The 63,615-nt window shown below is 45.0% G+C and overlaps 3 protein-coding genes across 4 annotated transcripts; 2 read left to right on the top strand and 1 right to left on the bottom strand.

The window, feature by feature from the left end:
- Positions 1-1,450: 1,450 nt before the first annotated feature.
- On the bottom strand, positions 1,451-1,866 carry LOC121452619 (28S ribosomal protein S36, mitochondrial-like). Its single transcript, XM_041658845.1, has one exon. It carries the CDS (start codon positions 1,864-1,866, stop codon positions 1,558-1,560), a length of 309 nt encoding a protein of 102 aa, XP_041514779.1. The 3' UTR covers positions 1,451-1,557.
- A 14,552-nt stretch (positions 1,867-16,418) lies between these two features.
- On the top strand, positions 16,419-16,902 carry LOC121452186 (60S ribosomal protein L27a-like). Its single transcript, XM_041658066.1, has one exon. It carries the CDS (start codon positions 16,419-16,421, stop codon positions 16,863-16,865), a length of 447 nt encoding a protein of 148 aa, XP_041514000.1. The 3' UTR covers positions 16,866-16,902.
- Positions 16,903-25,522: 8,620 nt separating this feature from the next.
- Izumo2 (IZUMO family member 2) lies at positions 25,523-37,999 on the top strand. Of its 2 annotated transcripts, XM_041657295.1 has the most exons (7): positions 25,523-25,754; positions 25,836-25,910; positions 26,981-27,067; positions 27,242-27,262; positions 29,513-29,593; positions 32,852-32,975; positions 37,957-37,999. In XM_041657295.1, exons 1-7 carry the CDS (start codon positions 25,523-25,525, stop codon positions 37,997-37,999), a joined length of 663 nt encoding a protein of 220 aa, XP_041513229.1. The 2 variants fall into 2 exon arrangements, with proteins under 2 accessions (XP_041513229.1, XP_041513942.1); XM_041658008.1 differs by lacking the exon at positions 29,513-29,593.
- The last annotated feature ends 25,616 nt before the right edge of the window (positions 38,000-63,615 follow it).

Genomic DNA, 63,615 nt, shown 5'->3' with positions numbered 1-63,615 from the left:
AACCAGAAGCAAACTTTTGTCCAGGAAAAAAATTTAAAAAAATGAATCTCCATGGGGCACAAAAAAACTTATCAGCTAACTGAGACCACAGCCAGAGTTCGGGCTTGTAAGGCTGTGGCAAAGGTCAGCTTCCCAACTCTCCCTTTTTATATTAAAGCAACAAGCATTAGGCAATAACAAAGGAATTTTTACAATCTTGAGGTGAAACTTGGACACAAATTGCCCTTCTTTGCAATTTTCAGTAACAGGGTTTTTCAGTTAAACTAGTGTTTGTATTTAGCCCGTTGTTTTCCCCTGGTGTTCCTTGATGGTGTTCACCAAGGCTCTGCACCTCCCTGCCACTGCCAGTTTCGCATGGCAGGGAAGGGTATGGGACAATGTAAAACCAAACAGTCAAAAGTCACGTCCATCCCACCATTTGAAAGTTACCTCAGCTCACATCAGTTGCTGGCCATGAGTGGCCAGGGGGTATCTAAAAGCTGGTCCTCAGTTTGCAGAGGGACCCTGAGTTTGCAGAGGGCTGCTTCAGCCTCACAAACTATGGGTTGTAAAGCGGAGTAACCCACTGTTATAGTTAATCCTTAAGCTGCTGAGAAAGCCGCCGACAGTCTCCTTCTCCTGGGCTTACAGCTTTATATTTCTTTATTTCTACATTCTTATTTCTGGAATCCACATTGCTATATTTGTATTCTTGGACTCTTCAAGTTCCAGGACAGCTAGGCTGTTACACAGAGAAACCCTGTCTTTAAAAACAAAACAAACAAACTTTGTTGCTACTTCAAAACTGTAATCTTGCTAGTTATGAAGTGTGATGTGAGAACATACATGACCCGCAGTGTTGCTAGTTATGAAGTGTGATGTGAGAACAAACATGATCCGCAGGGTTGCTAGTTATGAAGTGTGATGTTAGAACATACATGACCCACAGTGTTGCTAGTTATGAAGTGTGATGTTAGAACATACATGACCCGCAGTGTTGCTAGTTATGAAGTGTGATGTTAGAACATACATGACCCGCAGTGTTGCTAGTTATGAAGTGTGATGTAAGAACATACATGACCCGCAGGGTTCTGCTGTGTGGCCTTGTGGAAGAGTCACTAGACCCTTTTATCTCCTACAAGCCTTCTCCTCACCATGCCCAGGAGCCACACCCTCCTTTTTTTTTGTTCAGATGCCACCATGCCACCTTGAACAGGGCTGCTTTCTGAGCCCTGGCCACACTAGATAACAGTTTTCTATACTATGATATTTAATCTACTCAGAAACCTTTGAGCATACAGCCAGCCCAGCCCAGGAGAGGTGCCTGTCACTGTGATGTGACCCCAGAGTGTCTGGGCAGAGTCTGGAGTGGCTGTCACATGACAGAGATGAGTGGCAGAACCTGCGTGTGGCCTCCAGTTCTTACTAAACTAGGGGTGAATGTCTGAGGTCAAGGCCTAGTTCTTTTTGCAGAATATTTATTAAGGTTGCTTAATATACAATTTTCATTTGACATTTTGGAAGTCCTTTATTGTAAAGATAATCCTTTTGTCTGGCGACAAACAGCAGCCACAGCGGTCATTCTGGACCTCCACGCTGGATGAAGTCCATTTCTTCTTGAGATATAGGTTTCCTTCTGTACTTGTGAGGTAATGTTTTTAGTATTTCTGCAGTGTCTGGTGGCCCCGGATGCATCAGCAGGTCTGGGGATGTGCTTCCTTTAGAATACTGTGAAATTACAGAGGAGTGAGAGGGTAGCCCAGCAGATCTCAAAACATCTGAGGCACTGAGTTTAGGATTGTCTCTTCTGTCAGGGAACCTTATTAATGGAGTATGTGGCTTCACTACCTGCACGACCCTGCTGGCGGAAGCCATCTTGCTGCCCATTTTCAAAACTTTTGTGCTGTGAAGTAGACACACACCCAGAAATGAACACCATGCCCACAGCTGCAGAGAACCAATATGGATGCGTGGACAGGATACATTGCTCCAAACACACAGAAGAGAAGCCTTCTGCTTTCAGTAATAATGGCCAAGCAGGGTACCCGACAAGGACGGCCGAGGCAGGAGGATTGCCACAAGTTCCATGCCAGCCTGGGTTATGCAGTAAGTCCCAAGTCGGTTTGAGCTGTAGTATAAGACTCTGTCTCAAACAAACACCAATAAATAAATAAATAAATAAATAAATAAATAGAGACTCGTGAGCCCCCCCCCCCCCCCCCCCCCCCGCTGAGGCCTTCTAGACAGTTAATGGTTGCTGGCAGAGGGAGAGACATTTTCCTCAGTGGTGTAGCCATTGGCAAGGTGCCCATGAGCCTTCAACCCCTCACCCATGCTCCTAAAAGTCACCCCAATTAAACTCTTTAGGTCGCTAAGAAATAAAAAGGACATGAAAGTAGAGGGTGGCCTAGGTGGGAACTGGAGAAGGACCAGTTGGAGTGGAGAGGACAGGAGAGGGAAACAAGGACCAATGGAGGGGGGACAGGAGAGGGAAATGAGGACCAGTGGGGGGGACAGGAGAGGGAGATGAGGACCAGTGAGGGGGACAGGAGAGGGAAATGAGGACCAGTGGGGGGGACAGGAGAGGGAGATGAGGACCAGTGGGGAGGACAGGAGAGGGAAATGAGGACCAGTGGGGGGGACAGGAGAGGGAGATGAGGACCAGTGAGGGGGACAGGAGAGGGAAATGAGGACCAGTGGGGGGGACAGGAGAGGGAGATGAGGACCAGTGAGGGGGACAGGAGAGGGAAATGAGGACCAGTGGGGGGGACAGGAGAGGGAGATGAGGACCAGTGGGGAGGACAGGAGAGGGAGATGAGGACCAGTGGGGGGGACAGGAGAGGGAAATGAGGACCAGTGGGGGGGACAGGAGAGGGAGATGAGGACCAGTGGGGGGGACAGGAGAGGGAACTGAAGGTTGAGTAAAGAACAGGGCACACACATGGGAATGTCATGAGACCCAGTATTATGTATGCCAGTATGGGTAATAAACATTTTTGTCGAATAAAAATGTTGGGCAGGATATGGTGGCACACGCCTTTAATTCCAGCACTTGGGTGACAGAGGCAGGCGAATTTCTGTGAGCTCAAGCCATTCTGGTCTACAGAATGAGTTCCAGTCTGGCCATGGCTACATAGTGAGGCCCTATCGAGAGAGAGAGAGAGAGGGGGGGGGGGGATGGTTGCTGCCCAAATGTGATAAATTCAGTTCAGATCCCTAAATCCCACATATAAACCAGATGCAGCAGGGGGCGCTCGCATCTGTAAACTCAGTGCGGCTTCGCTGTGAGAAGGCGGTGGAGAGCTGCTGCTTAGGAGCCAGTCAGCTCGACCCAAGCGGAGCCTAAACAAGAGACTCTTGTTGCAAACCAGGAAAGCCATGGCCAACAACCAAGGTCCCTTCTGATCTTCCCTCACACGCTGTGGCACGGCGTGGCTCAGCTGTAGCTGCCTCTGCTGGGCCTAGAATCGCCCAGTAAGGGGCTAGGGTTTGGCTCAGCAGTTCTGGGTTCCCTCCTCAGCTCCTCAGCAACTAAACAAACAACAAATCCCATTTCTTGTATCTCTGCAGCTCTTGCGTTTGGAAGGTGTTACGTTTCTGTTCCCAGAGTATGTGCTGACCTTCACAAAACCTGCAATTTCCCGCCCCAGAATACCGAATCTCAGACCGCCTTGTGGGTTGTCAAAAGGAAAGCCAGAGTTCCGCACTCCATCCAAACAGCGCTCTTTCCTTTCATCCTTTTTGAGGCTGAATGGATCAAGTCACTCTCGCTGGGACCCAGCTAGAGACAGAGGCAGGTGCAGGGTCAGGGCAACTTGACACTGAAGGCACTTGGTGTTGTGAGGCAGGCGGGAAGGAATGTGGCCGGTTAGAGGAGCCTGGCCTGCACCCAGCAAGGAGAGCAGCTTACAGCGGATGGCTCAGTGCCAGGGAACTGTGTCCCATCTCATGTAGGTGCCAAACACTGGCCTTTAGGGAGCACAGAAAGCCCTGAATAAATGTGTGCTATCCCCATGGGCACCGCCATGTCAAGGACCCCAGAGTCTCATACCGATGAAGGAATGGCAAAGCCTTGATGGGGGGGAGGGGGGTTGAACACGAGTGTTGACAGTGCGTGCAGAAACTGTCCAGCATCGCTTTCTCTCCCTGGATATTTACAGAGCCAAACCTGACCCCTTGAGCCAGCTGTATGAAATAACCCCGCCTCCTTGCTCAACTCTACCTAATAAACACAGTGAGCTTCTGGGACGCTCAAGGTCGTCTTTGACAGTAGAGAGTTGTAGGTTAGCCTGGGCTACAAGCCCCGGTCTGATAAAACAACAACAGCAAAGAACAAGAGAGAGGACAGGTGAGGTGGAGAATCTTTTTGAAGGTTAAGGAGAAAGGATCATCACGAGTTTCAGGACAACCTGGGCTACAGGAAAAAAAAAAAAAAGAAGAACAGGGAAGAAGGGAAGGAACTGTTGGGGGAGGGGCGACTCAGCAAAGGAACGGTGAGGCGAAGTGTGTGAAGATAGCACAATAAAACCCATTGTTTCTGGTAACTAAAAATTAAAACAAAAGCCAGGCAGTGGTGGCGCACACCTTTAATCCCAGCACTCAGGAGGCGGAGGCAGGTGGATCTCTGTGAGTTCGAGGTCAGCCTGGTCTACAGAGCGAGTTCCAGGACAGCCAGGACACAAAGGAAACCCTTGTCTCGATAAATAAAAAAATAATAAAACAGGTGCATGTCCCTCCTCAAGTACCCATGAGACATGGTTCTCCCTCAGGGACACAGGGACGGTTAGTCACATGGAAATCTCCTGTCCCACCCAGAGGAAACAGCCTGTAATTCCGTTCTTGGCAGGTATGCTCAGCCCAGGTGTGGGAGGAATGGAGGTCCTTGTGCAGCAGGGGAACCAGGAATGTTAACCACACTGCTGACCCTTCAAAGGGAGGGATGCACAACCTCTTTTCCACCCAGAGGCTGGGAACAGCTCTAATATCCTGGTGACCTTTGCACTTTCTGTGAGAATCTGCCACCCCAATTCCTTTAACCTTTGGTGTCTAGCCTCCCGCCTTTTTATTATAAAAAAGAGATGAGAATATAATGAGCTGTCCTGTCCCTTTAACCCTTTAAGAGATTAGCCACACGCACTCCCCACCCCCACCCCTGTCCACCATGGCAAGCTGGTCTTCAGCTTCTAGCCTGAGTCCCTTCTTTTCTGTCTCTTCTCGAAGAGGCAGCTTCTCTCTCTCACTTCTCCCCATCTCCCTTCTCTCTCTCCCTCCCTCCCTCCTTCCCTCTCTTCCTCTCTTCCTGTTCTTCTCCCTTCTCCCCTTTCCTCCCATAACCCACTAAATAAATATCCAACCTCACTCTGCATGGCATGCCTATCCACGTCTCTGTTTCTCACCCACCTCTGGCTCCCTGCCAGGGACCAGCCGCCTTCGGAGACCTGCGGCGTGGTCTCATGGAATGCCCATCCATCTGTCTTTCCTCATGGGACTTGCTATTCCTCGTGGCCCACTATAGCCACTTGGGGGACTGTGCCATCCCTGCCTGGGACTGGCTGCTCTCGGGACCCGCTGCCCTCTGCCTGCCCCAACTCGGGAACCTGCTACATGGTCTCATGGCCTGCTGCCCACTGCCTGCTGCAGACACTCGGGGATCCGCAGCATTTTAGTTAATCCATTGCAGAGACCACACCAGATCTCCCCCAGACACTTATTGTGAGCTTGTTAATCTATAGAACACCTTTATGGACGATGTCACAGGTACTTTACAAAAAAGACTTTCACTTTAGTCCTAAGTTTCAGTGTGTGTGGGTTAGAGTTATTTATCACCAGCAAAATCTTCACCAAATTTGCTGTGCTTAAAATAAATGACTCCAGGTGAGACCCCTGAAGTTTGAACCAACGCCAGCTACTGAGTTTCGTTGAAAGTTGCCTTCCTGCCATATGTGGACTGTTGTCTGCTGGCTGTGGGGATTGCAGAGACCCCTGCAACCAAGAAATCTCCAACATGGGGATGCTCTCACCATATGACATCTAGCAGCTGTTGCAGGTAGTGCGGTGTGGGTGTGTGGGTTTATGTGGAACTGTGAAACGAAGACTCAGAGACATTGTGAATGGACTCAGCCTCCGTGGCTGCAGGGGCAAAGACTCAGAGACACCGAGAATAGAAAGGACTCAGTCTCTGTGGCTGCAGGGGTGCCCACCCTCAGTGGACTGAAGCACTTTTTCTTAGCCCTTTGGCATTTTTATTTTTTCTCTATTTACACTTTAGCTAATATATTTTTATATGTTTAAAACAACTTGAATGAGGGGCTGGAGAGATGGCTCAGAGGTTAAGAGCACTGACTGCTCTTCCAGAGTTCCTGAGTTCAATTCCCAGCAACCACATGGTGGTTCACAACCATCTATAATGAGATCTGGTGCCCTCTTCTGGCCTGCAGGCATACATGCAGGCAGAACACTGTATACATAATAAAGAAAACTTAAAATTAAAAAACCCAACAACCTGAATGAAGCTTCCAAAAATATATTGCCAAGTGCAAATACCTGATTTATGAGGTTTTTCCTAACCAAGTTTTGCATAGGCTTTGTATCCATGGGAAACTCTCAGACAAGATTCACACAGGGCAACAGAAGGCATCTGTAACACAAAGGATGGATTGGAGCTGGGTCAGCTCTGGCCCAGCAGGAGTTTGTGGCTGGCAGAGGTTACCTGTCATTCCTCTGGCACCAGGCCGGCAGAACATTTTGCCACAGATCCCCCTTTTCTTTATACAAAATCTAATTATTGTGAAGGTTATGCAGCCTCACAGATATACAGCTTTTTAAAATTTATCTGTCTTGAGATAAGTAGGCCAAAACACATTTTCAAACAGGTAAGGTTATTATTGATAAGACAAGAGCAACAACTGCTACAATAAGAATTCAATTCAGTGATTTATAGGGTTGAATGGTGTTATAGTATCCGTAAGACTTTTTATAATATTCATTTCTGTTGTTTTAGGTAACTTTTTGGCAAAAGTTTAAAAACATTTTTTTTTTGTAAATTGTAAACCATTTGAGAAGAATTAGGGTGACCCATCAAATGCATCTTAGCCTTATTTCAATCATACTTGCTTTTATTATATCTTAAGGGTGTAACACAACAAGAAAAACATCTTAATCCCTTTGTAATTTTATCTGCTCCTTTAAAATCTTTAACTGCTTTTCTAACAATATAACAGTCTGCCTAATTCATCTAATTTATTTACTATCTCTTTATCAATTTTATTTTGCTTAGTTCAAAGTTCTGTTGCAGCTTGGATTTCTTTTTTTTTTTTAGATTTATTTATTTATTATGTATACAACATTCCTTCCATGTATGCTTGCATGCCAGAAGAGGGCGCCAGATCTCATTATGGATGGCTGTGAGCCACCATATGGTTGCTGGGAATTGAACTCAGGACCTCTGGAAGAGCAGTCAGTGCTCTTAACCGCTGAGCCATCTCTCCAGCCCCCCTCCCCCCCCAGCTTGGATTTCTTTAGGAAGCGCTCCTTCAGTTATTGCTGCTGTGGTCCCCAACAACCAGTCCAACCATTTGACATATTTTTTAAAGATTCTCTCAGTGGAGCATTTGTACCAGGATCATCACAGAAGAGTCTTACCATGGCCTCAGCAGCCTCACTGGGATCCAGATTGCCAGCCTTGCTCTAAGAGTATATAAACTCTCAAAAGTCAAATTTAAAAACATACCAGAGTTAACATATAGTTTCCAGTCCATCGGGACCCCAAAAGGCCACCAGGGAGACCGATTCACCGAAATGCAAAAAGCAAGGTTTATTGTGTGCCCAGTACAAGCCGGCAGGGACCTCGTCAAGGCAACTGGCACAGCAGCAGCAGAGGAGGTGCCCCGCCCTTTTAGAGGGCATTGTTTAAAGGCAAAACCCAGAACAGTTACAGTAGCAGAGTGTAGGGTCACAGGTTCAGTCCTGATTGGCTCATGTCTAGGGACTTTTCAGAAATTTTATTTCAACCCTCACCCGTTGCTTGTCAAGTTTTCTTATCTGCTGAGCTTCAGGTTATCTGTACTTTCCACGTGGCTACCCTGTGACTTTTGCCCCTAGCTGTTTCTGAGGACTGGAATGTTTTATGTGAAATAATTTACACAAGACACAAGATGGAGGTGGAAGGCGAAATGGAGGAGCTTTGGTTCTTCACTGATATCAGAAAGAGCCTTTTTCCCCCTTCCCTTCTATCTATTGTATTATAAGTGATTGCACAGCTGACAGACCAATGGAGAGATCATCCACGGGAAGTGTGGACACACACGTCCACATGGAGAAACGTGTTTTGCAGAGCTATGAGAACACTTGTCTTTTGGAAAAGTCATTGTCATACCTGTGGAAACCTTGTGAAGCCATGATTTTTTCCCTTTAAAATGGGATTCATTCCCAAAACACCTCAGCAGTGTAACTTCTTCTGCGTGGGCAACAGAATGACCTTCCCGTTCCCCACACCAGGAGGCCTTAGAGCAATAATATTAATTCTTTGTTCTAACAATCAATCCCCCCAAATTACATGCTAACAGACCATGAAGGAATTTCAAAAGGATAGGAAGACACTGCCCTTCCCTGACAGACAGATCTGGCTGAGGGTGAAGTCCAGGTTCAGGGGTTGATTATTTTATCTAAGGGTTTGGAATGTCAGGTATTTCCTCGTGGGTGGTGTCACCTGTTCAGGGGGGCCTCTTTGTCAGGCTGTACCTGCCCTTTTTGTGATTCTAAAATGCATGTGATATCATTGTTTTGCCCGTGAAATTTTTTACTGTGTCTGTAAAACTGGAAAGCTGGTGGAGATCACCCTTTTCCCTTCCTCACCCAAGGGAATAAAGGACATGGGGAGGAAACGTAGGTGAGTTGATTTATTCCATTTTACCCTCCGTTAGCCAGGTTTCCACCTGCTAGGACGATCTTAGCTGGACCCTGTGGGTTTATTTCCCTTTATTTTTCTTTTGTGGGGCCTCTTAATATTCAGGCCTTAAATCAATATTTTTCTTCCTTTTACTGGGAAAATCCTTTTTTTTTGTTTTTGGTTAAACATTTTTCTCTTTTCTATTGGGAAATTTCCTTTTATTTCCTTCCCTCTTCTCTACTGAGATGGGCCTTTCTCCTTGATTTATTTTCCGTCTCAGGAGCCATGTTATTTCTATCTCTAAAAACTGTGCAGTTCCCGCCTTTTCTTTTGACGGGCATTTCCACAACTGTACATTTTGTTGCTCCTGAGATGGGGAGCTTAAATTCCCCCTGACCCTGCCGACCTTGGAGTCCTCTTACCCTGAGAGCGCTCCTTCCAGTTCTCAAAGTGGCCAGCTTTTCTGTTCTTCTTCAGAGGATCCTTTGCTCTTCTTCAAGCTCCACACTGAGTGCTAAAATGTCACAGGAAGCACAGCACGAGTGTGGGTTCGCGCAGGTTCATGAAATGAAGACTCAGAGATGCTTTGAGAGAGAACTTAGGCTTTGTGACTCCAGGGTCCCCAACCGCAGTGACTGAAGCCGTTTCCCTTAGTGCTTCAGTGTTTTTACCTTTTCCTGTGTTTACACTTTACCTAGTGGATTTCCATGTCTCAAAACAAACTGAATGAAGCTCCCAAAACTATAATGCCAAGTGCAAATACCTGATGTAATGGTTGTCCCTGTCCTTTAAGAGACAAGCCCTGCCCACTCCTTCCCCACACTGCTGAGGCAAGCAGACTTCCTTCTGCTTCCAGTCTGGTAGCTGCTGCCATGGCTCCTCTCTTCTTCCCCTCTCTTATCTCTCTCTCTCTCTCTCTCTCTCTCTCTCTCTCTCTCCCTCCCTCTCTCTTTTTCTACCTTCTCCCCTTTCCCCTCTATAACCCTCTAAATAAATACCCAACCTCACTCTGCATGGCATGCCTATCCATGTTTCTCACCTGCAGGGGCTGAAGCTCCTCGTGGGATTGGCTGCCCTACTGAGGTCTCTCACCCTCCATGCTGCTCCCTGCCATGGCCTGCGAGACACTCAGGGGCTCCCTGCCTGGGACTTGCTGCTCCTCGTGGCCCTAGGCAGCCACTTGGGAACCTGCAGCATTTTACTTTTACCATTATTACAGTGGTGTAACATGAACAGGGGGCAGGCCTGCTTGTTTGTTGTTTTCTGTCCCTCCCAGTGCCCCTCAACTGTTTAGTCCCAAAGAAAATCACACATAGGTCTCCATATATTATGAGCTGATTGGCCCATTAGCTCTAGCCCCTCACTGGCTAACTCTCACATCTTGATTAGCCCATTTTCCTGATTTATGTTAGCCATGTGGCTCAGTACCTTTTTCAGTGGGGCAGCTCACATCCTGCTGCTTCTGTGGTCTGGGCAGGAGTGGGAGGAATCAACTTCCTCCTTCCCAGAATTCTCCTGTTTGCATTACATCATTTCTACTTCCTGTCTGGTTTTCCCACCTATATTTCCTACCTGGCCAACCAGCACTTATTTATAACATGACTGACAGAATACAGACAATTCTCCCGCACCACAGTGGTTTTACTTTTACCATTACACCTGATTCATGAGATACCACAGTTTTCAGGATTTCCCCTAACCAAGTTTTGCATAGGCTTTGTATCCTTGGAAAACTCTCAGAAAAGATCACAAAGGGCAACAGAAGGTATCTGCAACACAAAGGGTGGATGACTCCAGAGCCAGACCAGGTATTGGTATGTGAGATCTATGTGTTGTTTTTATTGGTTAATGAACTGCTTTGAGCATATGACAGGGAAGAACAGAACTAGGTGGAAAGCTAGGCTGAATGCTGGGAGAAAGAAGGGCGGGGTCAGGGAGAAGCCATGGAGCCACTGCCAGAGACAGACATGCAGAATCTTTGCTGGTAAGCCACTGCCACATGGTGATACACAGGTTATATGTAAGAGCTAGTTAGCCAATATGAAGCTAGAGCTAATGGGCCAAGTGATTTAATTAATACAGTTTCTGTGTGGTTATTTTGGGTCTAAGCTAGCCAGGTGGCCGGGAACAAACAAGAGGCCTCCTTTCTCCTACAGACTGGCACCCAACATGGTGGACTAAATCCATGTAAAACTTGAGAGGGCTTTAAAAAAATTCTAGACACTAAAAAAATAAAGTTTAGCTGCATGATTTTTCCAAATGGACTTTGCTTGAGGCAGCATGCTGTGGCTTCTTTAAGAGAGGTCTTACTGATTCAGTGGTAGCAGCCATGGTTTCAAAAATGGCAGCTTCCCGGCTGTGGGCCATGCTGCTAGCATGAACTCCAGCTCTTTCAGGAAACCAACCATTTAGATGGGGTTTGTGAGCAGCATGCTGAGACTTTGTGGTACATGGACTAGCATGGCGGTGTGCCTGGAAGTGGGGTAATGTGTGCGGCTCAGAGGCACAAGTGGCTCCATCATGCTGGACTGGGTGGGGAAATCAGGAAGTACCATATATACCCTAGTAATGGCACAGCTTAAGTTTTAAGAAGCGCTTAGCATTTTAAAAAGCACTCCTGGACAGTAAATAATTACAGATATGCAATAAAGACAAATCCAGATGGAAAAGACCTCTAAATGGGTCACAGTGTTGGAGAAACGTACACAGGCTTGGGAGAGAGAGAAAAGAAGAGTATAAAGAATTATAAAAAGAAGTAAATGGTTTTTTATTTTTATTTTTTTTGTAAATGGTTTTTTAAAAAGTACAACAAAGTCTTTAAAGAGACAGAGTACATAGCCGGGCAGTGGTGGCGCACGCCTTTAATCCCAGCACTCAGGAGGCAGAGGCAGGTGGATCTCTGTGAATTCGAAGCTAGCCTGGTCTACAAGAGCTAGTTCCAGGACAGGAACCAAAAGCTATGGATAAATCCTGTCTTGAAAATAAAGAGAGAGAGAGAGAGAGAGAGAGAACAGACAGTCATAGATTAAAGAAGTAAAGATAATAAAATAAATATTAAACTTGTAGAAAAAGCAATAGAGTAAAAACAAGCCAAGTAAAGATGGAAAATTCACAGAGAATCTGGATTATGTATATTATTGTGTTATCTTTGAATTATTTGACTGCAGAGAGACACTTGATTCTGGGGACTGCTAAGCTAAGCCAACATATATATTTCAAAGTAATCTTGAATTCAAAATTTGGGTCTCAGGATATGTTGCTTTGGAAAAGAGGTTCTTCTTTTGTTTCCACAGAGGATGAGAACCTGTGGAATCCTTCCAGACTAGATGGTTTTATTGACCAAGACCATCTGAAAGGTTGCCTTCAACACCCTCAAAAAATTACTCCACCCAATAAACAGCAGGAAGCAGTTTGGAAAAAAAACGATGCCCATATTCCTAGATATTTTCTATAAATGTTTGTTTACATTTAAAGGGGGATATCCTATAGAAATGGATATTTTGCATTGGTATGAATTCTGATTTATTGATACGAATTTAAGGTTAAATTTGTTATACTGTGTATATATATATATATATTTCTGCTCTTGATTAAAGTATTGTGTTTGGGGAGTTCATTTAAAAATGTAATGGAATAGATAGTTATCTATAATAGTCAAGTTTGTAGTCATGTTAGTTAGGTTTTCTAGATGTATAGAGATGTATTTCAGATGGATAGGCATTCTTCAAACCTTTCAAAGACTACAGAATATGGCATTTAAAATGTTTAAGAACTTAAGGTTTTCATAACAATGAGACACATCTGCTTCTGGAAGTACCAATCTACTTCAAGAGGAAGTTGGCACTGAAGAGGCTCCTTATGGAGTTGGTTGGACCTTTTGGGCAAGAAACTGCTCTTGCCTGGACTGCTTGATGAACTGGATATGCAGGACCTGCAGAGAAATGACTGCTGAACTTGCCTAAAAGTGAGATGTTCCTTCAGGGTTCCGCTTTATGAAAGAGTCTGCCAGAATATCCTGCAGGATACAGAAGAAAGTGACTGATAAACTGTCAATTTAGGCAGACCTATATTTGAAATTTCCTGCTTCATGGGAAAGTCTGCTGGATACCATGGGCCTGTAGGCTGAAGATGGATGCCCCAATCGTGCAGAAGAACTTTGGGTGACTATCCAGGCAACTAGATGTCTCTGTTGCTTACAATGCACTTCCTGTTAACTTAGGTAGTACTATATCCTTCTGGAGTCTTTTGCGGAGTTGAAAATTGTAGAAGTAAATATAAATATTGTAACTATAATTCTCTCTTGATACCCGTTTTGTTATATGTAATTTTACTGTGTTAAAGTTAAAACTTTCCTTTTTGTTTAAACAGAAAAGGGGAAATGGTGTGGGAGGTTCTTCTGTCTATATGTTGCTTTTATTGGTTAATGAATAAAGAACTGCTTTGAGCCTATGGCAGGGAAAAACAGAACTAGGTAGGGAAAGCTAGGCTGTATGCTGGGAGAAAGAAGGACGGAGTCAGAGAGACACCATGGAGCCACTGCCAGAGACAGACATGCTGAAACTTTGCCGGTAAGCCACTGCCATGTGGCGATACACAGATTAATAGAAATGGGTTAAATTAATATGTAAGAGTTAGCCAATAAGAAGCTAGAGCTAATGGGCTAAGAAGTGATTTAATTAATACAGTTTCTGTGTGATTATTTTGGGTCTAAGCTAGCCAGGCTGCAAGGACCAACAAGTGGCCTCCCTTCTCCTACAAGGTATGACCCAGGGCGTTATAGCTAGCAGAGGTTGCTTGCTATCCCTCTGGCACCACAGAGTGAGCATGAGGTGCTGAGCGTGGCTCCCACCCGTCAGTCTCAGAGGCAGTGAACAGACCTCTGCCATGTTGGACTGGGCAGAGCAACAGGCAGGACGGTGGAGTTGGGTCTAGCCATGCCCACTTAGCGATAAAAAAGGCACTTCTGGTCCAAAAATAATTACAGATACACAATAAAGACTAATTCAGATTTTAAAAAGACCTCTAAATGGGTTATGGTGTTAGATAAATTTACATAGGCTTGGGAAAGAGAAGAAAAAGAGTATAGAGAGATAAAAAGAAGTAAATTATTTTTTAAAAAACTAAAGCAAAGTCTTTAAAAAGATGAGTGCAGAGTCATAGATTAAAGAGATGAGTACAGAGTCATAGATTAAAGGAGAAAGGAAAAACAAGCCACATAAAGATGGAATGTACACAGTCTAGATTATGTATATTATTGTGTTTTCTTTGAATTCTTTGACTGTGAATGAGCTAAGTACAGAGAGACATTTCATTATATGGACTGCTGAGAGAAACCACCATTATATACTTTAACGATATCGTGACTTCAAAATTTGGGTCTGAGGATTTGTTGCTTTGGAAAAGAGGCTCTTCTTTTGTTTCCACAGAGGATGCGAGCCTGTGAATTTCTTCCAGACTAATGAGATTAGATGGATCAAGACCCCCAAAAGGTTGCCTTGAGCACCTCCCAAAATTACTTCACCCTATAAAAATCAGGAAGCAGTTTGGAGAGAACTAGGCCCAAATTCTCAAATATTGTTTATAGATGTTTGTTTACATTTAGAGGGGGATATGCTATAGAGATTTGCATTAGTATAGATCTTGGTTTATTAATACAAATTTAAGATCAATTATATACATATATATATTTCTGTTCTTGATGAAGGTATTGTTTGTGTAGTTCATTTTAAAATGTAATGTATAATTAAGAAATATAGGTTAATATATAATCATCTACATTAATCAAGCTTGTAGTCATAATTATTTAGGTTTTCTAGATATATAGAAATATATTTCAGTTAGTTAGATATTCTTCAAATCTTTCAGAGACCTTCAGAATATGGCATTTAAAATGTTTTAAGAACTTAAGAATTTTCATGACAGTGAGACACATCTGCTCCTAGCAGCACCAATTACTTCAAGAGGATGATGGGCATCAAAGAGGCTCCTTATGGAATTTGTTAGCCATTTGGGCAAGAAACTGCTTTTGCCTGGACTGTTTGACATTATATTGTATGAACTGGACATGAAGGACCCACAAAAAAATGACTGCTGAACTTGCCTAAAGGTGAGACAGTACTTTGGAATTCCTGCTTCATGAAAGAGTCTGCCAGAAATTCTGCAGGACACAGAAGAAAGTGACTGACAAACTGCCAATATAGAAGGAACTGGCTTTGAAATTTCCTGCTTCATGGAAAAGTCTGCCAGATACTATGTGTTGAAGATGGGTGCCCCAATGTTACAAAAGAACTTTGGGTGACTTTGGGTGACTGTCCAGGCAGCAAGATGTCTCTATCAATTCTAGAGTTTTGGAAGTTGCTTACAATGCACTTTCTGTTAATTTAGGCAATATAGCCTTCTGGGATCTTTGATGGAGTTGAAGAATAGATAGTTATAGTTTTCTTTAGTTATGATAAAAGATAAAGTAGATATAAATATTGTAACTATAATTCTTGCTTGATACCTGTTTTGTTATATGTAACTTTATTTTATGTGCATATGATATGAAGGTGTCAGATTCCCTGGAACTGGAGTTACAGACTGTTGTGAGCTGCTATTGTAGGTGCTGGGAATTGAACCCGATCCTCAGCGGTTAACGCTGAGCCATCTCTCCAGCCCCTACCAAATTACTCTTTAATGTAGCCGCATCTGAGAAACCAAACCAGTTCTGTGTTCTCTTTGTTCCTACCTCACACCTCGACTCAGAGATTCTGGGTTTAGAAGCAGAAGAATGTGTAGCCTTTGTCAGGATCACTGTCCCAAAGGGGAACTTTGATTGTGGAAGAGGAAAAGCATGTACAAGTCAACAGGTTGGCTCTTATCTCAAATTGTGATCTCAAATGTGCTAGTCTGAAGGATAATCCTGGTACTAACAAGTAGGGTCAGGGAGAGCATTTGTCTGGTGTGGGCGACCTCTGGTGGCTACGTGGAGCAATGGCATCCTAGATGTCCTCCATTATTCCTCAACTAACTTAATCACACTGAATTCAACTCACTGCACCCACGCTAAACCAGCCATGTCTGTTCGCCAATATGATGGTAGCTTCAACCTTTTCATTACCTACATTAGAAAACCCAAACAATCCTAATTTAGAGAATGTCTGTCAACTCAGCACTTGGGAGGCAGAGGCATGAGGATTGCTGTGAGTTTCACACCAACACGAGCTACCCAGTGAGTTCCAGGAAAGTCAGGGCTACGGAAGTGAAAGGGATGGGGCCGGCAAGAGGGCGCAGTGGGTAAAGGCCCTTGTCACCAAAACTCATGACCTGAGCTTGGCCCTGGACCCAGATGGTGAAAGAAGGAAACTGAGTCCCAGATTTGTCCTCTGACCCCTACCTGCACGCATCCCAAAACACTATCTCAGAAGAGAGATAGAGGGGGAGGGAAAAAGGGAGGACTAGAGAAAGGAAGAAGAGAAAATAGGAATGAGGTGGGGTGGACCTGGGAGGATTTGGAGAAAATAGGGAATAAATAGAATAAGAATACATTTTAGCTTTCCTTTCTGCCACCGCCATGCCATCCAGACTGAGGAAGACCCGGAAACTCCGGGGCCACGTGAGCCACGGCCATGGCCGCATTGGTAAACACCGCAAGCACCCTGGAGGATGCGGGAACGCTGGAGGCATGCATCATCACAGGATCAACTTCGACAAATATCATCCAGGTTACTTCGGGAAAGTTGGGATGAGGCATTACCACTTAAAGAGGAACCAGAGCTTCTGCTCGACTGTCAACCTGGATAAACTGTGGACGCTGGTCAGTGAGCAGACCCGGGTCAACGCTGCCAAGAACAAGACTGGAGTTGCTCCCATCATTGATGTCGTGCGATCGGGCTACTACAAAGTTCTGGGGAAGGGAAAGCTCCCTAAGCAGCCTGTCATCGTGAAAGCCAAATTTTTCAGAAGAAGAGCTGAAGAGAAGATAAAGGGTGTTGGAGGTGCCTGTGTTCTGGTGGCTTGAAGCCACTCAGGGAGGCCAATTAAATGCTAACACTTTCAAAAAAAATACATTTTATATACACATAAAATTCTCAAAAATTATACATACATACATACATACATACATACATACAAGATGTACTAGGTTTTCTTTTGGGCCGCCAACCAGCTCCTAAATCATTACATGGAGACTTATCATTAGTTATGCTCGGCCCTAGGTTCTGGCCAGAGGTGTGTCCCTCTCTTTCTCCCTCATTCTCTCCTCCACTTCTTTCTATTCTCTCTGCCCACCAGCCCCACCTATCCCTCTTTTGCCTAGTTATTGAACATTCAGCTTTTTATTAGAACAATCAGGGGCACAAATTAAAACAAATGTAACACGTCTTTACATCATTAACAGAGGCAACAGAAACAAATGTAACAACCTTTATACATTTAAATTAATATTCTATAGCATAAACAAATGTAACACATCTTTACGTAGTTAAATATTCCACAACAAAGTCTCATAATAAGTGTAATTTTTAAAAGGTCTCAAAATAAATGTAATTAAAAAAAAACAAAGTGTAAGACCCTCACCCCTCATTCTCAAAGGGGCGAGAAGAAATTTCCTAGCAGAATGTTTTCCCAGAAAGATAGTTTCCTTCCCCTCTCCCACCTGGGAGATTCCAAGTACTAGGACACTCAGTCCAGCCAGCCACCTGGTACAGGCTGATAAAGGTGGACTAACTCAAGAACAGCGGCCTTGCTCTAAGAACAAATAAATAAATAAATATAAAAATAATAATAATTTCAAAACTAGCTGCCACAGCAGGATGAGATAGAGCAAAAGACCTCGCACCCGTGCCAAAGCAGCTTCAAAAAGCCTCTTTGTACTCACACCTTTAAAAGACTAACCCCACAGAGGAAACACAACTCCTCTCTACCTCACTGCGACGGGGATGGAGATGAGTTCCAAACATGTTTGTATTATGCTATTACAGTCTGAGCCTCTCCTGTGGTCTCTCTCTGGGGGTCGTAATCTGGGCACAGCACAAAGTGTTTGTCTGTGGAGATGACTCACAGCAAAAGAGCCAGATTTAATTCCCAGCATCCATGCGGAGGCTCAAAGCCAACCATAACTCCAGAGGATCTAACACTCACTTTTGATCTCCATGGACCCTGCATGCACATGACGCCCAGACATACATGCAAGTAAACACTCATACACATAAGACAAAAATAAATAAGGTTTTATAGCTGGGCATTGTGGCACACGCCTTAGATCCCAGCACTTAAGAGGCAGAAACACTTGGATCTCTGTGAATTCAAAGCCAGTCTGGTCTACTTCCTGGACAGCCCAGGGCTACATATTGAGACCATGTCTCAAAATAAATAATAAATAAATTTATGAAAAGTACTTACACGTTCTTTTAAAATCAAAATTAAAAGCTCTCAGGGGCTAGAGAATAACATTAGCTGGTGGAGCTCTTTCCATCCTGTTAAGATAGCTAGCCAAGTATAGAGACCCAGCCCTGTCTGTCCCTCATTCAGGAGTCAGAAAGAGGTGGTCTGGTTCTCTCTCTCTCTCTCTCTCTCTCTCTCTCTCTCTCTCACTCATAAAAAAAGGGTGTGCATTGTGGAATAGAATATTTGTCTAACTATGTAAACATGTGTTGCATTTGTTTCAATTTGTGCACTTGCCTGCTTAAAGTACATGGTTGGTCTAATAAATTTAGTTACAAGGGCTAGTGGGCCAAGCATAAGGCTGAGCATTCATAATAATAAGTCTCTGTGTCATGATTTGGGGGCTGGCATTCTGAAAAAGCCTACTACACATATGAAGGACAGAAGCAAGTGCTGATTTTGTAGAGAGGCTCTTGGGTCCCAACAGTAATACTGGGCAGCTCACAACACCTGTAACTTCAGCTACACGAGATATGATGCCCTCTTCTGGCCTTTTTGGATATTGCATCCAGGTGGTGTACATAAACCCACAAAAGTACACACACACAAACATTTAAAATTATTTTTAGCTGGGCAATGGTGGTGCATGCCTTTAATATCAGCACTCGGGAAACAGAGGCAGGTAGTTCTGAGTTTGAGGTCAGCCTAGTCTATAGAGTGAGTTTCAGAATAGCCATGAACTACACTGAGAAACTATGTCTTGGAAAACTTAATAATAGTAATAATAAATGAAAATGAAATTTGAGAGGTTTTTGCTTTTTAAAAATTCTATATGCCTTGGTATCTTGCCTGTCTGTATGTTTGTGCAAGGGTGTCAGATCCCTGAGAAATGGAGGTAGAGACAGTTGTGAGCTGCCATGTGGGAGCTGGGAATTGAACCTGGGTCCTCTGGAAGAGCAGCCAGTGCTCTTAATTGCTGAGCCACCTCTCCAGAACCCTTTTTGTTTTTGTTTATTTTCGTTTTTGTTTTTTAGAGACAGGGTTTCTCTGTGTAGCCTTCACTATCCTGGAACTCACTCTGTAGACCAGGCTGGCCTTGAACTCACAGAGATCTGCCTGTCTCCTTCCGAGCCCTGGGATTAATGGCATTTACTACCATCACCCAGATGAAAATAAATATTTCTAAAAACTCAAAAAGGTAACACTAAGAATAATTTAAATGTATCATGTTCAGGGCATTGCTACTGTAATTGTTAGATTTGCACACTAGCTGGCAGAGAGACTGAGGACATTGCTAGTGTGATCATTAGATTTGCACACTAGCCGGCAGAGAGACTGAGGACATTGCTAGTGTGATCATTAGATTTGCACACTAGCCGGCAGAGAGACTGAGGACATTGCTAGTGTGATCATTAGATTTGCACACTAACCAGCAGAGAGACTGAGGACATTGCTAGTGTGATCATTAGATTTGCACACTAACCAGCAGAGAGATTGAGGACATTGCTAGTGTGATCATTAGATTTGCACACTAACCAGCAAAGAGACTACCCCAGTGCTTTTCCTTGCATTAACTCTTTGTATTCTGAGGACCACAGTGTCAATGTGATTGTCACAAAAACTTGTAATCCATATCTGTATCTCCTAACATTTCCACTTGACATAGATTCACATACTCTAATTGTCCCAAACATACCAAGTTTCATGACACAGAACCCAAGTCCACTTTAAAAAACTTTGTAGAAGGAGCTGCGGGCAGGCCTGCTTTTTGTCCCGCCTGGCTCCCGCATGGTTAGCTTTACACCTGAAACAACAATACACAACTGTATTCATTTAAACACTGCCTGGTCCATTATATCTAGCCTCTTCTTGGCTAACTCTCATATCTTGCTTAACCCATATTTAAAATCTGTGTAGCACCACGAGATGGTGTTTTACCGGGAAAGATTCAGCATGTCTGACCTGGAGGCTGGCTCCATCGCATCTGACTAGAGAGAAGAGGCATGGCGATTGCCTCACTTCCTCCCAGCATTCTGTTCTGTTTACTCTGCCTGCCTAATTTTCTGTCCTATCAAAGGTCCAAGGCAGTTTCTTTATTAACCAATGAAATCACCTCAAAACAGAAGACCCTCCCACATCAAAACTTATTTTTTTCCCTTTGAGACAGGGTTTCTCTGTAGCTTTGGAGCCTGTTCTGGAACTTGCTCTGTAGACCAGGCTGGCCTTGAACTCAGAGAGCCACTAGTTAACCACAGGGGTCTAGAGTTCTGTACAGAGAAGAAAAAGGAAGCAATAAGGTGGGGTGGAGAGAGACTCTACTTCTCTTTTGGATGGAGGAATGAAAGAGGTGAGAAATTACTGGTGGCTGCTCCACTGCTTCTCTGATCCTTCAGGTTCTTACCCTGATATCTGACTCCTGGTTTTTATCAATAAGATTAACTAGATTTATGTTTTGTCTGGCACCCAACATGGGGTACCATTTGTAGTAGAATGTTTCTTTCCCATTCGCCTGTTCCAAATACCCAGCAGCCACTTCTGAAATAATCGACTTGGAGGCTTCATATAAATTATAAATTCTCAGCCAATAGCTCTGACCTATTACTAACTAGCTCTTACAACTTAGTCCTGTAACAGAGAGTCCTGCCAAGTCAGTGCCAGAAGGTTAGCAAGTAACCCTCTCTAGTCTTGAACCCCCGCTGGGCCATACCTGGTCTAGCTCTGGAGTCAGGACCCAGCCCTAATCTATCCTTTGTGTTACAGATACCTTTTGTTGCCCTATGTGAATCTTGTCTGAGAGTTTCCTATGGTTACAAAGCCAATGCAAAACTTGGTTAAAAGGGAACCCAGAAAACTGTGGTACCTCATGAATCAGATATTTGCACTTGGCATTGTGTTTTTGGAAGCTTCATTCAGTTTGCTTAGAAATATGGAAATCTACTAGGTAAAGCGTAAAGAGAAAAAATTAAAATGCCAAGAGACAACGGGAAAGAGCTTCAGTCCACAAAGGCTGAGTCTCCCGCAGGTGAAAGGCTGAGTTCATTCTCAGGGTGTCTCTGAGTCTTCATTTCACGCACCCACATGAACCCACACAACCACACTACGCTGCCTGGAACAAACCCATTTCTATTCACCTATGTGCTGCTCAGAAGCTCCTAGGTTTTACTGATGAGATTAACTCGATGGCATTCAACATGGAGCAAGAAGTTCCACACAAAACCTGAGAAAGCTCAAAAAAAGATTCTAAACACACAAAAGCAGAGTTAAACGTGGCTTCTTGGTAACCACTTTTTCTACAGTGGGTTCTGTTTGCTGGCAGTGAGCAGAAGCATGGCTCCTTTAAGAGATCGCTTCCCCACTCAACCTTAGCAGCAAAAGCTGTAAGGCTTTTTAGAGTCCCCACTACCAAATACTTAAGTGGGGTTCCTAAGCAGCGGATGATGCACTACTTGGTGGCAGTGTGGACCCAGAAACTTCCCAGAGTTGTGGCAATAACCTTGGCTCACCGGCACCTCCACCATGAAGCTAGGCTCTTAGAACTAAGGAATGGGGCAGAGCCCTAAGTTTCCACGTTGGTCCTAGACATTCCGCTTAGCAGTTTAAAGACTCATGTGGTCAGCAAAAGACAGAGTTCAGACAAGAAAAAAATAAACCTCTAAATACAGTGTGTGTGTGTGTGTGTGTGTGTGTGTGTGTGTGTGTGTGTGTAGGCTTGGGATGGTGGGGAACCTTATTACCCAATCATCTTTAAGGGGCGGGCCTTAGTTAAGGCGTGGGTCTCACTGGGACCCAGGGTAAAACATGTGCACCTCCAGGTGTACTCTCTCTGCGCCTTTTGCCTTGGGACATTGCTGTGCTTGGATTTCTCGTTTCCTGTTTCGTGAGTTTTCCCCTTATAATAAATAAAATATAATTGCTTTATCCTTAGCTAGCCTGGTCATTTCAACACTTGGCACCCAACGATCGGATATAGAATTCCAGGCCTTAGGCTTCTGCTGGGTGGGGTGCACACGTTCGGCCCACGCTGCCTCTCTCAGCCCACCTTAGCCATGGCTTGTGTGCATAGCTAGTCGTTCATTTGGGCACAGAATTCTTGCGCAGCAGCCCTGCAGAATGGCGGTTCTTTATATTTCCTCATTAAACACCTCAGAGCTGTACAGTTGCGGGGGGACCAGGGTGCCTGAGGACTCGGAGCCACTCTGCGTCCAGTTTTTCCACGCTGCAGAAATTCAGGAGAGACGTGGGCTACCCTGGTCTGAGCCAGCTGTTCTGCGGCTTCTAATAATTTGTCTGCATTTGCTATTCTACTGCTCGCAACTGCTGACCAATCAGGGACTACCTCGGAGCACACAGTCTGTGATTTATACTAAATAACTGTTTTTAATCTGAGCATATCTTTTAGCATTGAACTCTAAAATCAGATTCAGTCCAGCCACGCGGCTCCAACTGCACCATGACACCTACTGGCAGGTAATGGTTATTGCACCTACTCCAGCTAACTAAACCAAAGGTAAGACTTAATACCGAAAATATTAATTATAAATTTATAATTTAAAAGGGCAATATGGTGGACATATCCAGGGTTTACTTATACCATGCATGAAGTCATATAAGACTCACCAAGATAGGATAGATAATGGAGTATTTTCTCTTACTTTGTAAAATGATAATGAACTAGACATTGTTAATGAAATTATTGCCTGTATATATTTGTATATAGTTATTGTACTAATTGTATCTAGTTTTACTATGTTAGTTAAAACCTTCACTTTTTATTTGGACAAAAAGGGGGAAATGCTGTGTGATACTTTGTTTCTGTTCTGACAAATAGAGCTTGCTGGGAGTCAGAGCAAACTACTAGCTACCATAGAGGCCTGGAGGTCTGTCCAGAGAGGAGACAGGAAGTGCTAGGGCGGGGCAGAGAGAGACTCTAGGCCTTTTGGAGAGAGGAACAGAAGAAGTGGGAAGTCACTGGTGGCTGCTCCATTGCTTCTCCAATCCATTAGGTTTTTACCCTGATATCTGACTCCTGGCTTTTATTAATAAGATTAACTAAATTTACACTTCCCTGAATCATTATCTCTTCAACCCTAAAGTTCAGTGTTAAACATTTTTAATTACATGTGTATTGGGGGAGGGGCACATGTCACGGTGAATGTTAAGTCAGAGGGCAACTTTTAGAGAGTCAGTTCTGGCCTTCCACCATGTGACCTGGAGATTAAACCCAGGTCCTCAGGTTTGAGGACCCACTGAGCCACCTCACTGGCCCCTTCAACTTTTAAAAGTTCAGTTACAATTAGGTAAGGTAGCCAGGAGAGTGATGCATGCCTGTAATTCATGATTTCAGGAGGCTGGGGCAGGAGGACTGGGAAGTCAAAGTCATTCTCAGAAAAATATAGAGTTCAAAACCAGCCTGTGCTACATGACACACTTGTAGTATATTATTTTAAGGTGTGTGACTTTTGTTTATGCTGCAATTGTTGAACTCTGTGAAGTTATGATTCTTTGCCTGTCTAAAAGACCTGCTGGTCTAATAAAGAACTGAATGGCCAATAGCAAGGCAGGAGCAGGAATAGGCGTGGCTGGCAGGCAGAAACTGTAACTAGAAGGAGAAATGAGCACAGGAGGATCAAGAGAGCAAGGAGAGGGGGGTATCAGGGGCAGCCCTCCAGCCACGCAGCCTGTAGCAGTTGTAACACGGGACCCCCTTGTTCCATCCCACCTGGCTAGCTTAACCCCCAAAATAACCACATGGAAATTGTATTAATTAGATTACTGTCTGGCCCATTAGCTCTAGCCTCTTACTGGCTAACTCTCACATCTTGATTAACCCATTTCTATTAATGTGTATGGCCACTTGACTGTGGCTTACCCGTATGACTTTGTAGAAGGAGCTGCGGGCAGGCCTGCTTTTTGTCCCACCCGGCTCCTACATGGTTAGCTTTACACCCAAAATAACAACACACAAACTGTATTCATTTAAACACTGCTTGGCCCATTAGTTCCAGCCTCTTAATGGCTAATTCTTACATCTTGCCTAACCCATATTTAGTAATCTGTGTAGCACCAGTCTTACCGGGAAAGATTCAGCATGTCTGAACTGGCAGCTTGCTTCATTGTGTCTGCCTCAGAGAGGAGAGCTATGGCATCTGAGCTCACTTCCTTTCTTCCCAGCATTCTATTCTGTCTACTCCACCCACCTAAGGGTTGGCCTATCAAATGGGCCAAGACAGTTTCTTTATTAACCAATGACCTTCTTCCATCATGAGTCTAACCAGCGTCCATCTTGAACAGGAGAATCATGGCGTCTGCCACACTTCCCTTTTTCCCAGCATTCTGTTCTGTCTACTCCGCCCGCCTAAGGGCTGCCCTATCAAAAGGCCAAGGCAGCTTCTTTATTCAACCAATGAAATCAACACAAATACAGAAGGACCTCCTACACCAGCAGCCAGCCACAGAGCGAAACTCAGATACACAGAAGTAAAAAAAGGAAAAAGCCCAGAGGCAAAGGTCAGATGGGATAATTTAAGAAGAACTGGCCAAAAACAAGCCAAGGCTGGGCATCATAGCTAATAAGCCTCCGTGTATGGTTTTTTTGGGAGCTGTATGGCTGCCCCCCCAAAAGCCAAAAAAAGTCAGAGGAGTAAAACATCACACAACACAATCTTAGAAGAGAAATAGAGAGGGAGAGAGATGGGGAAGACTGGAGAAAGGAAGAAAAGGAGAAACAGGGTGAGGGTGGGCCTGAGAGGACTGGGCGTCGGGGATGAATATGATCAAAATACATTGCATGCTTATGTGAAATTCTCAAATATATATACATACACACACATGCACACACACACACACACACACACACACATATATATATATATATATATATATATATATATATATATATATGACAATGTCTCACTATGTAGCCATGGCTATCCTAGAACTCACTATGTAGACGAGGCTCACCTAGAACTCACAGAGATCCGCCTGCCTCTGCCTTCATAGTGGTGGGATTAAAGGTGTGCACCACAACACCTGGCCTCAAAATTTTAAATATTTTTAAGAGAGAAGGAGGATAAAGAAAGAAAAGTGAAGAAAAAAGAAGAAAAGAAAATCTGTTAAATTAGTGAATTTAAATGACAGGAGGACTGGATGCTTCCGTCTTTCTCAGGCTCTTGGGGACTTGCAGCAGCATCCAGCAGATGCTCAAAAAGTGTGTTAAGTGACTGAATTCCAGAGTTCTGGATACATCTTGAGAGCATTCTGGGACCTCCCCTGTGATGTCACAAAGCCCCCACCATGCCTCTGACCTTGGCCCTGGCGCTTCTGTGCAGCCTGAGCGGTCCAGGGGGCTGGGGCTGCCTGCAATGCGACCAGTTGGTGCAAGGTGCCCTCAGCCAGCTGCACGCGGCCATCATTCCCAAGCGCTTCCACCTGGAAGAGCTGCAGGCACGCGCGCAGGCTCTGCTGCTGGGCATGGAGGGGTCTTTCTTCAGGGACTACGCCACGAAAGCATTCGTGGGGAAAGTGGGTGTGTGCTTGGGTACGTGGGGGAGAGGCCGGGGCAGGGGTGGACCTCTTGATGTGACGAAGCCTCCCTTCTGGTCTGCAGGTGTGGATAACCTGGAGAACGTGGCGACCTCCTTCACGAACCAGACCCAGTACATAAAGGCCAACTCTCTGACAGGTAGGAGACCCTTCAGCCACCTCCTGGGCTCCCTTTCGGCACTCCTACAGCTAACAAAAGCCTGTGACCTTTACTGTGAGGCAGAGGTTTGAGATTCCCGTTTCGGAGAGGGAGAAAAGCTGAGGCTCAGAGAGGTCAGGTGACCAGAGTCACACCGAGTGGAAGATGTATGCAGGACACTCCTATCTCCACGATGCCCATCACAAGGCGTGATCGGCCACACACTTCTGTTTTCTTGTGCTTCTCAGACACTACGGTTTTTATAAATGGAGAGTTTGTCGAGAGTTTCCTGTCGAAAGACTACAATTTCCAGCTTCTTTTGCAGACTACGGAAATCATTTCTGCAGCATAAAAGTCCCATCTTCCTTGTAGGCATTCGGGCCGTCTGCGGTCTCGCAGTCAATAAACATAGCTCCACCTAAGGTCAGACCAAGCCTCTCTATCCTTCTGCCGTTCTTCTCTCTACAGCTGCTTTCCAAGTAATCTAACATCTGCAGTAACCTTCCCAGCAGTCTACCCCGAGCCTGTCATCCTAGCGACTCAGGAAGCTCAGGCAGGAGGACCACGGCTTAGAATTCCGCCCCAGTTAGAGTGAGTTCAAGGCCAGCCGTGCAGCTCTCTCCACGCCCAGGAGTCGCCAGGACCAGCCGGTTTTCCAAGTACACATATTCTCATCCCCAAACAATTAGGAGCCTGGCAGAGTTCAGATTCTTTGTGACATTAAACCCGTTATTTTTGCAAAGAACCAAAATGAAAATCTCTAAAATCTGGGGCGGTTTTTCTTTCTTTCTTTCTTTTTTAAAATTTAACGTGTGTGGATGTTTTTGCCTGCATTTATTTTGTGCCATGTGTGCAGTACCTGTGGGGGTCAGAAGAGGGCACCAGATCCCCCTGAGACTGCAGTTAGAGGTGGTTGTAAATCACCATGTGGGTACTGGGAACTGAGCGTAGGTCCTTTGGAAGAGCAGCCAGTGCTCTTAATCCCTGAGCCGTCTCTGCAGCCCGGTTTAGTCATTCTGCAAGTGGTTCAAGTGGAGCTCGGCACTGATGAGCCCCTGTTCCCTCCTCAGATGGTCCTCTGCTGGAAGAGCTGGTGAGCCTCAGGGAACATGCCATCAAGAAACTAAAGAAAGCGTTAAAAGCCTATGAAGTAAAAGGTGTCTCCCCAGCCTCCCTTACACAGTCCCTACCCTCCCCTGTGACTCCCAGCATCCCCGTCACGCCAGTATTCCTTCCCCTTCTTCTCCAGATCTGCCCCTTCCCTCTCTTCCTCCCTTCTGAAGCCACCCCCATGTCTCCATGCCACTCACACCAGTTCTTTTCTCTTTCAGCCTGCGACCACAAAGTTTGTCGTGAGTCCTGCTTTTCCTGTTCCCCTCCCACACCTATTCCCCATTCCTCTCAAATCAAACCCTGACGCTACATGTCATGTGTGCAAGCATGTGCACATGCATGCATGCCTTTGGAAGCCAGAGGTATCCTGACACCTTGAGTGTCATACCCCAGTACCATCTACCGTGTTATTTTAGTTATTTTTTTAATTTGCATGTGTGTTTTCATGAAGGGATGTTCAGCCCATGTAGTGCCCATGGAGCCCAAATGGGGGTGTCAGGTCCCCTGGAACTACAGCTGCAGATGCCTGGGAGTCACCCTGTAGGTGCTAGAACCTGAGCTTGGGTCTTGTGCAAGATTAGGAAATGTTTTAACTTCTGAGCCCTCTTCGGCCCCCACCTTGGTTTGTGAGACAGGTCTCTTAGCAGCGTCACAAAACTCGCTGAGTAGGTTGGTTATCCAGTGCTTTCAGGATTCCCTGCCTCTCTCTCCTCAGAGTTGAAATCAGAAGCAGTACCCACCACGTTTGACTTTCTGTTCTGAGCATCTTATCCACTGGGCTTTTTCTGTCTCCCCTCCCCCATTATTCCTTCTTCTCCTTCTTCTCCTTCTCCTCCTCCTCTTCCTCCTCCTATTCCTCCCTCCTCCAGTTCTCACTCTATAACCCATGCTGACCTAGAACTCATGACAGTCCTCCTGCCTCCGCCTCAGCAGTGCTGGTATTTCAAGAGTCACCACGTTAACCTCAAGACGTGCTTTTTTGTTTGTTTTTACATTTTGTTAGGATGTGTGTATGCATAGCACACATGTGGAGGTCGGAAGAAAGCTTCCCTAGGGGTCTCTAGGATTGAACTCAGGTCACCAGTCTTGGCGGCCAGCACCATTTCCAGCTGTCCCATCTCACTGGCACCTGCAGCTGTGGTGCCATAGGGCGTGTGGCATTGACAAATTCCACATCTCAATGGCTCAACATGATAAATGCTCTCCCAGGTACATCCGGCGGGGAGTCCTGTAGCTCTTCAAACTTTCACTGCCCCCATGTTGATGGCCTACACTGGCCTCGGGAATGAGGGAAGCACACAGGAAGTTTTGTGCCTACCATGACCCACCATAGTTCATTTTACTTTGATTCAGTATAGCACATGTGGGTGCAACTCCCCACAAAGGATCCTGGGAAATGTCTTCCTGCTTGCACAGGAAGAGGAGGAGCCAGGTGAACCGGCACCATGCCCACCTTTGCCAGATGAGGCTCCAAGACTGGAAAGTAGAAGGTGCAAAAATCAGTAACTGTTGAGGCTGACAAAATGGCTCAGGAGGTAAAGGTGCTTGCTATCACGCTCGAGTTCAGTCCTCAGACCCCACACAATGGAAGAACAGATTCACAAGAGCTGTTTTCTGAGCTCCATGCATGCACACAACTAAAATGGGAAATGACAGCAACAACAAGAACGCTTGGTTAAGTGCCTACAAATGAGAAGAAACAGGCGGCTGGCCCAGATCTGCTAGGCTGAGGCAAGAGAATTTTAAGTTCAAGTCTAATGTGAGTAACTTAGCAAAATGCTGTCTCAGGAGTAAAAAAAAAAATAGAGGACTTTGTGGTATAGACCAGTGATGGAGCCTCTACCTAGAATCCCCCAGTGAAGGGCTGGGATGTGGCTCAGTGGTGGAGCCTCTACCTAGAATCCCCCAGTGAGGGGCTGGGGGTGTGGCTCAATGGTAGAGCCTCTACCTAGAATCCCCCAGTGAGGGACTGAAGTGTGGCTCAGTGGTAGAGCCCCTGCCTAGAATCCCCCAGTGAGGGACTGAAGTGTGGCTCAGTGGTAGAGCCCCTGCCTAATACTCAACACCTTGAATTCAGTGCTTAGCACCACCCCCAATATCTATGATCAGAACCAGAGCATTGAGCCACATGGCCTATGGAAATTCCATTTAACTCTTTGATGATAGAAAAATCATTTCTGGAGCTGGGAGTGGTGGCGCACACCTCTAATCCTTACTCAAGAGGTAGAGGCAGGCGAATCTCTAAGTTCAAGACCTCCCTGGTCTACAGAGTGAGTTCCAGGACAACCAGGGCCACACAGAGAAAAACTGCCTCAAAAAAAAAAATCAAAAAAAAAGGAAGAAAAAAATCATTTGTCACATAAACCATCTGCTGTGCTGGGCAGTGACTTCCAACCTTCAGTGGCTCGGGGACCCCATCTCCTTTCTGCCTTGTTCCCTCCCTGCTCTTGGGGTCTGCTTTTCTCCACATCTCCTTTTCCCCTGCTCAGACTTGCTCAAGGAGGAGGTCATGGACTGTTTCTACTGCAAGAAAATCGCCCCCAGATGCATCAAGGAGAAGTACTGCTATGGTAAGCTGCGGGTCTGGAAAAGGCAGGGGTGCTGTGTGAGAGGCAGTCAGGGCCTCAAGTCCTTGGCCTTGTGGAGGTGGATTTCAAGGCTCCCCATCAGCACTTGGAAGGTTGAGGCAGGAGGATCTGGAGTTCAAGGCCAGCCTGAGCTACAGTAGCTCCAGTCTGCAAACCCAGCCTGGGGTAGGGTTGAAGAGATGAGTAAATTCCTGAAACTCACTGACCTGCCTGGGTGAATTTGCAAGTACTAGGTTCAGTGAGAGACCCTACATCAAAATCAGAGCAGAGAGGAATTGAAGAAGATACTTGACATTGATCTCTGGCACACCACAAATCACTAAACAAATCATTTGCATCGTTAATCAAATCATTTGCATCATTAAACAAATGTTGCACAGCATAAACAAATGTAACACATCTTTAACTACCAGTCTATAACAGATATTCTCAGACATGGAAAGCATAGAAAGACTGACTGGATCCATTGTTCCCACAGACACATGCAACCTCACAGCCGAGAGCACAGTGTCCACCCTCCTGGACATTGTACAGCTCTTCCTACTCTTACTGTTCCCCTCCCTCCATCTAGGTCTCAAAGCCATGGCTTCAGGGAGGCTCCTCAGTGATACCTCCAAAAATATCACTTTCCATCCAACTGCATCTACACCCCTCTACCTCTGTTTTATCCATTGTTTTATGCTATTATTATTATGTTGATTTTATTCTAGTTTAAAGATGTATTTTTAAGAGCTACAGACAATTGTGAACCACTATGTGGGTGCTGGGAATCAAGCCTTCCCCCGGAAGAGCAGCCGGTGCTCCTACCCACTGAGCCATCTCCCTATATATACCCTGTTCTGTTGCTGTGAAGAGACACCATGACCACAGCAGCCCCTATAACAGAAAGCATTGAATTGGGACTTGTTTATAGCTTCAGAAGTTGAGTCCATTGTCATCATTTAGGCCATTGTCATTCAAGCCACCACACTGCACTCCCTGGCCCCCCATTGACCTGTAGTCCCCTCTGTCACAATGCAAAATGCATGCTCCAATCCAAAAGTCCCCGTAGTCTGTAATAGTGTCAGCACTGTTTAAAAGGTCAAAGTCTCTTCTGGGAGGCAGGCAATCTCTTAACTGTAACTCCCTGGAAAATAAGAACAAAAGAGCAGATCACATACTTCAACATCACTGTTCCAGAAGAGAGGAAAGGGAGCAGAGTGAGGAGAGACTGGACTAAAGTAAGACCAAAACCAAACTCCAAACTCTGCGGCTCCATGTCTGACATCAAAACACTCTTCAGATCCCGCCTTTCAGCTTTGTTGACCGTAACCCACTTCTTTAACTTGGGCTGGTTCCACTCCCTGTCAGCAGCTCTCCCCCGACTCTGGGGGTCTTCAAGGCAACCCAGGCTTGACCTTCACAGCTTCATGTAACGGCCTCTCTGGGCCTCTGTCTTAGGGTTTCTGTTGCTGTGAAGAGACACCATAACCATGGCAACACTTATAAAGGAAAACATTTCACTGAGATGGCAGCTCACAGTTCAGAGGTTTGGACCAATATCATCATGGTAGGAGCATGGTGGTGTGCAGGAGGACACGGTGATGGCTACATCTGAACAGAAAGCAACAGACACTGAATGAACCTTAAACAAATGAGACCTCAAAGCCTGCCCCCACAGTGACAACTTCCTTCAATAAGACCACACCCCCAATAGCGCCACTCCCTGTGAGCTTATGGATCCAGTTACATTCAAACTTCCACAGCCTCCACTCACGGACAGCCCTGACACATGCCTGCCCTCAGCAACTTTCCTTAGCCATGGAGGGAGATTCCCAAACCCTTTCTTCTCACTTTGATTCTAAATGCAGAACCATATGGCTGAATCTGCCCAGTTCTGCTGCTTGCTGGACCTAGAAGTTGGCTTCTTCGTTCAAATACATTTCTTTTTTTTTGTTTTAAGATTTACTTATTTATTACGTATACAGTGTTCTGCCTGCATGTATGCCTGCATACCAAAAGAGGGCACCAAATTTCATTACAGATGGTTGTGAGCCACCTTGTGGTTGCTGGGAATTGAACTCAGGACCCCTGGAAGAGCAGCCAGTGATCGTAACCGCTGAGCCATCTCTCCAGCCCCTCAAATACACTTTAATCGGCCATAGCTTCCTTCACTGCTTAAGCTTTTCTTCAATTCTGCTTCACAGATTGAAAGCTTCGGTTGGTGGGGCGTGCCCTGAGCTCAAAGGCCTCATTCCATTTTGCATCAGGCTTTTCTTTAACCTTTTAATCTCCTTGAGCACCGCACACAGCTCCATTCCACTTCCTGGTGCTTCTTTTCTCCTCAAACTGCACTTTCCACATTTTCCCTTGCTCAGCGTCTTCCTTTCAGTGTGGGTCTGCATAAGTGTGATCACTGTGACCGGCTAATTCTAGGCTGTCTTGAAGTCTCCTTCACCAATACCATTAGCTCAGAACTCTTCAATTTAACCTCAGGCAGATTGGTTTTTGGACAAGGGCAGACAGTAGCCACATTCTTTGCCAAAATATCACAAGAAGAGTGTCTAGGCCCCTTCTTAATATTCTCCTCTGAAACCTCTTGAGCCAGGCTGTCATAATCTCTCAGCACCACCGTCTTCCACACTCCTACTAGTATAGCTCATTAAACCCACTTAAAGCAGTCAACTGCTTTCTTAATCCAAAGCCCCAAGGTCCACATTCCACCAACAAATGTCAGGCCTGTCACAGCAATATCCCACTCCCTGCTACCAACTTCTGTTAGCGTTCTATTGATATGAAGAGACACCATGACCATGGCAACTCTTAATTTAAGAAAGCATTTAATTGGGGCTGACTTTTATTTCAGAGGTTTAGTCCCTTATCATCATGGTGGGTCATGGTCCTGGAGAAGGAGACTCTCTCTCTCTCTTTTTTTTTCTTTCCTCCTTTTTAAGAGATAAGGTCTCACTATAGCTCAGACTGCCCTCGGCTTAGAGTAGACCTCCTGTCTCAGTGTCCCAAGTGTTTAGATGACAGTTGTGAGCCACCTCACCCAGTTCTTTTCTTGGGTTTGGATCCAACTTCTTGCCTCCTTCCCATATACAACAAGAAGTGGATTTCGGCTGGGACAGGCTGGGCCATAGCGTTTGCCATGGCGAATGGTACTTCAGAGCACTGGGTGGTGAACCAGGTGAACAGGTGGGGTGGAGGAGGTTACAGAGGGTGTCAGGTTGGCACTGAGTTCTACTTCCAACTGCCCAGTGGATGGGCAGCCCCGCATGGCTCTCAAGTTCCAGTCTGACAGCAAGCTGAGGAACATGGTGTTGGTGGGCAACTTGGTGGCCATAGGACTGGCTATCCTAGCCTTCGTGGTCATCCTGATCGCGTAAGTCGCCCCTAACCCTCTAAGTCCCTCAAACATGGACACCACCCAAGTATGGTGGTCCTCTACTCTGACCTCAGCACTTGGGAGGCTTGAAGCGGGAGGATGGCTATAAGTTCAAATCCAGTCTGAGCAACACAACAAGATGCTATCTCAGAGTGTGGGGAGAGGTGGGGATGTGGCTCAGTTGGTAATTGCCTGGTATGATCAAAGGCATGGGTTTGATCCCCAGTACTAGATAAATCAGGTATAATGTCACAATCTTGTCATCACCACACTTGGGAGGTGGAGGAAGGAGGATTAGAAGTTCATCCTTGGCCAAACAGTTGAGTTTGAGGCCAGCCTGGGCTACATGAGATCCTGTCTCAAAAAAGGAAAAGAGAAATGGGGTAGGGGAGTAGGGAAGAAAGAAAGAAAAACTAGATGCATAAAGGGGTCGTTCTTTGGTCCACCTCCCATCACTATATCCTTCAGTACCCCTCCTGAAGGCGGAGACTGCTCATTCGTTTCCTGGCTGCCCAGACTCGAATAATAACACAGAAACTATATTAACATATGGTTATTAATATTATTATAGTAATATTATTATAGTAATGTTACTATTATAATTATTATATTATTATAATGTTAATTATATTAACATAGAAATTAATAGCACTGCTTAGCTTATTAACTAATTAAGCTTCTTATTAACTAATTCTTACATATTAAATTAACCCATTTCTTTTTTTGTTTTTCAAGACAGGGTTTCTCTGTAGCTTTTGGAGCCTATCCTGGAACTAGCTCTTGTAGACCAGGCTGGCCTCAAACTCACAGAGATCCACCTGCCTCTGCCTCCCGAGTGCTGGGATTAAAGGTGTGTGCCACCACCGCCCGGCCAAATTAACCCATTTCTTTTAAGCTGTGTATCACCACGTGGCTGTGGCATACCTGCAAGTTTCTGTCCAGTGTCTGTCTCTTTCAGCAGCCACATGGTGTTTTCCTGACTCCGCCTTCTTTTTCCTCTGTCTCTGTTTGGAATTCCCACCTTGCTCTATTCTGCGCTGTCATAGGCCCAAGCAGCTTCTTTATTTATTAACCAATAAAAGCACCACACACACAAAAGGACTTCCCACACCACCCACCCACTTTTTTCCTTCTCTTTCCTCCTCTCTCACCCTCTTTTTAAAAATTTTTTTTCTTACTGGTTTGTCAAGACAGGGTTTCTCTGTGTAGCCCTAGCTAGCCTGAGACTGACTTTGTAGACCTTGAACAGGTCCACCTGCCTCTACCTCCTGAATGCCAGGATTAAAGGCATGCATCACTACTACCAGCAAGATATTATTTTTAATTATGCATATATTTGTATGTATGTATGGGGAGCCCATGGAGACCAGCAGGTGTCATAGGATTCCTGTTAGCTAGAGTTGAGGTAGTTATGAGCTACCGTGTAGGCACTGAGAACCAAACTTGGGTTCTCTGTAAGAGCAGTAAGTACTCTGAACCCCTGAACCTTCATCTCTTCTGTCCCTCTCATTTCCATATTTTCTCTCTCTTCCCACATTTCTCCCTGTGCCCCTCATTTTCTATATTCCTCACCCCTAAGTCACAAGCGACTGAAGTTCTCCAGTTTTATTTCCTCTCTTTATGAGTCCCTTCTTCCATTAAAAGGAAGGATGGAGCTGGGCAGTGGTGGTGCACACCTTTAGTCCCAGCATGCGGGAGGCAGAGGCAGGAGGATCTCTGTGAGTTTGCCAGCCTGGTCTACAGAGTTCCAGACCAGCCAGAGATACATAGTGAGACTTTGTCTGAAAATGTTTTTTTAAAAAAAGTGAATGTATTACTCAAAGCCAGTTTGTCCCAGCTGGATTGTAACCAAATATTCTTCATCAGCACTGTCACCAAAGTACCCATCTGTTAAACTTTTTAAGACAATATCTCACTATGTAAATGAGGCTGCCCTGGAGTTTGCTCAGTAGACCAGACTGGCCTCCAACTCACAGAGATCCGCCTGCCTCTCTCCAGTGCTGGGAATAAAGCCGTGTGTCACCATGCCCAGCTGGTAATATTTTGAGACAGGGTCTTAAGTACCCCAGGCTAACTTGGAACTCATCTTCTGCCTCAGACTTCTTAGTGCTGGGATGACAAGTATTAGTCTGGCATAAATGAAATTTAACAGCGCGTGCTACATAGCCAGGGAACACAGGAGGGCACCTCTATCTATGAGATTGCCTAGAGCTACAGAAATTTATTCTTTGCAGTGCTGGGGAGTGTGACTCAGAGGTGGAGCCCTGCCTAGAATCCCCCAGTGAGGGGCTGGGTGTGGCTCAGTGGTAGAGCCCCTGCCTAGAATCCCCCAGTGAGGGGCTGGGTGTGGCTCAGTGGTAGAGCCCTGCCTAGAATCCCCCAGTGAGGGGCTGGGTGTGGCTCAGTGGTAGAGCCCCTGCCTAGAATCCCCCAGTGAGGGGCTGGGGTGTGGCTCAGAGGTAGAGCCCTGCCTAGAATCCCCCAGTGTGGGGCTGAGGTGTGGCTCAGAGGTAGAGCACTGCCTAGAATTCCCCAGTGAGGGGCTGGGTGTGGCTCAGTGGTAGAGCATCTGCCTAGAATTCCCCAGTGAGGGGCTGGGTGTGGCTCAGTGGTAGAATGTTTGAGCAGCATTCTGAGGCCTATGTTCAGTTCCTTCGACTTGAAGTCATTATCTGGGGATGTCCAGATAGCTCAGTGGATGAAGCCAATTGCCTGATAACCCAGGTTGGCTCCCACATGCATGCCATAGCAGCCACATCAAACACACAGAAAACTAAATGAGTAAATAAATGTAAAACATGTAACTGTTTGAACGTGCAGGCCAGACGCCCTATGTCATAAGTAGGCAGGTGTGAATTGCTTAGTCCACGCCTGTCTCTCAGCTGCCTTTAGCGGCTGCCAACCCTGGACATTCCTGAGCTTGTGTCTTCCAGCCAGGCTTTGCTTCTGACGGCCAGCAGATTCCAAATGATTGGGTTAACCACTTCCCTCGAAGGGAAGCGAACAGAAGTCCCTGGTGGGTAGGAGGGAAGATGGTCATGCTGGGAAAATGAAATTAAAGTATCGCAGCTGCAGTTTGGTGACTAGAGATTTGCATTCAAACAGCAGAGGACCTGGAGTAGTGGTGGGCACCACGAAGGTGAACAGTCCTGTCAGGGTGTGGTAGTTAATCTCAGGCCTGCTTCTACAAGGTGATGTGAAGATGACCACGTGCTTGCGAGAACAAGCCTTTCCCGCGAGATCACCGCGGCTCAGTGTGGGTCCCGCGAGATCACCGCGGTTCAGTGTCCTCATCGGGGACGAATATTTTTCCCCCAAATTTTGGAGACAGGGTTTCTCTGTGTAACTGCCCTGGCTGTCTTGGAACTCACTTTGTAGACCAGGCTGGCCTCAAACTCACAGAGATCCTCCTGCCTCTGCCTCCCAAGTGCCGGAATTAAAGGTGTGCACCATCACTACCTGGCTTTGGGCTGATATTTTGACTTTGATTTTGATGTGTACAGAGATGTGCACCAGGAGCCTGCCTAGTGCCCTCAGAGACCAGAAGAGGTCACTGGATCTCCCGGGACTGGGGTTACAAATGGTTGTGAGCCATCATATAGGTGGAGGGAACCAAACCTGTGTCCCCTGGTAGAGAAGTGAACACTGAGCCGCCTCCCTGCCGCATTCCTGTTATCCAAGGAGACCAAAGGCTCAGAACCTGACTGGAGAGACCTCTGGGGTGGGCTGGGATGGGACACTAAACAGCTGGCAGTAGATTTGTGTCTTCAATTTGTGAACTGCCAGGTGGGTGCTGGGAATTGAACTCAGGTCCTCTGGAAGAGCAGTCAGTGCTCTTGACCGCTGAACCACCTTCCCAGCCCTTGTGTCTCCAGTGTGTAAGTGAGAGAGACAGGGTCTGAGCAGGTTCTAGGGAGAGAATCCCTGAGATTAGCGCTATGTGCAACGGAAATGAAGGAAAACCAAAGGACGCCAGGCTTTCATCTTACTGTTTTCTTCAATTTGGATCTTGGGGGCAGGGTCTCATGTAGCCCAGGCTAGCCTTAAAATCACAGTGTAGCTGAGAATGACCTGCCCCAACCGTCTAGGTTACTACCATGCCTCACTGAGTTGGCGCTGGAGGTGGACTCCAGGCTTTCAGTGCTCAAGCCCTCTACCCACCGAGTCCCATCTCCAGCCTCATGTCATCTGGGCCCAGCCAGTGACATCTAAGCTTCCATCCATCAGGTGGGCTTTTTATTTTCTCCCTGAGACACAGTGAGGCGTTACCTTTCTCATACAATGATACCAGTGTTTGGATTCAGCCCAGCTTAAACTCGGGATGATGTCAGCTTGTCTTAATTACGCCTGTAAAGACTGTTTTCCAAATAAGGCCACTTGGGCGAGAGCTGGGTATTGAGAAGTGGGAGACAGCTTGGCGGGATGTTGTTGAACCGTGGTACTCTGATCTGTCCTTTTGTTATGTCTCCTTCTGTCCATCCTGTCCATCCTTACTCCTGGTTCCCTTGATTCCACATTCACCCAGTCCTGACCGGAAACTAGCAATGATTCTGGTTGAGCCCCTGGTGTGTGTGTTTCAGTTCCATCCTGCCATCTAGCTATCTATATCTACCTACCTATCGTTTTGTGTGTGTGTGTGTGTCTGTCTGTCTGTCTGTCTGTCTGTCTGTTGTGTACACACATGCATGCCAGGACAGGCATGTGGAAATCAGAGGACAACTCTAGAATCTGTTCTCATTGTCAGTCATCTGGGTCCTGGGAATCAAATTCAGATTGGCAGACTTATTGGAAGCTTGCTTTACCTTCTGGGCCAACTCACATCCTCAGGTTTTAGGTTTTTTTGAGATATGGTCTCACTGTGCCCAAGGCTAGCCTAGTTCTCAGGACAGTCCCCTTGTCTCAGCCTCCCAAGTGCCATGATCACAGGCGTATCCACCTGGCCCATTTTAACCTCCTCCTTTTCCTTCTGTCTGTGCAGGGCTTGTACTTACAGACAAAACCGAAAACTCCTGCTGAAGTAGGCCAGGGACTTTGCTGTTTGTAAAAGGAAAATACATTTAATAAAATCAATGACAATCCTTAGTGTCTGCCCATTCCATGTGGACACTTGGACCTTTGGTTCAATAGGTGCTCCGAAAGGTACTAGGCACTGGACACCCTGTCTAGTGTGCTTAGGCAGGCGGTCCACCCTGAGGTGCATCCCCAGCTCGGTTTTTGGTGGGGGGAGGGGAGTGTCTTTTTATTTTTTTTTTAAGACAGGGTGTGATGGGTAGTGTCATCAACTTGACAGAATCTAGAATCACATGGAAGATGGGCCTCTGGGCATGCATACGACGGACGGGTGTTATTTTGAGTCCATAAATTGAGGTGTGAAGGATTGCCCACTGTGGCTGGCACCATCCCCTTAATGGAATTCTGAACTGTATACGTGGAGAAAAGAACTAAGCAGCACAAAGGATAAAATAATTTTAAAGAAATAAAAATGAAAAAAGGAAGACGGACATACAAAAGGAAAAAAAAGATGGGAGGGAAGCAGACATGGAAGGAGGGAAGAAAAAGCAGGCAGAAGGAATTGAGGGAGGTAGAGAGTTCACATAGTTAGTGTCCTCTTGGCGCAGAAAATTGCATTATCCAAAGTCTCTGCTCTTGCGCCAGTGTCTGTGACCTTGGAGTCCGTTATCCCAAGCAGTTTTTGTAAAGGCCTGAAAAAGCGTGTATCAACACCACTTTTCCATTTGTCAAAGCTTTCAGTCCAGCTTGTGGTCATTATAGAGTCCTGTACACTCAGGTAGGAGAGCTTAGACCGGACCTTGGGCTTCCACTCAATGAATTCTGGGAATCGTAGTTCCTGCCTGCAACCCGCACAGGCGCACTTCATCCTGGGACTATGGCTGGTGGTGGGAGCTTCAAGCTGTGGGTTCCTTGATTTCCTTGGCCGCTGGTGGGGCAGGGAGGCGGGAACCAAAGTCAGGCCTTCTCCACTCCACTGGCTGTCACCTGCTACAGCCTTGAGCTACTCCAGGAGCTTGGCAACATCTCAGGCTCCGGGTTAGTAAGAACTTTCTTTCATGAGACAGAGTTTTATGTAGTCTAGGCTAACCTCGAATTCAATATGTAGCAGAAGATGGTCTTGAATTCCTGATCTGGTACTGGGAATTAAACCCAGAATTTTATGCGCGCCAGGCAAGCACTCTACCCAATGTAGCTACAATGTGATTTTTGGGGTTTTGGGGGGGGGGGGGTTGGTTTGGTTTCGTTGGTTTTTATTTTGTTTCGTTTTGCTTATTTTTTCTTGGTTTGAAAAAATTCTTTTTACTGAATTTTTAAAGAAATTTATTTATATATTTTAGGTACATTGGGATTTTGCCTGCTTGTATGTCTGTACGCCAGGTCCACTGGAACTAGAGTTACAGACAGTTGTGAACTGCCATATGGGTGCTGGAAATTGAACCCTGGTCCTTTGGAAGAATGGCCAATCACTGAGCCATGTCTCCAGCCTACCACCACCATTTTTGTTTTTTGGTTTTCTGCTTGTGTGTTTTGTTTTTGTTTGTTTGTTTGGTTGGTTGGTTGGTTTGGTTTTTTTTTTTTTTGTTTGTTTTTTTTTTTTTTTTGGTTTTTTGAGACAGGGTTTCTCTGTGGTTTTGGAGCCTGTCCTGGAACTAGCTCTTGTAGACCAGGCTGGTCTCGAACTCACAGAGATCTGCCTGCCTCTGCCTCCGGAGTGCTGGGATTAAAGGCGTGCGCCACCACCGCCCGGCCTGGTTTTTGGTTTTTCAAGACAGGGTTTTTTTAGGGAAAATCTTGAGAAGACCCTCTCTGCCAACGCAAAATAACTCCAATTAAACCAGATTAGATCAAATCAAAAATGCCCTCATTTAATAAATGCAGCAATCTCGGCGGCCAGGAGCATGGGGGGGGGGAGACAGAAAAGGAGAGCACATGCAAAACCTGAAATCACGTGTTCCTTTTTCCACCACAATCCTATATAGCCTGTGGGAGTAGTCCTGACCCTCCCTGGGGAGGGGTCAGCGGGGGGGGGGGGGGGCTTTCCCAGAGCTGGAGTCTGGCCTAAGGCAACTCCCAGGGAGAGGGGGCTGAGACTGAGATTTCTGCTCCATCTGGGCTCCATTGGCTCCCCAAGGATGACTGCCAGGGGCTGGGGTTATGTCCTCAACTTAATATTACATTCCAGACTCTGTGGATATAGGAATGTGACAAGGAGCTGAGGTCTATTTATGACCAACATTTTAGCATCTCTTTGGATAAAGGGACATTGGCTCAAGTCTGGCTATTTCCTACAGGCATGGGGCGATGTGGGAGAGGGGAGAACTGAGAGTTGGTGTGCTCACACTCAGCGAGAAGAGTGGATGGAGCAGCATCCAGTTTGCTGTCATCCTGGAGTCCTTGGGCAGCTGCTTTTTGAGGGAGATGAGAAGGCAGGTGGCTAGGAGAAAAAAATATTGACCCTATGAAATGGGACACAATAGGAGATAAAACCAGATTTTAGTTGGCAGGTGTCCTTGATCCAGAAGAGTGGGTACCAATGTAGAAGTCCCAGGAGCTGGTGCAGGGGTTGGTGTTGTCTGGAGAGCACTTTGTGAGTTGGTCTTGGCCCAGGCAGCAGGAGTGATCTGTAAAATATGCTTGAAAATGGGTGGGGTTAGTGTAGCAGAACTGAGACAAACCTTGAGCCAAAAAACAGGGCAGTGAAAATTGAATGGCAGGTGTCCCTGGCCACACAATTTTCACTTCAGAGAAAGCCTGTCTTCCACCGCGTGGGTCAGGCTTCTGGCATGGACAGCAACTGCAGCGAAAGCTCGAAAAGCGCATGGGTCACCCTGGGAACCCTACAGGCCATGCAATTTAAAAGGGGAACTCACAGAGTGAAGCCGATCTTGCCTGGCAGAGAGAGCGTGCTAAACAGCTAGGAATTTCTGTAGCTGGGGGGTTTCTGTTGTTCTGCCTCTATGACAGGCATCAGCTGCAGCAGCAATGAGGTAAATCGCTATTTGCCTGAGAAAGTGGGCTTCCTCCGAGAGTAATGCTTTAGCAGGCTGCCGGTAGACCAGTGAGCCAGAGACGGGTAAGACAGGAGCCTGTTGCAGACAACCTAAGCCTTGGGTGCTGAGAGAAGCATTCTTTATGACAGGTAAAATGTGAATATGTGCTTCTGCAACCCAAGACAGACCTTGTCTAATTATAGAGAAAAGAGGGAGCTGTTGGGAGCTGCAGACCCCTGGCCCCTTGATTTTCTTTGCCTGCAGCTGTTCTGAGCATGAGACCTTGATGGCGGACTGGTGGGCCTGCAGCTGAAAGATCCCGAGAGCTGGGCATGACTAAGGATCCCTATAGAAGCTGCCACTGAGCACAATAAAGTTTGGCATTTGGCATTCTTGTATCAAGGATGACCCGTGTCCCCATGTCTCTCTGTCTCTGTCTGTGTATTTTTAAGTCTCCACTTAGTTCCCAGCTCACGTGACCAGTCCTGCAGTGACACAGGTTTTTATAAGTTCACACCGTTAGGAAGTCAGTTTCCATTTATCAAAACTTCTCATCCAAGCTCCACAAAGAGACAATGCCAGCGAGAAATTCCAAAGTCACAGCAAGTTTCAGTTTGCTGAGCCCTCTTGTAACCAGGTTTTGAATAGTCTTTGAACCCTCAGAAACTCTCAGATAAAATTTACATACTTCAGAAAGTAGATAGCAGACAGAAAAGACAGATCAAAGCCAGGTGTAACACTCGGGAATCCAACCAGCTGCAGAACACTGCACATCTCCCAGGACAGATCTGCCTGCCTCTGTCTCCCAAGTGTGACGTGATTTGTTTCTAATTGTCATGTATTAACGATCACTTTGTGCCTGTTGTGCTGGCAGATGGAAATTATTGGCTTCTAGAAACAAAACCAACATTGTGCTGTGCCAGTTGTGATGAAAATGGAGCAATTCAAGACCAAGCACCGATGGGCTGTTCTCTGCTGTGGGATAATCCTAAACACTGCGAATATGTATTGGTTCACAATAAAGCTGTTTGGTCTATAGCAAAGCTGGATAAAGTTAGGCAGGACAGCCAAACTGAGGACTCAGATGAAGAAGGGCAAAGTCGGAGCACACACCAGTGAACCACCCAAGGAACAAGATGCTAGAGGACTGGTAAAACCACAAGCCACATGACAATACATAGGTTAATAGAAATAGGTTAATTTAAATCTAAGAGCTAGTTAGTAATAAGCCTGAACCATTGGCCAAACATTTAGTAATTTGTATAACCTTTTGTGTATTTATTTGGGACCAGGTGGTTAGGACAAAGACCTCTGACTCTGTCTGTAGTTCTCCTTGGACTGTTTACTCATTATACATGGGATACAAAAAACAAAAACAAACCCACCATTCTCATGACTCTGGGATTGGAATGAGTTACTATGGAAGTCCTTAGAACACAGAGAAAAAGACCATAGGAGGCAAGCACAGTAGGAAAGAGTAAAGCAGCAAACTCTAGAGATTAGCATGTGAGCAGCAGCTGCAGCATTAAAACAAAGTCATGGGGCAGGTGGCAGCCACAGGCACTGCGCAGTGCTCATCTTTAATCCCAGCACTCAGGAGGCAGAGGCAGGAGGATCTCAGTGAGTTCAAGGCCAGCCTGGTCTACAGAGCAAATTCCAGGACAGCCAAAGCTACACAGAGAAACCCTGTCTTTAAAAACAAAAATAAGGACTGGATAGATTGCTCAGTGGTTAAGAGCACTGATTGTTCTTCCAGAGGTCCTGAGTTCAATTCCCAGCAACAACATGGTGGCTCACAACCATCTATAATGAGATGTGGTGCCAACTTCTGGCCTGCAGGGACACATACGGGCAGAACGTTGTATACATAATAAATTAATCTCTCTAAAAAAGGAAAACTAAAATAACAAAAACTTGTCTTCTTTCAGCCCGGGGGCCTGCTTCATTAAGCACACCCTTACCTGAAGTCAGGGGAGGTGTGCACCGTGTTTATGATCCATAAAGGTCACTGGGGACCTTGCTTTTCAGCTTTTTGATTTTTCTTCCCTTCTTGGCCTCTTGGAGCCTAGCCATATATGATATATGACAGTCTGCCATGTGCCAGGAATTTTCTTTTGGGTCACCAACCAGCTCCCAAATCATGACACAGAGACTTTTTAGTTTTGAATGCCAGCATAGCTTAGGCTTCTTTCTGGATTTGTTTCTGCATACCTCCTTTAACTTAAATCAACCTCTTTACCTTTTGCCTTGGGCTTTTTACTTTCTTTCTGTAAACTTTACTTTTATTGTTTGGCTGGCTGACTGGCATCTACCTGGCTTCTTGTCCTGGGACTCTCTCTACTGGCCTTGAACTCACAGAGATCTGCATGATTAAAGGTGAGTACTCACACTGCCCACCTTCTTTTTGTTCTGAGTCTAGATTTCTCCTCTTATTTATTTATTCTTTCTGCCCACCAGCCATGCCTATCCTTTCTCTGCCTAGCTATTGGCTGTTCGGCTCTTTATTAGGCCAATCAGGTGCCTTAGGCAGGCAAGGTGAAACAAATGCAACATCTTTACATAGTTAAAGAGATGCAGCACAAACTTGTAGTTTACCAAAGAGTTACATAGTTACATAGTAGTTACATAGTTACATAGTTAGTTACATAGTTACAATTACATATAGTTCCATAGTTGTTCCATAGTTAGTTACACAGTTACATAGTAGTTACATAGTTACATAGTTAGTTACATAGTTACATAGATAGTTACATAGTTAGTTACATAGTTACAGTTACATATAGTTCCATAGTTCCATAGTTGTTCCATAGTTAGTTACATAGTTACACATCGTTACATAGTTAAAGAGATACAGCACAAACATGTAGTTTACCCAAGAGTTCCACAATAGTCTGGAGTATAACAAAGGTTTATTTATTTGGGAATAAACTCACAGTAAGGGTAGTGATCCGTAATCTTCAGCATGCACTGGGAACTAGAACCAAATCCAGCAGAAAAGGGGCCACATACTCTTTTCATCTGCACTTATAGTACATGAGACCATGCCCAAAGTGGGCCGGTCTCTTAAAGGCTGTTGCCTAAGGAGTTCCCACAACATAAACAAAAGCATAAACAAACACCTTTACAGAGTTAAGTAATACTCTGTAGCGTAAACAGATGTAACACATCTTTGTCTAGTTATAATAATGTTCCACAGCACCTCCAGAAGTCTCTGCATCTCATCTTTGATAAACTATTCATTATTCATTATCTCTACAGTAAAGAGATGTGAGAACCCAAGAACAGCTCTCTGCTCACCCAACTCAAGACGGGCCTCACACAGAAGAGCCTGCTACCATCAGGAAGTGGGATATTAACCGTCCCCACATTGTCTTAGCTACTCCTTTGCCTGGCCCCCACCAACTTCAGACTTTGAACACTGGCTTTGCTAGAAAGTGCAAACTCTTCTCTTAGTGTCTGCATTTACTTATTTCAGGTAGGGGTGCCCATGGTGTGTGGGGAGGCTCAGAGGACAACTCAGGACATCAGTTCTTTCTTTTCACTTTGGGGGACCAGGGATGGAACTCCAGTTATCAAACTTGACCACAAGCACCTCTACCCACTAAGCCACTTCACCAGTCCTCTGGTTTTGTTTTCACATTTTAAAAAAAGATTTAAAAATTATGTATGTGTATGTGTGTGATGTAGGAAGGTCATTTGTCAATCTGTTGTTTCATTGGTTAATCAATAAAGAAAACTGCTTGGCCTGATAGGACAGAAAATTAGGTTGGCAGAGTAAACAGAACAGAATGCTGGGAAGAAGGAAAGTGAGACAGACGCCATGTCTCTCCTCTCCAGGGCAGATGCGATGAAGCTCCAGCCCAAAATGGATGTACGCTAGAATCTTCCTGGTGGGTCATCACCTAGTGGTGCTACACACATTAATGGAGGTGGGTTGATAAGGATGTGAGAGTTGGCCAGTACGAGGCTGGAGCTAATGGGCTAAGCAGTGTTTATATGAATACAGTTTGTGTGTTGTTATTTTGGAGCATAAGCTAGCCAGGCAGCAGGGAGCCTGGTGGCAGGAACACAGCCCGCAGCTGCTTCTACATATGTGTGTGTCTGTGCATGCATGCATGCACACACGGGTGCACAGGTACCTTTGAGTATCATCGGACTCCATGGAACTGAACCATAGGTGGCTGTGAACTGCCCAGTGTGGTGCTGGGATTTGAACTTGTGTCTACCACGGGATCAGCACAGCATCCTCTCCCTTTAGCCCGCTCTCCAGCCCCTATGGCCAGGCTGATCTGGAGCTTGCTTTTTTTGCAGACTAGCCTGGAGCTCACTATGCAGCCCAGGCTAGCCTCAAACGCACTATGTAGCTCAGACAGGCCTCAGCTCACAGCAGTTCCCCTGCATGAATCTCCCAAGAGCCGAGATTGCAGGTATGCGTGCCCTGCCTTGCCAGGCTGTGAAACACCTTAGATTCTCTCAAAGCCGTTTTTTTCCCACTCCCACTCAGCCCAGTGGGAGGTAGCAGTTGCCTCCCTGGTTCCCACAGGAACCCCCCTGATGCCAGAACCAAAGCTGTGATAATTGCCGTGTTGTAATTCTTTAATAACCGCCTGTCTCCCCATCCCAGGCCATGATCCCCAGAAGTCCTCATCCCATTATAATTTCAGTATAATTTAATTATCCATTGTTCATGTCCCCAGGAAATTCCCATGAAGTGAGAGGAATGGCTAGATGTCAGTGGGAAGATTGTGGAAAGAAGAGAGAGCAAGAGAGAGAGTGCTAGAGGAGGGAGAGGAGAGAGAGGAGAGAGAGGAGAGAGAAGAGAGAGAGAGAGAGAGAGAGAGAGAGAGAGAGGAGTATTGTATTGTTGAAGGGCTGTTCACCTCCTAAGCACAAAGCCCTGGGTACCATCCCCAGCCTGGAATAACCTGTGAATTCTGGTGCTCACTTGAGTCCCAGTATGTAGGAGGGGAACAGAAAAGGATCAGAAGTTCAAGGTCAGGCAGGGAAATAATAGCTCAGTCAGTAACGTTCTTGCCTTTCAAGCTTAAGAAGCTGAGTTCCGATAGAACATCCCCATTGTCTCAGTGTGTGGGTGCACCCCTCGCGGTCCTGGGTTCCTTGCTTCCTTGCTCGTGCTCTCTCTCCTTTTGCTCCTGATTTGGATCTTGAGATTTCAGTCCGGTGCTCCAATGTGGGTCTCTGTCTCTGTCGCCTTTCATCACCTGATGAAGGTTAATATTCAGGAGGATGCCTATATGTTTTTCTTTGGGTTCACCTTCTTATTTAGCTTCTCTAGGATCGTGAATTATAGGCTCATCGGGAACTCACCAAGGCCAGCTGGCCTGGGTCTGAAAAAGCCTAGGATAAAACCGGACTCACTGAACATAGCGGACAATGAGGACTACTGAGAACTCAAGAACAATGGCAATGGTTTTTTGATCCTACTGCACGTACTGGCTTTGGGGGAGCCTAGGCAGTTTGGATGCTCACCTTACTAGACCTGGATGGAGGTGGGTGGTCCTTGGACTTCCCACAGGTCAGGGAACCCTGATTGCTCTTCGGGCTGATGAGGGAGGGGGACTTGATCGGGGGAGAGGGAGGGAAAATGGGAGGCGGTGACGGGGAGGAGGCAGAAATCTTTAATAAATAAATTAATTAATTAAAAAAATAAAAAGAAGCTGAGTTCCGTTCCCAGAAGCTATGTAAAAACCAAGGGGCCGGACTGTAGCTCAGATAGCAGAGTGCATGCAGGGCATGCAGAAAGCTGGGTTCAATCCCCAGCACTGTGTGAATAGGGTGTGGAGGTGCAAACCTGGAACGTGGAGGCAGACAGATCAGAAATTCAAAGTAATCTTGGTTTTGTTTTGTTTGTTTGTTGTTTTTCAAGACCGGGTTTCTCTGTCTAACAGCTCCTGGCTGTCCTGAATTTCTGTAGACCAGGCTGGCCTCATAATCAGAGATCCAACTGCCTCTGCCTCCCGAGTGCTGGAATTAAAGGTGTGCACCAACACGCCTGGCCCTGTGACCAGCCTGGAACACACTAGCCCTAGACCACCAGGGCAGACGTTTAGAATACTGCCCTTCTCCATGTATGATCTGACATTCTGTTATCCTTTCCCATGTAGGGAAGGGCCATAGCAATGGGCATTGTGGGATTCGGGAGGGTAGAGGCGGTGTGCACTGAGATTACCTCAGTCTTCAGGTCATTCAGTGAGTGGGGATAGGATGCTCTGTTCACTCCTGAGTCACATCCTTGCATCCCAGGGTCAGGCTCTAGGGATGCCTCGGAGACTGGGTCCAGGAGAGTGACAGACTTCCTCATGTATCTGTCACACAGTGGTTGCCATATGCACATGTGGAGGATTACATGATGCACAAGCTCAGCTAGCGTGAGGTTAGCATCTTACCCTTTCGCGTATTTATTGTGATTGTTTTCAGGCAGTAAATGCGAGAAGCAGTGGAACCGGGTGTGGTGGCGCACACCTTTAATCCCAGTACTTAGAGGCAGAGGTGGATTATTTTGAGTTTGGCCAGCCAAGAATATATAATGAAACTCTGTCTCAAAAAAAAAAACACCAAGAAAAAAGTCGTACATTCTTCAGACCGTCCAGCAGAGGGCAGAAAAGCCACACATGGGAAGGGTCCTCTCCCGAGGTGCCAGTGAGACACTGTTCTGTCCTCCTTCATATAGCTGATGATCTCAAGGATGTGGTGGTGAACGGACTTCGTTGTTGAAGTATCTCGGGTCCAGAAATACCAGGCTAATTACAAGGCAGACAAATTATATATAGTTTTTATTATAAGGAGCAAACTCAAGAAACAGGAACGAGAAGTCCAAACTCAGCTATGTAGTGCGGGAAACACACACAGAGAGAGCTAACCCTGGGCCACCCGGTGGTTTTTCTCCTGGTACCCAAAAGATCACGCCCTAATTTGGCCCCACCTCTTAAAGTTCATTGGCTGACAGAGATTTCCCCGGATGGAGCCTGGCCAGGAGGAGTTTCACCATTCTGGCACTGGGTGAGCCCTGGCTAAGTCACCTTCTTGTCTATGTGTGTTTTGAGACAGTGTTTGCTCTGTAGCCCTGTCTGGCCTCCAACCCTTGAGCTTCTTGTCTCAGCCTTCCATGGCAAGAATCACAGGCATGTACCACCATGCCCCTCCCCTGAGCTTCCAGCCGTGGGACTCTTGTCTTCTGCGGATGTTCCTATGTTCCAGACTGTCTGTACAGGCTTGCTGGCCTCCTGCCTGGCCTGTCTTCCTCTCCTTTCTTTTAAAAAGTTAACTGGTCCTTTGCTGTAAATATTTATTGTGAATGGAGACTGCAATTTCATTTCATGGCCACCCAGACCTGAATAATCACATAAAAACTCTATTAATTACAACATTATTTGGTCAATGGCTCAGGCATATTCCTAGCTAGCCCTTACATCTTAAATTAACCAATTTCTATTATTTTATATTTTACCAAAAATATCCTGGTTTGTTACTTCACATATTGCTTCTTAGGCAGCTATAAGGCATCTGTCTGACTCTGACTTCTTTCTCCCTGCATTCGTTATTCCTGCCTAGCTATATTCTGTCCTGCCATAGGTCAAGGCTGCTTCTTTATTAACCAAGAGTAATAAAACATATTCATAGCGTACAGAGGGGAATCCCACATTGATTTATTTTAATTACATTTATCTGAGTTTGTTTGCACGCGAGTGCAGGTGTGTGTGTGTGTGTGTGTGTGTGTGTGTGTGTATGTGTGTGTGTATGTGTATGTGTGTGTGTGCGTGTGTGTATGTGTGTGTGCATGTGTGTGTGTGTATGTGTGTGTGCATGTGTGTGTGTGTGCACGTGGTCAGAAGACAACTGTTGAGAGTCTGTTCTATCATGTGGGTCCCAGGGATTGAGCTCAGATTGTCAGGCATGGTAGCTAATGACTTAGCCAGTGAGCCATCTCACTGGCCTCCTCCTTACCATGGTCCTTGTGGCCTCCATGCTCTCTCTGAAGAAATCTTGCCCTGGGCCCATCTTCATGTCAAGCCACTTTCCGTACTGTTGACCTCCTTGCCCTGTGTCTCTGGTTCCAGCAGCCCATTGGCAGTCCAGGTGATGATTTGGTAAGTAAGTCACCGACTACACAGAACAAGATTAGAACAGTACACAGTGAGTGTTGTGGGGATCTTGCAGAGTCACTGTTTCCAAGGGAAACCTTAGAACAGGATAGCTGTTTTCTGCAATGTATAGAGTTGTTTCTCTGATGCAGCTTCACAGGACTTTGGTCACAAAACTCTCCTGGCACACCAGAGGCTCTTCGATTACTGGGCACTGCTAATAGTGACGTGGGTGTGATGCTTTCCTTTAGAAAACATATAGGTCAGAGACTTTGGTATGAGGAACTTGTTTATCCAAAAACAACTTTTTGTAACAATAAATAAGTATGCCTTTGTATGGCTGTTCAGTTCACCAGAGGCTGGGCCTTCCTCTGCCACACAGGCCGAGAAGTTTCACCTTGGACTGACCGAATCATGCAACGCTGAGCGCCCGACAGGTGACATTTAACACATGCTAAGCCCAACAGGTGACATTTAATACATGCTAAGTACTCACTCAGCAATAATGATCACTATCATTTCCATAATTGGTGTGGGAGAATTGTCTCTATTCTGTCAATCATGTTTTAGATAAATGCTGTGTGGCCAGGCAGGAAGTATAGGTGGGTCAACCAGACAGGAAGTAGAGGCAGGGCGATGAGAACAGGAGTATTCTGGGAAGCACCACCGAAGAAGCAAGATGTGAGCTGCCCTGCTGAGAAAGGTACTGAGCCATGTGGCTAACATAGATAAGAATAATGGGTTACTATAAGCTACAAGAGCTAATAAGTAGCCTGAGCTAATGGGCCAATCAGCTTATAATCTTTTTGATTGTTTTTTTTTAGTTGTTGAAAAAAAATTTCCTCCTCCTCCCCATTTCCCATTTCCCTCCCCCTCCTCCCACACATTGCCCCTTCCCCCTACTCCCCTCCCCCTCTCCCCCTTTCCCCCTCTCCCCCACTCATTCCCCCTCCCTCTCGAGAATGAAGAGCAGTCCAGATTCCCTGCCATGCAGGAAGTCCAAGGTCCTCCCACTTCTATCCAGGTCCAGGAAGGTGAGCATCCAAACAGGCTAGGCTCCCACAAAGCCAGTTCATGTATTAGGATCAAAACCTAGTGCCATTGGCCTTGGCTTCTCATCAGCCTTCATTGTCCACCATGTTCAGAAAGTTCGGTTTCATCCCATGCTTATTCAGTCCCAGTCCCACTGGCCTTGGTGAGCTCCCAATAGATCAGTTCCACTGTCACAGTAGGTGGGTGCATCCCTCATGGTCCTGACTTCCTTGCTCATGTTCTCCCTCCTTCTGCTCCTCATTTGGATCTCAAGAGCTCAGTCCAGTGCTCCTATTTGGGTCTCTATCTCTATCTCGATCCATCACCAGATGAAGGTTCTAAGATGATATGCAAGATATTCATCAGTATGGCTATAGGATAGGGTCATTTCAGGTTCCCTCTCCTCAGTTGCTCAAGGTACTAGCAGGGGACATCTCCCTGGACACCTGCGAGCCCCTCTAGAGTCAAGTCTCTTGCCAACCCTAAGGTGGCTCCCTTAATTAGGATATATATTTCTCTGCTCCCGTGTCCACCCTTCCTTTATCCCAACCATCCCGTTCCCCCAAGCTTCCCCAGTCCTCCCCTTCTCATGTTTCTCACCCCAATTCCCCTTAGCCCCATGCCACCTCACCCCCAAGTTCCCAGTTTTTGCCCTGCAATCTTGTCTACTTCCCATATCCAGGCAGATGACTATATGTTTTTCTTTGGGTACACCTTCTTATTTAGCTTCTCTAGGATCACAAATTATATGCTCAAAGTCCTTTATTTATGGCTAGAAACCAATTATGAGTGAGTACATCCCATGTTCATCTTTTTGGGTCTGGGATACTGATGTGGGAGTGATTTCTTTCTAATCTGTTGCTTTCATTGGTTAATTAATAAAGAAACTGCCTAGGCCCATTTGATAGGCCAACCCTTAGGTGGGTGGAGTAAACAGAACAGAATGCTGGGAGAAAGAAAGCTGAAGTCAGTCAGTCACCATGATTCTCCCACTCCAGACAGACGCAGGTTAAGATCTTTTCTGGTAAGACACCTCGTGGGCTACACAGATTATTAGAAATGGGTTAGATCAATATGTAAGAGCTAGCCAATAAGAGACTGGAACTAATGGGCCAGGCAGTGTTTAAAAGAATACAGTTTCTATGTAATTATTTTGGGTAAAGCTAGCTGGGTGGCGGGACACAGCCCCGCCGCTCTTATTTCAACAGAGTGGCACACAACGTGATGGACTAAATCCACTTAAAAACCTGAGAGGGCTTTAAAAAGGAGAGAGAGAGAGAGTTTAACACAGTTTTTTGCTGTTTGTGGGTGGCGTACCACAGAGAGAATTTCCTGACTCAGCAGCCGCAACAGGAAAAAAGCTGCAGTTTTAAACCACCGCTTCCTGGGCTGTGCCGATTGCAATCTCTGTCTGGCTCCTGCGGGAGACAGAGCTTTTGTATGGAGCATTTGGAGTAAAGTGCTACAGCTTGCTTGATGGCAATGTGGACTGCTGTGTGCCTAGAACTGTGCATGGCTCAGGGGTACCAAATGGCTCTGAGGCAGGAGCGGCTCAGCTCCACCATGTTGAACTGTTCTGGTCTCAGGCAGGAACTACTGTAATTACTATAATGACAGCACAGTTAAGGTTTCGACTGGGCAGGACACAGGCAGTACCGTATTACCTGTACATGGTGCAACTTAAGTTTTTAAGAACTGCTTAACATTTTAAGAAATGCTCCTGGATAGTAAAAATATTACAGATTCACAATATGACAGATTCAGACATAAAAGACCACTAAATGCATCACAGTGTTGGATGAGTGTACGTAGGCTTGGGAGAGAGAAGAAAAAAAATATAGAGAATAAAGTTAATGCCTTAAAAAAAAGGGTAAAGTCTTTAAAGAGACAGAATAAAGTAAAGTGATAGAGTAAAAATAAGCCACGTAAAAATGGAAAATTCAGAGAGTCTGGATTATGTACATTGTGTTTTCTTTAAAACTTTTGACTGTAAAGGAGCTAAATACAGAGAGACATTTCATTATATGGGGTGCCAAGAATGGATATCATAAGGGTATTATGATTTCAGAATTTGGGTCAAAGGATATGATGCTTTGGAGATTGTCTTCTTTTGTTTTCACAGAGGATGAGACCCTGTGGATTGCGTCTATCCCAATATGGTATGATAGACCACGCCCTCCTGAAAGGTTGCTATGAACATCCTCAAAAAGTTACTTCACTCAACTGCCAACTGAGATGACCTTGGCACACAGGTTATCCCATGAAAGACCTAATTAACGACGCCCCCATTCAGCAGGAAGCAGTTTGGAGAGAAAAAACTGCGCCCATGTTCCCAAATATTGTTTATTAATGTTCTTTTACATTTAAAGGGGGAAATGATATAGGTATAAATAATTTGCATTGGTCTGGATTTTAAGGTCAATTTTGTTATATGTATATGCATATTTCTAATCTTGATTAAGGTATTGTGATTATGTAGTTCATTTAAAAATGTAATGTATAATTAGGAAATATAGGTTGTTAATGGATAATCATTGATAATAGTCAAGCTTGTAGTCATGTTAGATTTTCTAGATATATAGAGATATATTTCAGTTAGATAGGCATTCTTCATATCTTTCAAAGACTGCAGAATATGGCATTTAATGTTTTAATAACTTAGAGTTTTTCATAACAATGAGACGTGTCTGCTCCTGGCAGCACCAATATACTTCAAGAAGAAGATGGGCATCGAAGAGGATCCTTATGGAGTTTGATAGCCATTTGGGCAAGAAACTGCTCTTGCCTGGACTGATGCATAAACTGGACACAAAGAACCAGCAGAGAGAGGACTGCTGAACTTACCTAAAGGTGAGATGGTCTTTCGGGGTCCCTGATTCATGAAAGAGTCTGCGAGACATTCTGCAGGACACAGCAGATAGTGACTGAACTGCCTTTGAAATTTCCTGCTTCATGGAAATGTCTGCTGGATACTATAGGCCTATTGGCCAAAGATGGATGCCCCAACGGTACAGAGAAACTTTGGGTGACTGTCCAGGCAGCGAGATGTCTCTGTCATTCTAGAGTTTTCTTATTTCTTGTTTACTTAGGTAGTATTATATCCTTCTGGAGTCTTTGATGGAGTTGAAAAATGGATAGATAATTATAGTTTTCCTTAGTTATGATAAAAGATAAAATAGATATAAATATTGTAACTGTAATTCTTACTTTATAACTGTTTTGTTATATGTAATCTTACTATGTTAAAGTGAAAGTCTTTCTTTTTTGTTTAAACAGAAAAAGGGGAAATGATGTGGGAGTGATTTCTTTCTAATCTGTTACTTTCATTGGTTAATTAATAAACTACCTAGGCCCATTTGATAGGCCAACCCTTAGGTGGAGTAAACAGAACAGAATGCTGGGAGAAAGAAAGCTGAAGTCAGTCAGTCGCCATGATTCTCCCACTCCAGACAGACGCAGGTTAAGATCTTTTCTGGTAAGACACCTCGTGGGCTACACAGATTATTAGAAATGGGTTAGATCAATATGTAAGAGCTAGCCAATAAGAGACTGGAACTAATGGGCCAGGCAGTGTTTAAAAGAATACAGTTTCTATGTAATTATTTTGGGTAAAGCTAGCTGGGTGGCGGGACACAGCCCCGCCGCTCTTATTTCAACAGGATACCTCATTCAGGGTAGTGTTTTCTATTTCCATCCATTTGCATGCAAAATTCGCGAAGTCATTGTTTTTTACTGCTGAGTAGTACTCTAATATGTATATATTCCACACTTTCTTCATCCACTCTTCCATTGAAGGGCATCTAGGTTGTTTCCAGGTTCTGGCTATTACAAATAATGCTGCTATGAACATAGTTGAACAAATGCTTTTGTCATATTATCGGGCATCTCTTGGGTATATTCCCAAGAGTGGTATTACTGGATCTTGGGATAGGTTGATCCTGAATTTCCTGAGAAATCGCCACACTGATTTCCAAAGTGGTTGCACAAGTTTGCATTCCCACCAGCAATGGATGAGTGTGCCCCTTACTCCACAACCTCTCCAGCAAAGGCTATCATTGGTGTTTTTGATTTTAGCCATTCTGACAGGTATCTGATGGTATCTCAAAGTTGTTTTAATTTGCATTTCCCTGATCGCCAAGGAGGTTGAGCATGACCTTAAGTGTTTTTTGGCCATTTGAATTCCTTCTGTTAAGAATTCTCTGTTCAGTTCAGTACCCCATTTTTTAATTGGGTTAATTAGCATTTTAAAGTCTAGTTTCTTGAGTTCTTTATATATTTTGGAGAACAGACCTTTGTCTGTTGCAGGGTTGGTGAAGATATTCTCCCAGTCAATGGGTTGCCTTTTTGTCTTAGTGACAGTGTCCTTTGCTTTACAGAAGCTTCTCAGTTTCAGGAGGTCCCATTTATTCAATGTTGTCCTTAATATCTGTGCTGCTGGGGATATACGTAGGAAGTGATCTCCTGTGCCCATATGTTGTAGTAATAAGGGGTGCGGCAGGGCTGCGTCCCCAACACCCCAGCCGCCTGACCGGCTAGCTTATGCCCCGAAATAATTACATGGACACTGTATTCTTTTAAACGCCGCTTGGCCCATTTCTATCTAGGCTCTTCTAGGCTAGCTCTCACACCTGGGCTAGCCCATTTCTAATAATCTGCTGTAGCCCACGAGCTGGCTTACCAGGAAGATTCTAGCCTACGTCCATCCTGGGTCAGAGCTTCATCCCGGGAGCAGGGCATGGCATCTCTCTCAGGTGTCTGCTCCCGAGAGGAGAGCTGTCGAGACTCTGACCTCACTTCCTCTCCCTCCCAGTGTTCTGTTCTGTTTATACCTCCCACCTATCTTCTAACCAATAAAATGGGCCAAGGCAGTTCCTTTATTAGCCAATGACCTTCCTCCACCATACTTCCCACTTTCTCTTCTATCAGGTTCACTGTGTTAGGCCTGATATTGAGATCTTTAATCCATTTGGACTTGAGTTTTGTGCATGGCGATAGATATGGATCTATTTTCATTCTTCTACAGGTTGACAACCAGTTCTGCCAGCACCATTTGTTGAAGATGCTTTTTATCTTCCATTGAATACTTTTAGCTCCTTTATCAAAAATCAGGTGTTCATAGATTTGTGGGTTAAAATCCGGGTCTTCTAGTCTATTCCATTGATCGACTTCTCTGTTTTTGTGCCAATACCAAGCTGTTTTCAATACTGAAGCTCTGTAATAGAGTTTGAAGTCAGGAATGGTAATGCCTCCAGAAGTTCCTTTATTGTATAAGATTGTTTTGGCCATCCTGGGTTTTTTGTTTTTCCATATAAAGTTGATTAATGTCCTCTCAAGATCTGTAAAGAATTTCGATGGGATTTTAATGGGGATTGCATTGAATCTATAAATTGCCCTTGGTAGAATTGCCATTTTTACTATGTTGATCCTCCCAATCGAAGAGCAAGGGAGACTCTTCCATTTTCTGGTATCCTCCTCAATTTCTTTCTTCAAAGACTTAAAGTTCTTGTCAAATAGATCCTTCACTTCCTTGGTTAGAGTTACCCCAAGATATTTTATGCTATTTGTGGCTATCGTGAAAGGTGATGCTTCTCTGATTTCCCTCTCTGCTTCCTTATCCTTTGTGTATAGGAGGGCAACTGATTTTTTGGAATTGATCTTGTATCCTGCCATGCTACTAAAGGTGTTTATCATCTGTAGGAGTTCTTTGCTGGAGTTTTTGGGGTCGCTTATGTACACTATCATATCATCTGCAAATAATGAAAGTTTAACTTCTTCCTTACCAATTCGAATCCCTTTGATCCCCTCATGCTGTTGCTACAACTTCAAGCACTATATTGAAAAGGCATGGAGAGAGTGGACAGCCTTGTCGTGTTCCTGATTTTAGTGGGATGGCTTTGAGTTTCTCTCCATTTAATTTGATGTTAGCTCTTGGCTTGCTATTAATAGCTTTTATTATAGTTAGGTATGACCCTTGTATCCCTAACCTCTCTAAGACCTTTATCATAAAGGGATGTTGAATTTTGTCAAATGCTTTTTCAGCATCTAATGAAATGATCATATGGTTTTTTTTTCTTTCAGTTTATTTATATGATGGATTACATTGATAGATTTTCGTATGTTGAACCAGCCCTGCATTCCTGGGATGAAGCCTACTTGATCATAATGGATAATTTTTCTAATGTGTTCTTGGATTCGGTTTGCCAGTATTTTATTGAGGATTTTCGCATCGATGTTCATGAGTGAGATTGGCCTGTAATTCTCTTTCTTGGTTGAGTCTTTGTGTGGTTTTGGTATCAGGGTAACTGTAGCTTCATAGAAGGAATTTGGCAATGACTTTTCTGTTTCTATATTGTGAAATACATTAAGGAGTATAGGTATTAGGTCTTCTTGGAAGTTCTGGTAGAATTCTGCATTGAAACCGTCTGGACCTGGGCTTTTTTTGGTAGGGAGGTTTTGTATAACAACTTCTAATTCTTTGCAACTAACAGGTCTATTTAGATTGTTCACCTGGTCCTGGTCTAACTTTGGTATATGGTACTTGTCTAAAAAAGTGTCCATTTCTTTAACATTTTCCAATTTTGTGGCATACAGGCTTTTGTAGTAAGATCTAATGATTTTCTGAATTTCCTCTGTGTCTGTGGTTATGTCTCCCTTTTCATTTCTGATCTTGTTAATTTGCATATTCTCTCTCCGCCATTTGATTAGTTTGGATAGGGGTTTATCAATCTTGTTGATTTTCTCCAAGTACCAGCTTTTTGTTTCATTGATTCTTTGGATTGTTTTCTGTGTTTCTATTTTGTTGATTTCAGCCCTTAGTTTGATTCTTTCCAGTCTTCTACTCCTCCTAGGTTAGTCTGCTTCTTTTTTTTCTAGAGCTTTCAAGTAGGCTGTTAGGTCTCCAATGTGTGCTTTCTCTGTTTTCTTTAAGTGGGCACTTAGTGCTATGAACTTTCCTCTTAGCACTGCTTTCATAGTGTCCCATAGGTTTGAGTATGTTGAGTCTTTATTTTCATTGAATTCAAGAAAGACTTTAATTTCTTTTTTTTCAAATAGCCTTTATTTTTTTCCATTTTTTATTGAGAAAAGGAGAAAAAAAACAAGTTTCCACCTCCTCCCAGCCTCCCATTTCCCTCCCCCTCATCCAACCCTTCTCCCCTCCCCCCACTCCTCTCCCCATCCCTCTCCAGTCCAAAGAGCAGACTTTAATTTCTTTCTTTATTTCTTCCTTGATCCAGGTGTGGTTTAGTAGTTGACTGTCCAGTTTCCATGAGTTCGTCGGATTTCTAGGGGTAGCATTGTTGTTGAATTCTAACTTTAATCCATGGTGATCCAATAAGACACAGGTGGTTACTAATATTTTTTTGTAACTGTTTAAGTTTGCTTTGTTACTGAGTATTTGGTCAATTTTCGAGAAGGTTCCATAAGCTGCAGAGAAGAAGGTATATTCTTTCCTATTTGGGTGGAATGATCTATAGATGTCTGTTAAGTCCATTTGATTCATTACCTCCCTTAATTCTCGTATTTCTCTGTTAGGTTTCTGTCTGATTGACCTGTCCATTGGTGAGAGAAGAGTGTTGAAATCTCCTACTACTAGTGTGTGTGGTTTGATGACTGCCTTGAGTTTTAGTAGTTTTTTTTTTTATGTAAGTGGGTACTTTTATATTAGGGGCGTAGATATTCAGGATTGAGACTTTGCCCTGATGAATTGTTCCTGTTATGTGTAAAAAATGTCCCTCTCCATCTCTTCTGATTGATTTTAGTTTGAAGTCAACTTTGTTAGAAATTAGTATGGCCACACCTGCTTGTTTCTTAGGTCCATTTGCTTGATAAACCTTTTCCCAGCCCTTTACTCTGAGTAGATGTCTGTCTTTGTGGTTGAGGTGTGTTTCTTATAAACAGCAAAATGTTGGATCCTGTTTTCGTATCCAGTCTCTTGGCCTGTGCCTCTTTATAGGTGAGTTGAGTCCATTAATATTAAGTGATATTAATGACCAGTGGTTATTAACTCCGGTCATTTTTCTTTCTTTCTTTCTTTTTTTTTGGTATTAGAGTTTGTGTGTTTCCCTTCTTCGAGTTGTGCTGGTGAAGGGTCATTAGATGTCTGAGTTATTGTGGGCATTGTTGGACTCCTTGGGTTGTGATTTTCCTTCTATTACTTTCTGTAAGGCTGGATTTGTGGCTACGTATTGTTTAAATTTGTTTTTATCCTGGAAAATTTTGTTTTCTCCATTTATAGTGAACGAAAGCTTGGCTGGGTATAGTAGTCTGGGCTTGCATCCATGGTCTCTTAGTTTCTGCAGTACATCTATCCAGGACATTCTGACTTTCATGGTTTCCATAGAGAAGTCAGGTGTAAGTCTGATAGGTTTACCTTTATAAGTAATTTGACCTTTTTCCTTTGCAGCTCTTAATATTCTTTCTTTATTCTGTATGTTTTGTGTTTTGATTATTATATGGCAAGGAGATTTTTTTTTTGGTTCAGTCTATTCGGTGTTCCTTATGCTTCTTGAACCTTCAAAGGAATATCTTTCTTTAGGTTGGGAAAGTTTTCTTCTATAATTTTATTAAATATATTTTCTGGACCACTGAGCTGTACTTCTTCTCCTTCTTCTACCCCTATTATTCTTAGGTTTGGTCTTTTTATTGTGTCCCAGATTTCCTGAATGTTTTGTGATGAGACTTTGTTGGTTTTGCTGTTTTCTTTGATCAGTGTGTTTATTTTCTCTATGGTATCTTCAGTGTCTGACATTCTTTCTTCTATCTCTTGTAATCTGTTGGTAGTACTTGTCTCTGTAGTTCCTGTTTGTTTACCCAGATTTTCCATCTCCATCCTTCCCTCGGTTTGTGTTTTCTTCATTACTTCCATTTTATTCTTCAAGTCTTGAACCACTTCCCTTACCTGTTTGATTGCTTTTTCTTGTTTCTCTTGGTTTTCTTGGGTATCTTTGAGCGATTTATCCATGTCCTCTACCTTTTTGTTTGTAATTTCTAATTGCTTATGGCAGTTTTTCACCTCCTGTTTAAGGTCCTCTATTATTTTTATATAATTTACTTTTGTTTTTTTTTTCTGTATATATATATATTTTATTGAGAAAAGAGAAAAAAAAACAAATTTCCTCCTCCTCCCAGCCTCCCATTTCCCTCCCCCTCCTCCCACCCTTCACCCCCTCCCCCCACTCCTCTCCCCCTCCCTCTCCAGCCCAAAGATCAGTCAGATTTCCCTGCCCTGTGGTAAGTCCTAGGTCCTCCCCCCTCCGTGCATTTCTAGGAAGGTGAACATCCAAACTGGCTAGGCTCCCACAAAGCCAGCACATTACGTAGGTTCAAAACCCCGTGCCATTGTCCTTGGGTTCTCATCAGCCCTCATTGTTCACCATGCTCAGAGAGTCCAGTTTTATCCCATGTTTTTTCAGTCACAGTCCAGCTGGCCTTGGTGAGCTCCCAATAGATCAGCTCCACTGTCTCAGTGGGTGGGTGCTCCCCTCGTGGTCCCGACTTCTTTGCTCATGTTTTCCCTCCTTCTGCTCCTCATCGGGACCTTGGGAGCTCAGTCCAGTGCTCCAGTGTGGGTCTCTGTCTCTGTCTCCATCCATCACCAGATGAAGGTTCTATGATGATATGCAAGATATTCGTCAGTATTGCTCTAGGATAGGGTCATTTCAGGTTCCCCATCCTCAGCTGCCCAAGGAACTAACTGGGGACCTCGGCTTGGGTATCTGGGAGCCACTCTAGGTTCAAGTCTCTTGCCAACCCTAAGGTGGCTCCCTTAACTAAGAACCGTGCTTCCGTGCTCCCCCATCCAACCTTCCTTCATCCCAATCCTTCCCCTTTCCCAAGCTCCCCCCCATTCTCCCCCTCTCCCCCCTCTCTCCCCATCTCCCCTTACCCCCATCCCACCCCACCAAATGGATTAAAGACCTCACTATCAGTCAGAACACAGTGAACCTGATAGAAGAGAAAGTGGGAAGTACCCTACAGGAGATGGGCACAGGAGATCGCTTCCTATGTGTAACCCCAACAGCACAGACTTTAAGGGCAACATTGAATAAATGGGACCTACTAAAACTGAGAAGCTTCTGTAAAGCAAAGGACACTGTCACCAAGACAAATAGGCAACCTACTGACTGGGAGAAGATCTTCACCAACCCCGCAACAGACAAAGGTCTGATCTCCAAAATATATAGAGAACTCAGGAAACTAGACTTTAAAATGCTAATTAACCCAATTAAAAAATGGGGCACTGAACTGAACAGAGAATTCTCAGCAGAGGAAGTTCAAATGGCCAAAAGACACTTAAGGTCATGCTCAACCTCCTTAGCAATCAGGGAAATGCAAATCAAAACAACTTTGAGATATCATCTTACACCTGTCAGAATGGCTAAAATAAAAAAACTCCAATGATAGCCTTTGCTGGAGAGGCTGTGGAGGAAGGGGGACACTCATCCATTGCTGGTGGGAATGCAATCTGGTGCAACCACTTTGGAAATCGGTGTTTCGGTTTCTCAGGAAATTCGGGATCAACTTACCCCTGGACCCAGCAATACCACTCCTGGGAATATACCCAAGAGATGCCCTATCACATGACAAGAGCATTTGTTCAACTATGTTCATAGCAGTATTATTTGTAATAGCCAGAACCTGGAAACAACCTAGATGCCCTTCAATGGAAGAATGGATGAAGAAAGTGTGGAATATCTACACATTAGAGTACTATGCTGCGTTAAAAAACAATGACTTCTCAAATTTTGCATGCAAATGGATGGAAATAGAAAACACTATCCTGAGTGAGGTATCCCAGAGCCAAAAAGATGAACATGGGATGTACTCACTCATAATTGGTTTCTAGCCATAAACAAGGGTCACGGAGTCTACACTTGGTGATCCCAAAGAAGCTAAGTAAGAAGGTGAACCAAAGGAAAAGCATATAGTTGTCCTCTTGGCTATGGGAAGTAGACAAAATTGCCGGGGAGAAAATATAATTTACTTTTGAGTCGATTTCTTCTAATTCTTCTGGAGTAGGGTGTACAATTCTTCTTATTTCGGGATCCCCGGATTCTGGTGATGTCATGTTGCCTTTCAGGTTGTTAGAGGAATTCTTGCATTGACGCCTTCCCATCTCTTCCTTCAAATGGAGCCAGGAGAGGCCTGGTGTCTTGGTCCAGTCTTTGCTGTGACTGACTCTCTGGGTGTATCTCCTCAGTGTAGAAGCAGGAACCGTTCCCGTGCAGATGGAACTCCTCAGCACTGAAACATGGACTCCTGGTAGTCCAATGACCTGCGGACGAAAGGGCGAACTTGAGGGGCAGGGCAGGGTCGAGTAGAGCACAGGAGACCCTGCAGCACAAGCTGAAGGTGCCCACGATCCCTTTTGGGGGTCCTAGAGGCCTGACCGATAGGCAGGCACTCACTGCTCTGGGTGGGTAGCCTTAGTGTAGGAGCAGAAAACTGATCCTGAGCAAAGGACCTTGCAAACAGTGCAGGCTTGGGGGCAGGGTCGTGTGTAAGAAAGACAGCCCTGCAGAAGGAGCTGGGGGAGGGGGGTTTGTGCTCTCTTCTGGGACAATCCGCCCCTGGATAGCACACACTCACCCATCCAGATGGAACTCCTTAGCACCTAAACAGGGACGCCTGGTAGCCCAATGAGCCAGGGACAAAAGGAAGAACATGGCAGGCAGGGCGGGGTCCAATGGAGCACAAGCTGAAGGTGCCCGGGCTCCCTTGCAGGGGATCTTGAGGCCTGCCCGGTATGCAGGCCAGCTTATAATCTTATTTATTTATTTATTTATTTATTTGGTTTTTCAAGACAGGGTTTCTCTGTGGTTTTGGAGCCTGTCCTGGAACTAGCTCTTGTAGACCAGGCTGGTCTCGAACTCACAGAAATCCGCCTGCCTCTGCCTCCCGAGTGCTGGGATTAAAAGCTTATAATCTTATGGAGTCCTCTGTGTGATTTTCTTTGGGGCTTGCAGGCTGTGGGGTACCGGGCAGGAAAGATACCCCAACAAGCAGGCCCCTTCATGTTACACATAATGGATCTGCGAGGACTCTTGCATAAAGAATCAAAATAGCTTAAGCCAGTTTTATTCTTGTGGCGCACGCCTTTAATCCCAGCACTCGGGAGGCAGAGGCAGGCGGATCTCTGTGAGTTCGAGACCAGCCTGGTCTACAAGAGCTAGTTCCAGGACAGGCTCCAAAACCACAGAGAAACCCTGTCTCGAAAAACCAAAAAAAAATTTTAATTTTTATTAGCATGTGTATGTGTGTGTCTATAAATGGGCATGTGCCCATTAGTGCTGGCACCTGAGAAAACCAAAATAGGGCACCAGATTTCCTGGAACCAGTTACAGCTGGTTGTGAGCCACCCAGTATGGGTGCTGGGAACTGAACTCAGGTCCTCTGCAAGAACAGTAAGTGTATGCTCCTGACTGCTGAGCCATGGCTCTAGCCCTGAGAATTTAGATTTTGTTTTGTTTTTAAAACAGGGTTTCTCTATGTAGCTTTGGAGCCTATCCTGGCACTCACTCACAGAGATCCACCTGCCTCTAATCTCGAGGGCTGGGATTAAAGGTGTGCATCACCACCGCCCGGTGAGAATTTAGATTTTCTTAAAAAAAAAAAACTTAACAGTACTGGGAAGTGCTGTAGTCATGGAGCACAGATAAAGCTGAAGTTTAAATGGTACTGCTTGGCTGTCCTCTCTAGCTTCATGCTACGACCTCTCCAAGTGGCAGTTAGCATGGTTACCACCCACTTGAACATGTTTTACCTATCAACCACATATGTACATCTCAAGGAAAACTCTAGTTGGTTCCCTTTTGCCGAAACACCCACGGTCTTGAGCAGACCAGTAACTATGGAGATCTGTGGCCATTGGGCAGGGTCATTGCCTTGGCTGCAGAGATGAGAAAAACATACCTCATAGGTGGATTCCTTCCTTCACTGCTCTTCTGGGATAGCTGGAGCCAGGCTCCCATCCAAAAAGGGGAAAATGGCTTCCTGGGGATTTCTGTCAATGATGTTGGACATCTTTATGTATGCATACAATTTTTTGGTCAAGTAACGTATGCTTATTATAAAGGATAATTTGAAACATGCCCAGAAACATGAAGATACCATTTCCTTTTATCTGCCTAGCTCCGAAATTCAGTAGTTTTTCTTGAGTGTGTTTGCTCCTGCACCTTGAACTTTCAACTCTCCTGCCTCTGCCCCCAAGGTTCTTGGGGCATTGCAGGTGTGTGTCCCTACACCCTGTTCACTTTCCAATGGTTTTTTAGCAATTTCCTATCAACCAAGAACCGTATGCTTCTTTCAGAGAAGGAATTATTAGCGAATATAGTGAGAGGGTCACCTTCAGGAGCAGGTGGCACAGGTGTCTTAAGCTGCCGGTGTTGTGTTCTTGCTATAGTGACTCAGTTTTGGTTAGGTTTATTTTTTAATTTATGGGGGGGGTGCAGGGGCTTATGGAGGTCAGAAGAGGGTTTCCAGTCCTGAAACTGGAAGTTC

The sequence above is a fragment of the Microtus oregoni genome, unplaced genomic scaffold (genome assembly GCF_018167655.1).
Source record: "Microtus oregoni isolate MIOR12 unplaced genomic scaffold, Mior012 000000F_ref0000247, whole genome shotgun sequence".
NCBI lineage: Eukaryota > Metazoa > Chordata > Mammalia > Rodentia > Cricetidae > Microtus > Microtus oregoni.
This window is presented reverse-complemented; position numbering and strand designations above follow the sequence as displayed.

Coding starts and splice junctions, on each gene's coding strand:
- LOC121452619 (XM_041658845.1), bottom strand. CDS start 1,866: ATGGGCAGCAAGATGGCTTCCGCCAGCAGGGTCGTGCAGGTAGTGAAG.
- LOC121452186 (XM_041658066.1), top strand. CDS start 16,419: ATGCCATCCAGACTGAGGAAGACCCGGAAACTCCGGGGCCACGTGAGC.
- Izumo2 (XM_041657295.1), top strand. CDS start 25,523: ATGCCTCTGACCTTGGCCCTGGCGCTTCTGTGCAGCCTGAGCGGTCCA. Junction 25,911..26,980: donor AAAGGCCAACTCTCTGACAG/GTAGGAGACCCT, acceptor TTCCCTCCTCAG/ATGGTCCTCTGCTGGAAGAG. Junction 32,976..37,956: donor TTCGTGGTCATCCTGATCGC/GTAAGTCGCCCC, acceptor CTGTCTGTGCAG/GGCTTGTACTTACAGACAAA.